This window comes from Hordeum vulgare, chromosome 2H, assembly GCF_904849725.1.
Source record: "Hordeum vulgare subsp. vulgare chromosome 2H, MorexV3_pseudomolecules_assembly, whole genome shotgun sequence".
NCBI classification, from domain to species: Eukaryota; Viridiplantae; Streptophyta; class Magnoliopsida; order Poales; family Poaceae; genus Hordeum; species Hordeum vulgare.
The window spans coordinates 588,305,581-588,377,669 of NC_058519.1; the positions used below are offsets into that span (position 1 = coordinate 588,305,581).

At 47.1% G+C, this 72,089-nt stretch overlaps 1 protein-coding gene across 3 annotated transcripts; it reads right to left on the bottom strand.

The window, feature by feature from the left end:
* Positions 1–27,696: 27,696 nt before the first annotated feature.
* Positions 27,697–34,575, bottom strand: LOC123427488 (protein indeterminate-domain 4, chloroplastic-like). 3 transcript variants are annotated; one of them, XM_045111548.1, is made up of 4 exons: positions 34,273–34,575; positions 33,413–33,717; positions 31,608–32,007; positions 27,697–29,355 (listed from the first exon to the last, which is right to left on the bottom strand). In XM_045111548.1, the coding sequence occupies exons 2-4, from the start codon at positions 33,639–33,641 to the stop codon at positions 28,140–28,142; spliced, it is 1,845 nt and encodes a 614-aa protein (XP_044967483.1). In that variant the 5' UTR covers positions 33,642–33,717; positions 34,273–34,575; the 3' UTR covers positions 27,697–28,139. The 3 variants fall into 3 exon arrangements, with proteins under 3 accessions (XP_044967483.1, XP_044967485.1, XP_044967484.1); XM_045111550.1 differs by lacking the exon at positions 34,273–34,575 and adding an exon at positions 33,963–34,182; XM_045111549.1 differs by lacking the exon at positions 34,273–34,575 and adding an exon at positions 33,803–33,952.
* Between the last annotated feature and the right edge of the window lie 37,514 nt (positions 34,576–72,089).

Sequence of the window (72,089 nt, forward strand, 5' to 3'; positions counted from 1 at the left end):
TTTGTTAGAAATGGTGCGATCTATGATGTCTCTTACCAATTTGCCATTATCATTTTGGGGTTATGCATTAGAGATAGCTGCATTCACTTTAGGGCACCATCAAAATCCGTTGAGACGACACCATACAAACTGTGGTATGGCAAAAGACCGAAATTGTCGTTTCTTAAAGTTTGGGGATGTGATGCTTATGTCAAAAAGCTTCAGCTTGAAAAGCTGGAACCCAAAGCGCAAAAGTGCGTCTTCATAGGTTACCCAAAGGAGACAGCTGGGTACACCTTCTATCTCAAATCCGAGGGCAAAGTGTTTGTTGCTAAAAATGGAGCTTTTCTTGAGAAGGAGTTTCTGTCGAAAGAATTGAGTGGGAGGAAGATAGAACTTGATGAGGTTGTCGAACCTCTAGTCCCTCTAGATGGTCGCGCGGGGCAAGGGGAAACCCCTGTCGTTGTGGCGCCGGTTGAGGAGCAAGTTGATGATGACGATCATGAAACTTCGGATCAAGTTCCTATCGGACCTCGCAGGTCGACAAGATCATGTACTGCTCGTGGGTGGTACGGTAATCCTGTCTTATGAATTATGTTGTTAGACAACAATGAACCCGCGAATTATGAAGAAGCAATGGTGGGCCCAAATTCCAACAAATGGCTGGCGGCCATGAAGTCCGAGATAGGATCCATGTACGAGAACAAAGTGTGGACTTTGGAAGTACTATCTAAAGGCCGCAAGGCTATTCAGAACAAATGGATCTTTAAGAAGAAGACGAACACAGACGGTAATGTGACCGTTTATAAAGCTCGACTTGTGGCAAAGCATTTTTCACAAGTTCAAGGAGTTGACTACGATGAGACGTTCTCACCGGCAGCGATGCTTAAATCCGTCCGAATCATGTTAGCAATAGCTGCATTTTTCGATTATGAAATCCGCAGATGCATGTCAAAACGGCGTTCCTCAACGGTTTTCTTAAGGGAGAGTTGTATATGATGCAACCCGAAGGTTTTGTCGATCCAAAGAATGCTAACAAAGTGTGCAAGCTCCAGCGATCCATTTATGGATTGGTGCAAGCATCTCGGAGTTGGAATAAGCGCTTTGATGAGGTGATCAAAGCATTTGGGTTTATACAAGTGGTTGGAGAATCTTGTATTTACAAGAAAGTGAGTGGGAGCTCTGTGGCGTTTCTAGTATTATATGTGGATGACATATTGCTGATTGGAAACAACGTGGAGTTTTGGAGAGCATAAAGGATTACTTGAATAAAAGTTTCTCTATGAAGGACCTAGGAGAAGCTGCTTACATTCTAGGCATTAAGATCTATAGGGATAGATCGAGACGCGTGATAGGAATTTCACAAAGCACATACCTTGATAAAGTTTTGAAGAAGTTCAAAATGGATCAGTCCAAGAAAGGGTTCTTGCTAGTGTTACAAGGTATAAAATTGAGTAAGACTAAGTGCCCAGAAATTGCGGAAGATAGAGAACAAATGAGTTCCGTCCCCTATGCTTCAGCCATAGGTTCTATCATGTATGCAATGTTGTGCACTAGACGAGATGTGAGATTGGCCATAAGTATAGTAGGCAGGTTTCAGAGTAATCTAGGAGTGGATCACCGGACGATGGTCAAGAATATTCTGAAGTACCTGAAAAAGACTAAGGAAATGTTTCTCGTTTATGGAGGTGACGAAGAGCTAGTCGTAAAGGGTGACGTCGATGCAAGCTTCGACACCGATCTAGATTACTCTAGGTCGCAAACCGGATATGTATTTATTCTTAATGGGGGTGCGGTAAGCTGGTGAAGTTCCAAGCAAAGTGTCGTAGCAAATTCTACATGTGAAGCGGAGTACATGACTGCCTCGGAGGCAGCGAAGGAGAGTGTCTGGATGAAGCAGTTCATGACGGATCTTGGAGTTGTGTCCAGTGCACTAAATACAATAACTCTGTTCTGTGATAACACTGGTGCCATTGCTCTAGCAAAGGAACCGAGGTTTCACAAGAAGACCAGACACATCAAACGACGCTTCAACCTCATCCGCGACTACGTCGAAGGAGAGGACGTGAATATTTGCAAAGTGCACACGGATCTGAATGTAGCAGACCCGCTAACTAAACCACTTCCACGGGCAAAACATGATCAACACCAGAACTGTATGGGTGTTAGATGTATTACAATGTAAATCGCATGGCGATGTGAGGACTGGATTATTGACTCTAGTGCAAGTGGGAGACTGTTGGAAATATGCCCTACAGGCAATGATAAATAGTTATTATTATATTTCCTATTTAAAGATAATCCTTTATTATCCATGCTATAATTGTATTGAATTAAAACATTGATACATGTGTGGACACATAGACAAAACAATGTCCGTAGCAAGCCTCTAGTTGGCTAGCCAGTTGATCAATGATAGTCAAGGTTTTCTGACTATGTGCAAGTGTTGTCACTTTATAACTGGATCACATCATTGGGAGAGCCATGTGATGGACTAGACCCAAACTATGAACGTAGCATATTGATCGTGTTGTTTTATTGCTATTGTTTTCTGCGTGTCAAGTATTTATTCCTATGACCATGAGATCATATAACTCACTGGCATCGGAGGAATACCTTGTGTGCATCAAACATCGCAATGTAACTGGGTGACTATAAAGGTGCTCTACAGGTATCTCCGAAGGTGTCCGTTGAGTTAGTATGGATCAAGACTGGGATTTGTCACTCCGTGTGACGGAGAGGTAACTCGGGGCCCATTCGGTAATAGAACATCGCACACAAGCCTTGCAAGCAATGTGGCTAAGTGTAAGTCACGGGATCTTGTATTACGGAATGAGTAAAGAGACTTGTCGGTAACGAGATTGAAATAGGTATGCGTATACTGACGATCGAATCTCGGGCAAGTAACATACCGAAGGACAAAGGGAATGACATACAGGATTATATGAATCCTTGACACTTACTTTCAATCGATAAGATCTTCAGAGAATATGTAGGATCCAATATGGGCATCCAAGTCCCGCTATTGGATATTGACCGAGGAGTGCCTCGGGTCATGTCTACATAGTTCTCTAACCCGTAGGGTTTGCACACTTAAAGTTCGGCGATGTTTTAGTATAGATGAGTTATATGTGTGGTTACCGAATGTTGTTTGGAGTCCTGGATGAGATCACGGACATCACGAGGGTTTCCGGAATGGTCCGGAAACAAAGATTGATATATAGGATGGTTTCATTTGGTCACCGGAAAGTTTCGGGAATTCCGACACTATACCGGGAGTGACAAATGGGTTCCGGGTATTCACCAGGAGGGGCCCACCCACCCGGGAGTGAGCCCAAGGCTCTAGGGTGGCGCCACAAGTCCTTAGTGGGCTGGTGGAGTCAGCCCAAGAGGGCGATGGCGCCTCCTAAGAAAATACCAAAAGAAAAGAAAAAGGAAAAGGAAAGAGGGAGGTGGGAAGGAAGAGGAGGACTCCTCCTTCCCAAACCGAATTGGAGGAGGAGTCCTCCTCCTCGTGGAGGCTGGCGCACCTTGAGGGACTTGTCCCTCAAGGCTAGCCCCTCCCCCTCCCTCCTATATATAGTGGTGGTTTAGGGCTTTTTGAGACACAACTTTGCCACGTGCAACTCTAGCCTATACCACACAGTTTTACCTCTAGATCGGATTCTGCGGAGCTCGGGCGGAGCCCTGCAGGAGTAGATCATCACCACCACCTGAGGGCCGTCACGCTGCCGGAGAACTCATCTACTTCTCCGTCTTGCTTGCTGGATCAACAAGGCCGAGATCATCGTCGAGCTATACGTGTGCTGAACGCGGAGGTGGCGTATGTTCGGCGCGAGATCGGAACGGATCGTGGGACGATTCAAGGGACGTGAAGACGTTCCACTACATCAACGACGTTTCTTAACTCTTCCCGATGTGCGATCTACAAGGGTATGTAGATCTAATCTCCACTCGTAGATGGACATCACCATGATAGGTCTTCGTGTGCGTAGGAATTTTTTTGTTTCCCATGCAACATTGCCCAACAACGTCTGCCCCTCCGGCGCCCACCTCACCGACCTTGTCATCGGCAGTAGGCTCCTCCGAGATGGATCCAACCTCCTCATCGCTGCCGGTGATCGGGATGCCGAACTCGTCCTCCGAGATGGTGCACCGTCCTCCCCCACCTCGGGGTACTACATGTCTAGCGAGGCATAGATGGCGAGCTCGTTGGCCCAAAAGCCAATGGACTCAGCACACCGTATCAAGTCCACCTACGCCTCCACCCGCATGGTGGTGAGCTGGTCCAGGTTAATACCCGAGTACCAAGAGAGGGTGAAAGTCAGTGCCATCCGGGTGCCACCCATTGCCGCCAATGCCCTCCATGCGTCGAATCGATCCACGACGTGCTCGAGCCACCCTTCGACCCGACCGACGGGAATCCCCGTCGCCTGGTCGGGCAATGGGCGTGGACGAGGTTCCCGCCAGCCGTCTGAAGCCGGTCATAGAGAACCCGCAAGAAGGCCAACCAGGTATCACACGCATGGACCACCACCTCCTTACCCTAGCAGGCATCAGCATCCGGCTCGCACCCCTCCAGGCGCAGCTCCTCCCGGCGGGTCTCCACGACCCGCTCCGCCCGTGCCTGGGTCTCTGTAAAGCGAGCTGGCCCAAATAAAAATAAAAATGATAAGAGAAAGCACGAGCGAAACACAACGAAAAAGGACAAGCACTCACCTTCGAAGATCTCATCTTCTTCCCGCTCCGCCCTCGTCTTGGCTGGTGTCACCTGGCGGACTTCCTCCCTGAGCCAAGCAACCTCGACATGGAGAGTCGCCGCCTCCTCCCCGCTGGTGACCGACGCCTACAACACTGCGTCCTTGGTCGTCGTGTGCTGCTGAAGCGCCTCGGTGAGCCGCTCCACCTGCGCCTTCAACTGCCCCGCAACCGCTCCCTCGGCCTCCAGATCCCTCCCTAGCCGGTCGTGGTCTTCGGTAACCTCGTCGCCCTTGACGCGGACGTCAGCAAGGGAGCGACACAGCTCTACCACCTCGGCCTTAGAAACGACCCCTTTACAAAAAAGCTCGTCCATAGTAGTCGGATCCACGAGTAACACCAACGGCAAAAAGAGTTGGCCCGGCTGCCATGCAGCCGTGCAACACGCCTGAATCTCAGGGACTACACCCAATCGGTGCACTCGCGCGCACTTACCAATCCAATGGCTTACCTTGGGCTTTCTGCACCTCGGCCGCCTGCAGCTCAAGCTCCTCCTGGGCCTTCAGGTACGAGCTCTTGGTGCAGCGGTACAGTGTAGTCACCTCCTTGAAGAGTGTGTCGCGCTTCATCGCTTCAGTCGGAGAAGAGATCACAAGAAAAGGATCAGAAGACAAAGATTTGGCCCGGCTGTCGTGTAGCCGCGCAGCCAGACCGAATCTCGGGGACTACATCTAGTGGGTGAGCTAGCACGCCCCCACTAGAACCGCCTTCTATACGAGCATGAAGTTGTGCAACGTCGATTGGGCGAAAGACGTAATGCCCACGTGGTACCGCGCCATCACGTGCGCGCACCGACCGACACAAGAGCTTACCCGCCGGTAGAAGAACTCACCTCGGTCGACCCCAGGGCGTGGCCCAGCTTGGCCCACTCCACTGTGTTAGCGGACATCGACCGGCCCGTCCGGCCGGCCCTACCAGTAGCAGTCGCCCAGTGCGCTGTCGGGTTCGGCCGCCTTGATGAAATGACCAGGGCCCTGTCATCACTGCTCGTGGCCTAGGACCCGGCCCTGCGCCTGCTACCTCTTTAGCTTGCGTTGGTTTTTCCCTTGAAGAGGAAAGGGTGATGCAGCACAGTAGCAGTAAGTATTTCCGTCAGTTTGAGAACCAATGTATCAATCCAGTAGGAGTATCAAGGCAAGTCTCCAAAGTACCTGCGCAAAAACAAACAAACTTGCACCCAACGGTATAAAGGGGTTGTCAATCCCTTCACGATTGATTGCAAGGTGAGATCTGAAGGCGGAAAGTGCAGCAAAGTGAAAGTGTAGAGCTGAAAATATGAAGTGAAGTAGACCCGGGGGCCATAGTGTTCACTAGAGGCTTCTCTCATGATAGCAAATATTACGGTGGGTGAACAAATTACTGTCGAGCAATTGATAGAATCGCGCAAAGTCATGATGATATCTAAGGCAATGATCATACATATAGGCATCACGTCCGAGACTAGTAGACCAATACTGTCTGCATCTACCACTATTACTCCACACATCGACCGCTATCCAGCATGCATCTAGTGTATTGAGTTCATAACAAACAGATTAACGCCTTAAGAAAGATGACATGATGTAGAGGGATAAATTCATGCAATAGATATAAACCCCATCTTTTTACCCTTGATGGCAACAACACGATGCGTGCCTTGCTACCCCTTCTGTCACTGGGTGAGGACATCGCACGATATGAACCCAAAACCAAGCACTTCTCCCATTGCAAGAATTATAGATCAAGTTGGCCAAACAAAACCCACAACTTGAAGAGAATTACAAGGATACGAAATCATGTATATAAGAGATCAGAGGAAACTCAAATAATAATCATAGATAATCTGATCATAAATCCACAATTCATTGGATCTCGACAAACACATCGCAAAAGAAGATTACATCGGATAGATCTCCATGAAGATCATGGAGAACTTTGTATTGAAGATCCAAGAGAGAGAAGAAGCCATCTAGCTACTAGCTATGGACCCGAAGGTCTGTGGTGAACTACTCACGCATTATCGGAGAGGCAATGGTGTTGATGAAGAAGCCCTCCGTGTTCGAATCCCCCCTCCGGCAGGTCACCAGAACGTGCCCTAGATGGGATCTTGCGGAGACAAAAGCTTGCGGCGGTGGGAAAGTATTTTCGTGGCTCTCTCCCGTGGTTTCAGATTTTTAGGGAATTTATAGATGGAAGAGGTAGAGCAAAGGAGCCTCGGGGGGCCCACAAGCCTGCTAGGCGTGCCCCCCATGCCGCGCCTAGGGGGCTTGTGGCCTCCCCCAGAGTCCTTTGCCTTGGTTCCCAAGTTCCCCGCGTATCTTCTGTTACGGAAAAAATCATTTCAAAGATTTTATTCCATTTGGACTCAGGTTAATATTCTCCTCTGAAAAGGGTCAAAAACACGGAAAAAACAGGAACTGCCACTTGGCACTGAGTTAATAGGTTAGTCCCAAAAAAGATATAAAATGCGTACAAAACATCCAAAGTTGACAAGATAATAGCATGGAACCATCAAAAATTATAGATACGTTGGAGACGTATCAAGCATCCCCAAGCTTAACTCCTACTCGTCCTCGAGTAGGGAAGTGATAAAGACTGAATTTTTGATGTGGAATGATATCTAACATATTTGTCCTTTGCAACTTCTTTCATGTGACATGAAAACAATAATACTTCAAGCAAACTAGTAAGGTAATCATGAACTTTCGAAATAACAAGGCCAAAGAAAGTTGTCCCTACAAAATCATATAGTTTGGCTATGCTCCATCATCCCGAGACAACGAATTTAAATCATGCAGAACCCCGGTATTGGCCAAGTAATTGTTTTCACACTCTTACTTTCTCAAACCTTTTTCAACTCTCACGCAATATATGAGTGTGAGCCATGGATATATCACTATAGGTGGAATAGAGTGTGGTGGAGGTTGTGAGGCAAAAAGGAGGAGATGGTCACATCGACTCAGCGTATCAAAGGGCTATGGAGATGCCCATCAATAGATATAAATGTGAATGAGTAGGGATTTCCATGCAACGGATGCACTTAGAGCTATAAGTGTGTGAAAGCTCAAAAGGAAAACTAGTGGGTGTGCACCCAACTTGCTTGCTCACGAAGACCTAGGGCAATTTTGAGGAAGCCCATCATTGGAATATATAATCCAAGTTATATAATGAAGATTCCCACTAGTATATGGAGTGTCAAAACGAGAGACTCTCTATCATGAAGATCATGGTGCTATTGTGAGGCACAAGTGTGGAAAAAGATAGTAGCATTGTCCCTTCTCTCTTTTCTCTCTCTTTTTTTGTATGGGCTCTTTGGCCTCTTTTCATTTTTTTGGCGGGCATCTTTGGCCTCTTTTTTATTTATTTCTTCACATGGGACAATGCTCTAATAATGATGATAATCACACTTTTATTTACTCATAGCTCAATGCTTAGAGCAATGATGACTCTATAGGAGATGCCTCCGGCAGTGTACCCGGATGTGCAACTATCTAGCTTAGCGTATGCCATTGAAACATCTTGCTAGCTATCTTACGATCATGCAATGGCAATATGAAAGTGACGACACATGTTGTGAGACAGAACGGTGGGAGTTGCATGGCAATATATCTCGGAATGGCTATGAAAATGCCATTATAGGTAGGTATGGTGGCTGTTTTGAGGAAGGTATATGGTGGGTTTGTGCACCGGCGAAAGTTGCACGGCACTAGAGAGGCTAGCAATGGTGGAAGGTGAAAGTGCATCTATACCATGGACTCACATTAGTCATGAACTCATATACTTATTGCAAAAGTTTTATTAGTAATCGAAACAAAGTGCTAAACGCATACTCCTAGGGGAAGGGTTGGTAGGTGTAAACCATCGCGTGATCCCGACCTCAACACAAAGGATGACAATCAATAAATCAATTATGCTCCGAATTTCTTCTTGCTACCTCTTGAGCTTGCGTTGGTTTTTCCCTTGAAGATGAAAGGGTGATGCAGCACAGTAGCAGTAAGTATTTCCCTCAGTTTGAGAACCAAGGTATCAATCCAGTAGGAGTATCAAGGCAAGCCTCCAAAGTACCTGCGCAAAAACAAACAAACTTGCACCCAACGCTATAAAGGGGTTGTCAATCCCTCCACGATTGATTGCAAGGTGAGATCTGAAGGCGGAAAGTGCAACAAAGTGAAAGTGTAGAGCTGAAAATATGAAGTGAAGTAGACCCGGGGGCCATAGTGTTCACTAGAGGCTTCTCTCATGATAGCAAATATTACGGTGGGTGGACAAATTACTGTCGAGCAATTGATAGAATTGCGCAAAGTCATGATGATATATAAGGCAATGATCATACATATAGGCATCACGTCTGAGACATGTAGACTGATACTATCTGCATCTACTACTATTACTCCACACATCGACCGCTATCCAGCATGCATCTAGTGTATTGAGTTCATAACAAACAGAGTGTCGTGGGTATAAGTCTGACAGTAGAAGTGTAGGGTACGAAAGGATGGGCAGAGCCTTAGCTACGGCGAGGATGTATGAGTTCAGGCCCCTCTACGGTGGAGGTAAAAGCCCTACCAGTGCTCTTGGGAGCTTAGTGTCGTGTGGAATATAAGATTACAGTAATTGCCAACCCCCGCACCAGTGGGGAAGGGCGGCTTATATGGAGTGCGCTGCCCTTCATAATGGCCCGGTGGACAGGGGTGGAATAGTGGCGAATAAATGCTTACGTTACAGGTAACGTAAGCCTTAAGTGTTAATAATGGTGTATGAAAACGTATGACCGTTGCCCTCTTGGGAGGTTACGATGTACAGAGTGGAATCCAGCCGGTGCGTTAAATATGCTCCGAGTGCTCGTCACCGACTGGATGATGGGGGAGTCCTTAGTTCAGTCAGAACTGTCCAAGGGCCTCGTCCTCTATGAAGGGTAGTCCTTGGGTAGGACCTATAGGGCAGGCCTATGACCCTATCCTGGGACTATAACCCCATCATTAGTCCCCGAATGGATCGGGGTTGGAACGATGAAGTGATGTCTGGAGTATGGATCCGACTGGTATGGAGGTGACTTTGGCGTTGTTTGCCTCGACCCATTTTGTCCTTTCAACCAGTGATCCGAGTGAAGGTATCGGTGAAACAAACCGTCAGAGACCGAGTGCTTCCGCGAAATCTTTTGACGTGACTGGTCAAACTGACAGCGCCGGAATTTCCGGGATCCTCAAATCTCGGTTGCCGCGCGCTCAGCAGGGATGACGACATTGCCATCGAGTAGGTTTCGCCGCCTCGATTACCGTGCCTTTATCTTCTCCACTAACATCGCAGCAGCCGGTTGGGGAGATAAGATTTCGGGTCCACCTGTTAGTGACCCAGTCGGAAGCTTATTTAAGCCTCTCCGGCGGGATTCTCTGTTGCGCTGCTCATCTTCCTCGCATTAATACCGCTCCTCCCGCAGCTCTCTGCACGCCCCAAGGTTCCTCCTTCCACTCCTCCTCCGCGGATCCGTCGCCTTCGCCATGATGAAGGGGCAAACCAGCAAACTTGAGTCGCAGAAGAAGAAGAAGAAGGGGGCGGCTCCTACCCAGCAGCGGCAGCGGGCGCTGCCGGCGGGTTGGATCTAGGGGGATTTCCTCCCCTCCTCGGTGACGGAGGACGACTTGCTGGAGTTGGTGGAGCATGGCATGATCGTCAACAAGTCCTGGCGGCTGCCGGAAGGCGAGACGGAGCCGACGCCGGAGGAGGGGGAGCGCGTTCTGCTGCTCAGCCATGTGTTCAGGGGCTTCTCCTTGCCTCCCCACCCCTTCTTCCGAGGTATCATGACTTACTTCGGGGCGCAGCTCCATCATTTTCCTCCAAACGCAATAGCCCACCTTGCTGCATTCGTCACCCTTTGCGAGTGCTTTATTGGATGTCCCCCTCACTGGGGGCTCTTAAAGTACGTCTTCTCCGCTAGATCCCAAACCGTCAAAAAGCTTAGCCAGTCGGACGATAAGACCCATCTCATCCAGCTTTGCGGGGGTTTAGGCTTCCAGAAGAAAACAAAGAGTAGATACCCTCCCTCCAGCTGTTCAAGTCAGTTAGGAACTGGCAGTCGACCTGGTTCTATTGCCAGGACATTGCTTGTCCGAAGGCCTCGAGTGGGTTGCCACCTTTTAGCCAAGACCGTCCAGGCCCTCCCAGGAAGCTTGCGCTCTCTAAGAGGGAAAAGATCTAGATCCAACCTTTGGTCGACGCGCTGATAGCTATCGTCCGCAAGGGAGTCACCGGCACGGACCTGCTGGAGACTTTTCTGGGTTGGCCCATCCAGCCGCTGCAGGCCCGACACCACGCCATGTGGCACTACACGGGGCCTTCGGATTCCACTCGGTCTCATCCAGAGTGCGTGACCGGGGAGACTATGAGAGCGTGGGTCCGCGGCATCACATGCGCATGTGACAACCCCGAAGGAGCCCGGCAGGTGAAGCCCTTCCGCGCTGACAATCCTCCTCTGAATGAGGTGAGTGCATCTTGTCGAGTGATTTTAATTTTCTTAGATTTATTACTTTTCTTGTCCTGCTGACTGACGTTGCCGACTGTGTTTTGTGCAGGAGTGGACTAACCGGTATTCTGCTGTCTCGAACGGGAATCCAGCCGAGGAAGAGGAGGGCAGCCAGGAGGGCAGCGCGGATAGCGCCGAGTACGTCTCCGACAGTGGGGAGACGGAGGAGGAGTCGGAAGAGGAGGAGGAGGAGGATGGGGAGCAGAGCTCGCCACCTCCACCACCAGAGCACCGAACTAAGCGCTGTCACGATCCCGCTGCTCCGTCGGCTCCTCCAGCGGCCCCGAGTGCTCCGCCAGCCCCTCCCGTGGCTCCGAGTGCTCGGAGTGTGAAGAGGACCAGGGACGCGGCTGCCGAGCCCACGCACCAGCTGTCCAAGGTGGCCAAACCCAGTGGGCCTAAGCCTCGGAAAGCTTTGCCTCGGATGAGGATCGCTGTTCCAGTCGCCTCAGCGTAAGTGTCTTGTTCTTCTATCTTCCTTCAGTATCTGATTGAACTCATGCTTACCCGTCGAGTGGATTTCACTCAACAGAGCTGCTACCTCCGCCACCTCTCTGCCGTGCCAGGACGATGACCCCATGGACACGGATAACGCCGCCACGCCCCAGCAAGGTACGTTGTCACGACTCCGAAAGTTTGTATTATTGATTCGCGAGTGTTGTCTTTGATCTTGACCTTTTTCTGTAATTTCATTTTGTTCAGTCGAGCTTCCTTCGGAGGTGATCCATCTGGAGGACGACGACCAAAGGGGGTCGGAGCCAGCTTTGGCGCCTGTCCTTGAGGTTGTCCCATCTACTGCTGCTCCCACCATGAACGTGCCGCCGACCGAGACGGTGCCGCCGACTGAGACGGTGCCCCTCACGGCGGGACCGACTGGAGCTGAGCTCGGGATGCCCAGGGAGTCTTCTATCGTGCCGGGTCCGTCAACACGTTCAATATGACGCCCGCATCTCCCGGAAGACCAGGTGGGGGCCGCCAAGGAGGCCATGGTGCAGGTGGAGATGATGGTGGGTGATGCCAAGGGAGCGTCTGACTCCATCGCGTCTTTGTACAAGAAAAGTTTGGAGCTCCGGGACGATATCCGAGTAAGTGCGCTAGTAAGTGTTTACTTTCCTCTTGTCACCCACTGGGGGTTTTAGTGATATACTCGGATACAGTAGGATGACTTTGCAGTGGGTTCACTCTGAGTGAACCTAGTGGGTGTAGTCCCCGAGACTTCTGTCGAGTGCTTGCATCGGCAGTTGTCTTTATATGTATTTTCCGTGACCTGAACAGATCAGGGCTGATCTGCCCGAATGGTACCAGTGGGGGCACTCCGAGTGCACCCACTGGGTGTAGTCCCCGAGAGTAGTGTTACTCAGGTCGGGTAATAGTAGTCTCATAGATTTGTCTGTTTGTCATGTAGCTCAATAGGGCCGACCTGTTCGAGCTTCATGCCAGTGGGGTCACTCTTAGTGAACCCACTGGGTGTACTCCCCGAGACCGCTGTCGACTGCTTGCATCGGCAGGGGTTTGAAGAACTTTGAGCTTTGATTGTTTTCCTTGTTGAATGTGTCTGATCTTCCCTTTGTGCTTATTTGGCAGAAGACTTGCGAAATGGGATGTGCGTACAATGCTCTGAAGGCTGAGAAGATTCAACTTGCTGCGGACTTGGAGGCGGCTGTGAATGACCTGGCTGGTGTGAAGGGGGCTCTTGCTAACCGAGAGAAGTATTTGGTGGAGTCTCGGGAGACCAACAAGGCATTGCTAGCCGAAGTTGAAAAATTGAAGAGTCAGAGATCCGAATGGATGAGCCAGCTGAAGGTGATGAATACTCGGTGCATGGCGCAGGAGAAGTACGTCAGCGACTGGGCAAGGAAGATGGTTGCACTGCTTGGTGGTAAGTTGTTGCCGAGTGCTTCTTGACTTTGGAGTACACTCTGCGCTTACTTTCTGCTTGTCTTTTCTTTGCAGACTTCTGTCGGGACGTTGAGGCTGAAGCAGCCAACATTGAACGGTCGGTTGTTCTGAATGTTCCACTCGGTGACGAAGCCAACCGGGACTTGCTCCGAGCGCATATTCGCCTTAGCAGGGTGGGACCTTTCATTGGCCGCCTGAGAGAAGTCATCGGCCGGATCGACAAGGAGCTGTGGCGTGAAGAGATTCCCGGCAAGAAATAGATGGGTTGATGACTCGGCTGGAGGACGTCCCGAGCAGAGTGCAGGCATGGAAGAAGTCTGCCGCTCGTTGTGGTGCGGACGTGGCGCTATCTCTGGTCCGATTTCACTGCAAGGAAGCTCGCGAAGAAAAACTGAAGACGTTGCAGGTCGCCAACACCAAGAAGCTTCGATTCGAAGATTTTATGGAGACCTTCCTCGACACAGCCACTCGCATTGCAGACAGAATTGACCTTGACACCTTTGTGGAGCCTGCCAGTCCCGGTGACGCTTGAAAAACTTTATGGTGAACGCACATTTACCTCGGTATGCTGAGTGGTATCAGTATTAAACTTTGGACACTGTTGTTGGCCGTCACATTCGTGGTTCGGTGTGGATAAGCTTGATTCACACCGAGTCGACTGATCGTAGATCCAACTTTGAATTTGAATCGAATATTTTGCTCTTCTTTCGCCAAGTTTTTTTTGACACGATTTTGGCTCGTGGTTTTTGTTTGGCGTTTCTTGGTGAAGCCAATGGCAAACATGAGGAAGCTTTTTTACTTAGGCGACTCTGAGTCGCAGCTAAGTCCCCGAGTGTGACTTTTCGTGCACACTCGAAGTGAGTTGTTACTCATGTAGTTGTCAGTTGTCTTCAAATCCACATGAGCCTCAATGAGGGTCTGCTAAGCCTTCGAGTGTATCTCGAGTACACACTCGGAGGAAGCTTTTTACTTAGGCGACTCTGAGTCGCAGCTAAGTCCCCGAGTGTGACTTTTCGTGCGCACTCGGAGTGAGTTGTTACTCATGTAGTTGTCAGTTGTCTTCACATCCACATGAGCCTCAACGAGGGTCTGCTAAGCCTTCGAGTGTATCTCGAGTACACACTCGGAGGAAGCTTTTTTACTTAGGCGACTCTGAGTTGCAGCTAAGTCCCCGAGTGTGACTTTTCGTGCGCACTCGGAGTGAGTTGTTACTCATGTAGTTGTCAGTTGTCTTCACATCCACATGAGTCTCAATGAGGGTCTGCTAAGCCTCCAAGTGGATCTCGAGTATACACTTGGAGGAAGCTTTTTTACTTAGGCGACTCTGGATCGCAGCTAAGTCTCCGAGCATGTCTTTTAGCACGCACTCGGAGTGAGTTTGTACTTAGGCGACTCTGGGTTGCAGCTAAGTCCCCGAGTGCGACATTTAGTGCACACTCGGAGTGAGTTTGTATTTAGGCGATTCTGGGTCGCAGCTAAGTCCCCGAGTGCGACTTTTAGTGCACACTCGGAGCGAGTTTGTACTTAGGCAATTCTGGGTCGCAGCTAAGTCCCCGAGTGCGACTTTTAGTGCGCACTTTGGAGCGAGTTTGTACTTAGGCGACTCTGGGTCGCAGCTAAGTCACCGAGTGCGACTTTTAGTGCGCACTCGGAGCGAGTTTTTTACTTAGGCGATTCTGGGTCGCAGCTAAGTCCCCGAGTGCGACTTTTAGTGCGCACTCGGAGCAAGTTTGTACTTAGGCGATTCTGGTAGCAACTAAGTCCCCGAGTGCGACTTTTAGTGCGCACTCGGAGCGAGTTTTTTACTTAGGCGATTCTGGATCGCAGCTAAATCCCCGAGCGCGACTTTTAGTGCGCACTCGGAGCGAATTTTTTAGACCGGAGTCTGCAAACGCGGAAGAATTTTGAATCGGCAAGAAATCAATCTACTTTGTATTACTTCAATGATACTTTCTCTTTACATTGCCCCCGTCGGCGGTTATGTGTAGAAGCGCTTCAGGAGATCTCCATTCCATGCTCGCGGCTCATCCGTTTCCCTGTCGAGGTTGTAGAGTCGATATGCTCCGTTGTTCAGCACCTTAGAGACAATGAAGGATCCTTCCCAGGCGGGAGCCAACTTGTGTGGTCTCTGCTGATCCACTCGGAGCACCAGGTCGCCTGCTCGGAATGTGCGACTCCTGACGTGCCGCGCGTGAAATCGCCGCAGATCTTGTTCATAAATTGTTGAGCGAGTCAGTGCCATCTCGCGCTCTTCTTCTCGAAGATCCACTCCGTCTTGCCTGGCTTGTTGTGCTTAGGCTTCGGAGAAGAGTTCGACTCGTGGAGAGTTGTGAAGCAAATCACTCGGAAGGACTGCCTCTGCTCCATAAACGAGGAAGAACGGGGATCGCCCTGTAGATCTATTCGGAGTTGTGCGGAGGCCCCACAGCACCGAAGGCAGCTCGGTGACCCATGCGTCGGCGGCCTGTCCAACTTCTCGCAGGAGTCGAGGCTTCAACCCTTGAAGAATAAGTCCATTCGCCCGCTCTGCTTGCCCGTTTGTTTGGGGGTGCGCCACGGATGCAAAATCCACTCGGATACCTTGGCCTTTGCAAAAACCTTTGAATTTGTCCGAGTCAAAGTTCGTGCCATTGTCGGTGATTATGCTGTGCGGAACCCCAAATCTGGCGATGATGTCTCTGATAAACTTAGTGGCCGTAAGGGCGTCGAGCTTCTTGATGGGCTTGGCTTCGATCCACTTGGTAAACTTGTCGACTGCTACCAGCAGATGAGTGAATCCTCCTTGGCCTGTTCTGAATGGTCCGACTGTGTCTAATCCCCACACAGCGAATGGCCAAACAAGAGGAATTGTTTTCAGCGCAGACGTTGGCTTGTGGGACTTGTTCGAATAGAACTGACAGCCTTCACATCGGTCGACCATATCTTTTGCCATTTCATTCGCTTGTAACCAGAAGAAACCAGCTCTGAATGCTTTGGCGACGATTGCTCTTGAGGAGGCATGATGACCGCAGGTTCCCGAGTGAATTTCTTCCAAGATTAACTGTCCCTCCTCAGGGGAGATACACCGCTGAAGGACGCCCGAAACACTTTCCCTGTACAACTGGCCATCAATGACGGTGAAGGACTTCGACCTGCGGACGATCTTCCTAGCTTGGACTTCGTCTTGTGGTAACTCTTGCCTCATGATGTACGCAATGAACGGCACAGTCCACTCGGGGATGACAGCAAGAATCTCCATGATCAAATCAACCACAACGGGGACCTCAACTTCAGTCGAATCTGTTGGGCTCTTTGGTTGTACTGGCTCCTGTGTAAAGGGATCTTCCTTCACCGAGGGGAGGTGTAGGTGCTCGAGGCAGACATCACTCGGGACTGGTCTCCGAGTGGATCCAAGTTTTGCCAATTCATCTGCTGCTTGGTTTTTCAGTCGGGGAACATGGTGAAGTTCCAGACCTTCAAACTTCTTCTCGAGCTTCCTTACTGCGTTGCAGTATGCATTCATGGTGGGGTTCCTTACATCCCACTCCTTCATTACTTGATTAACCACCAGATCTGAGTCGCCATAGATCATCAGGCGACGGACGCCGAGTGTGATGGCCATGCGCAACCCGTAAAGGAGAGCTTCGTACTCTGCTTCGTTGTTGGAGGAATCGAAATGTATCTGCAACACATACTTGAGTTTATAGCCCTTTGGGGATATGATCACTATGCCAGCGCCGGAGCCATTCAACATCTTGGACCCATCGAAGAACATAGTCCAATGAGCCGAGTAGATGTGAGTCGGTTGCTGTTGTTCTACCCATTCTGCTATGAAGTCAGCCAGATCTTGAGACTTTATAGCTTTCTTGGCTTCGAACTTGATGTCGCAGTATAGCATATCCATTGCCCACTTTGCCACTCGGCCCGATGCATCCCGATTGTGGAGAATTTCCGACAACGGAGCATCAGATATAACAGACACCGAGTGGTCTTGGAAGTAATGAGCCACCTTCTTTGCAGTCATGTAGATCCCATAAATAAGCTTCTGATAATGGGGATACCTCTACTTGGAAGGAGTCAGGACTTCGGAGACATAATATACTGGCCGCTGAACCTTGTACGCTTTGCCTTCTTCTTCGCGTTCGACTGTCAGAACGGTGCTGACGACTTGATTTGTAGCCGCGATGTACAGAAGAAGGGGTTCATTACTGAGCGGGGCAGTAAGAACCGGCTGGGTGGAAAGCAGGGCTTTGAGGTTGTCGAATGCAATTTGGGCTTCGTCTGTCCACTCGAAGGTATCTGACTTCTTCATGAGTCGGTACAGAGGTAACGCCTTCTTGCCGAGTCGAGCGATAAACCTGCCCAAAGCCGCAAGGCAACCTGTGAGCCTTTGAACATCATGTATTCTTACCAGCCGTTCCATTCGGACGATGGTCCCGATCTTTTCGGGGTTGACATCGATCCCTCATTCGAAAACGAAGAAACCGAGTAACTTCCCGTTGGGAACACCGAATGAACACTTGGCTGGGTTGAGCTTGATATCGTACCTACGTAGGTTGGCGAATGTTTCTGCCAAGTTAGTCAGCAGGTCGGAACCTTTGCGTGACTTGACTACATATCGTCCATATATGCCTCCACATTTCGACCGATCTGGTCAAGGAGGCATTTTTGGATCATGCGCATAAAAGTTGCTCCTGCATTCTTCAAACCGAAAGGCATAGTGATGTAGCAGAAACACCCGAATGGGGTGATGAAGGCTGTTTTTAATTCATATGGACCATACAGACGGATCTGATGATAGCCCGAATAGGCATCAAGGAAGGATAAACGCTCGCAACCTGCAGTCGAATCGACAATTTGATCGATAAGGGGGAGCGGGAAGTGATCTTTCGGACAGACCTTATTGAGATGGTTGAAATCGATGCACATACAGAGAGACTTGTCCTTCTTGGGCATCATGACCACATTAGCGAGCCACTCGGAGTGGTGCACCTCGCGAATGAAGTTGGCTATCAAAAGTTTAGCCACCTCCTCTCCGATTGCCTTCCTCTTGTGCGTGGCGGACCGACGCAGGCGTTCTCGGACGGGCCGAGCAGCAGGATCCACAACAGTTTTGTAACAGCAGACGGTGCTCAGCCAACTCCCTGGGTACACCTGTCATGTGAGCGGGCTTCCATGCGAAAATGTCCCAGTTCTCACGGAGGAATTGGATGAGCTCGACTTCCTATTTTGGATCAAGGGTGGTGGAGATGTCCGTCGGGGCGGCGGTGTCGTTTGTCGGGTGGATGCTGACTTTCTTCGTGTCGCCCGCCGACTGGAACGCGGACTCGGAAGCTGGCTTCTTTGAACGCATCAGGTCAGCGGGGTCGGCGGTCTTCTTGTACTCATCCAGCTCGAGAATAGCCATCTGCTGATCGGCAATCCTCGCCCCGTGCTGCAAACACTCCTCGGCTCGCTGCCGATTGCCTGTAACCGTGATCACACCTTTGGGACCTGGCATCTTCAGCTTCAAATACACATAACATGGACGGGCCATGAAACGCGCATACGCCGGACGGCCCAGAATCGCGTGGTATGCACTCTAGAAGTCCACCACCTCGAATGTCAGCTTCTCCTTGCGGAAGTTCTTGTCAGAGCCGAAGACGACATCCAACGTGATCTGGCCGAGTGACTTGGCCTTTCGTCCTGGGACGACTCCGTGGAACTACATAGTGCTCTCCCTAAGTTTGGACATCGGAATGCCCATTTCCTTGAGAGTGTCGGCGTACATGATGTTCAAACCGCTGCCGCCGTCCATGAGGACTTTGTGCAGTCAGACTCCTTCCACCACCGGGTCGACGACCAGAGCTTGCCTCCCTGGGGTGGGTACGTGTGCTGGATGGTCCGACTGATCAAAGGTGATCGTAGTCTGTGACCACTTGAGGAACGTGGGGGTGGTTGGGGTTGCCATGTTCACCTCCCTGTTCACCAGCTTTAGTCGACTTTTGCTTTCCATATCAGCAAAAATCATCAGTGTTGCATGGACTTGGGGGAACGGATCCCCCTTGTCCTCATCATCCTGCTCGGTGTCCTTTTCACTCGGCTGACCTTCACCAAGTCCTTGGATCAGGAGGCGACACTGCCGAGTGGTATGCTTCGGGAATATGGCATTGCCTTCTTCGTCCATCTTCGTGTGGATTGGACATGGCTGATCCAGGATGGAATTCCCCAACTGTTTCTTCTTGGGGGTGTACTGAGCTTTCCCTTGCCTTTGAACTTGGCGTTTGTAACAGCAGCTGCCTCTACTTGCGGAGTGGATTGAGCCTTCTCCTTCTGCTTCCGACTGCAGTTTCCATCTCCATCGGTGACTGTCTTATGCTTGCCGCTACGTATGCGGTCCTCCTCTTCGCCATTTGCATAGCATGCGGCTATCTCCATCATCTTGCTCATGGAGATGTCGCATGTCCGGCCGAACTTCAGGTACAGATCTCTGTACCGCACGCCTGCCTTGAAGGCGTAGACTGCTTGATGCTCTGTGACGTTCTCTACCGTGTGGTAGAGGGTCATCCAGCGCTGGATGAAATCGCGCAAGGGCTCGTTCTGCTTCTGGACGAGTGCTGGAGCTCCACGAGACCAGCAGGGCGTTTGCACGTGCCTTCGAAGGTCCTGATGAAGACTCGGGACAGATCTGCCCAGCTGTAGATGCTTGACGGAGCCAACTGGTTCAGCCAAGCTCGCGCCGAGCCGTCGAGCATCATGGGGAGATGTTTCATGGCGACCTGGTCATCTCCGCCACCGATATGGACCGCCACTCTATAGTCGTCCAACCACGTTTCTGGCTTGGACTCTCTTGTGAACTTGCTGATTCCCGTCGCCAATTGGAAGTTGGGAGGGATGTCAGCTGAACGGATGGCCCGACTGAAGCACTCGGGGCCCGAGACGATGGTCTTGCTTCCACTCGGGCGGTCTCTATCGTGACCATTACGGTGGGCTCGACTCCTGTCGACCTTCTTCTGGGCGATGTACCCTCTTGTGTCGGGCCTTGGATCATGCGCGTCATCGACTGAACGACGATCATCGTGATGCCGAGGTCCGTAAGGCCCACCCTGCGGAGGGGTGCGTGAATGGCGACGATCTTCGGGATTCCTGGAACGGCTGCCCCCTCTGCATCGCTGATGAGAGTCGGGGCTGAAAACTGACCGATGCGTGTTCGCGTGAACAGAACTGTTGTGGATCCTGTTCTGCGACTGGGAGACCGCCGAGTTTTGCTGCTGCGCCGTATGCAACAGGGCATGGATCTGCTCGATCCCTCTGCCAGCCTCCGAATCAGTCGGCTGGAGAGAATCGGCTATCCTGGCAGCCGCAGCCAGGTTGAGGATGGGTGTGCGGAACACCTCGACGTCGCTCTGGCGAGTGCTTCGACTGACAGAACGACAGTGTTGACGACGAGCGCCGGATGATTCTCGGACCTCATGCTCATTCCGACCAGTCCGGAGGGGACTTTCATGGGAATCGGCCATGAGAACTTCGGCTGCAGGCCCGCGACCCAGGTACTCGGAAGGTAGCTCAGTCGGAACTGAGTCCAAGCACTGGGATGGTGGCGCGACCACAACTGATTCGAGCACCACCACTTCAGAGGACGCGCTCTGTCGCGCCTGGGCGTGTCGCACACAACGCTGGAGCCGGGGGCGACGGGATCGCTTGTTGCGACGCGTGAAAGGGGCGAGGATCGGCACCGGGGCCGATGGCTGGAGAAGAAGGATGCCGCGGGAACCGGCACGGAAGTGCGTAGCCCCGCGACTGGGGAGCGCCTCAACGTCGAGGGGCGCATCCCGAAGCCATGCCGAATCGTCGACGATGAAGGAGAGTGCGCCAAAGAGGATCTCGTGACCCATGCACAGATCTTCGCCGGACGACATGATGAAAATATGAAATCGCAAACTCGCTGGAAGTCGCTTAGACGCCTGCCCCATGGTGGGCGCCAACTGTCGTGGGTATAAGTCTGACAGTAGAATTGTAGGGTACGAAAGGATGGGCAGAGCCTTAGCTACGGCGAGGATGTATGAGTTCAGGCCCCTCTACGGTGGAGGTAAAAGCCCTACGTCTCAGTGCTCTTGGGAGCTTAGTGTCGAGTGGAATATAAGATTACAGTAATTGCCAACCCCCGCACCAGTGGGGAAGGGCGACTTATATAGAGTGCGCTGCCCTTCATAATGGCCCGATGGACAGGGGTGGAATAGTGGCGAATAAATGCCTACGTTACAGGTAACGTAAGCCTTAAATGTTAATAATGGTGTATGAAAATGTATGACCGTTGCCCTCCTGGGAGGTTACGATGTACAGAGTGGAATCCAGTCGGTACGTTAAATATGCCCCGAGTGCTCGTCACCGACTGAATGATGGGGGAGTCCTTAGTTCAGTTGGAACTATCCAAGGGCCTCGTCCTCTATGAAGGGTAGTCCTTGGGTAGGACCTATAGGGCAGGCCTATGACCCTATCCTGGGACTATAACCTCATCACAGAGTAGCGCCTTAAGCAAGATGACATGATGTAGTGGGATAAATTCATGCAATAGATATAAACCCCATCTTTTTACCCTTGATGGTAGCAACATGATGCGTGCCTTGCTACCCCTTCTGTCACTGGGTGAGGACACCGCATGGTATGAACCCAAAATCAAGCACTTCTCCCATTGCAAGAATTATAGATCAAGTTGGCCAAATGAAACCCACAACTCGAAGAGAAATACAAGGACATGAAATCATGCATATAAGAGATCATAGGAAACTCAAATAATAATCATAGATAATCTGATCATAAATCCATAATTCATTAGATCTCGACAAACACACCACAAAAGAAGATTACATCGGATAGATCTCCATGAAGATCATGGAGAACTTTATATTGAAGATCCAAGAGAGAGAAGAAGCCATCTAGCTACTAGCTATAGACCCGAAGGTCTATGGTGAATTACTCACGCATCATCGGAGAGGCCGTGGTGTTGATGAAGAAGCCCTCCGTGTCCGAATCCCCCCCTCCGATAAGGGACCAGAACGTGCCCTAGATGGGATCTTGCGGAGATAGAAGCTTGCGGCGGCGGAAAAGTATTTTCGTGGCTCTCTCCTGTGGTTTCAGATTTTTAGGGAATTTATAGGTGGAAGAGGTACGACAAAGGAGCCTTGGGGGTCCCACAAGCCTGCTAGGTACGGCCCCCCAGGCCGCGCCTAGGGGGCTTGTGGCCTCCCCCGGAGTCCTTTGCCTTGGTTCTCAAGTTCCCCGCGTATCTTATGTTACAGAAAAAATCATTCCGAAGATTTTATTCCGTTTGGACTCCGTTTAATATTCTCCTCCGAAAAGGGTCAAAAACACGGAAAAAATAGGAACTCGCACTTGGCACTGAGTTAATAGGTTAGTCCCAAAAAAGATATAAAATGCATACAAAACATCCAAAGTTGACAATATAATAGCATGGAACCATAAAAAATTATAGATACGTTGGAGACGTATCAGCGCCCCTGGTCAGACTCGGGACTCAACACCTCCTCACCCGCCGGCTCCACAGCCGGCAGCGCCTCCACCTCCAAGGCCGGCTCCTACTGCGTCCCAGAGCGCGTCGGGGAGGCCTCCGGGGAAAGAGCCTTGGTGGTCAACGGTGTCGTCGTGCCGTTCGTTGCCCTGGCCGAAGGGCCGCCTGAGCCGATCGCCACAGCCGCCATCGCCTTTGCCTTCGGCACACGCGGCTGGAGGACGCACTGCCGCTCGAGACCACCACTGCGTGCTCCTTAGCGAGCTGTACGACACCGTCGTCCCAAGGGCTGACGAGGCTGGCGGCGGACGTTCAATGGCCTCTTTACCGAAAATAAAGGACACGAGTTGAGTGCCACATGGCAAAAACGAAAGGAACAAATGGACATGAGCTCCAAAGAAAACTTACCCCAAAGCAAGGGGAATCTAGTGACCACCCCGCCTCAAAGCCCTCCACGCCGGCTGAATGGCGTTGGTGGTAGCACAGCCGACCGAGCTTTCTTGGCGGTCGGGGTAATTACCGATCCCTCGGCCGACCACTTCTCTTTGTGCTATTCCTCCGCCGTCCAGCGATAGGCTTGCTGCCCCATGGCCGACTGGCTCGCAGTCGGCTGACTCCCAGCCGGGAGCTCTGCGCTCCCACCTCACCGGCGGTGCCGGGGCGACCCCATGGCCGCAGGCGGCACCTCCACTACGCACACGTCGTCAGTCTAGTCCCGCACAGTCGCCTCGGGGCGAGGGTTGTTCGATGTCCCAACCCCACTGGCAGCGGCGCCAGTCGATGCCTCCTCCTCGTCATCAAGTTCCTCCTACACCTCCGGCGTGTCCGGGTGCTCGGGGACGGCGGAGTCGCCCCCGTACAACTCGTAGTCCTTGGTGTCGGAATCTGCGCGGTTCGGCACGAAGGTTTGCGGGTTGGATCGTCCAATGTCATGTGCGGGGCAAAAAGCTGAAGAGATAGCGAGACCATGCGTCAGTCGTCAGAAGAAAAAAAATGGGAACAACTCCAATCGAACGAAGCTTACCCGCGGCGCGTGGTTCTCGCAATAGAACTGCTCCATGCCGAACCATCACGCCTCCTCGTCCAGCCTAAAGCGGTTGATGGCATTCACATTGGCGGCGACCTTGTTCGGCAGCAGCTCCATGGTGGACAGCCGGCCGGGATCCTTGCGCATGCCCATGTCGCACATCCGGTGCAGCCGCTCCTGAAGTAGCAACACCCGACAGGAGATGAAGGGTGCCACGAGGTCCGAGGGAAGCAACCCCCGGGAGGACTTGAGCCGAATCATCCGGCCCGCGATCGCCATCATCTTGTCGTTGCGCACCTCGAGGTTCCAGTTCGCGCGACTCCGCGACGTGTCGGAGAACGGCGGGTGGTTCACACAGTCCCGCCCCTCCTCGATGCTGCCAAGTAGAAGAAGGAGGCCTGCCACTTTTTGAAGGAGTCGATCTACCTCATCTTCAGGAAGAGCCAATTGCGATGTATGTATACCACCGTGCCGCCGCAGGAGTACGACACGTTGTCGTTCTTCTGGGCGCGGAAGTGGAAGAAGAGATGGAACAATGCGGGAAAGGGCCACAAGCCCATGTACCCTCACATATGGTGGCGAGGCAGGCGAGGTACATCACCGAGTTCGGCCCCACATGGTACATCTGGAGCCCGAAGAAGTCCAAGAATTTCTGAAGGAAGCGGTTCGCCGGCAGCCATAAGCCGACGATGAAATGAGTACTGAAGACGACGCGCTCGCCGATGCGAGGCTTCGACACGCGCTTGCCTCCACGCGTGCGCGCCTCGACTTGCTCCGCGGACGGGATCTTCCGCGTCTGCTGATGATATTCAATGTGCACGTAGGTCACGACGGATCCCTCCCACGAGCCGGCGGGTGGCGCCTCCATCTCGGTGTTTGCCGACGGCGGAGCGAGTGAGAAGAGACGTGAGACACGGATCCCCAGCGGATCGACCGCGGGAAGGCATTGTGGGCGCGAGGAGGGAGGAGCGGCGGCGGCGAGCGCGAGGAGGGAGATACGGCGGCGATGGGCGCTACGGCAACGAGGAGGAAGGGTGACGACGGCGAGCTCCGAAGCATGGGCGGAATGAGAAATGGGGAGTGGGAAGGCAACAGCAGCCTCTGCCTCCCCCTCCCCCTTCTAAAGCTCGGGGAGACGTGGGGGGCGTGGAATCAGTCCGAGATCCCCTTGATCTTTGGGTCGGCAGATGATATCCCACCTTGCCAATCTGTATTTGTTCTTATACTCGTCACTTTGCAAGAAGAAACGAGATCGGTAGAAGTCCAACTGATTAAGGTGAATTTAAAAATTGATGGTCACAAAATGTTAGATATGTGTTCCACTCGAAGATATGAAACCACAACAAAATACATAAATGAATAAGGACAATTAAATTAGATCCATTCTCATTTCGAGGTGAGACTAGTTGATGCAGGGACACCAGTTGATCGAGCACTGCCGAAGACTAGTTGCAAAGTTGATATATAACCGTAGATATTGCGTGTGCTCTGAGTGTAGTTAATTAGGCCATACTAGCAAATATGCTCGTGCGTTGCAACGGAGACAAAACATATTATGTGCTATAGATATATAAGCTTTTTTAGGATTGATTCAATGCCCTCACATATGAACACCCTCTCTTTTAACATGGTGGCTCATCATGTTGCCACTTAACTTTCTCTCCCACCCTCATTGATGATGGTCACGATGTTCACGTCAGCACAATACATTCAATATGCTAAATTCTAAGGTAATGAGCTTGCCACTCCATGCCACACTTGTCATTATGTTGCGTAAGCAAATATTTAAAAGTTTAAAAACAAATCTCGTCGACCATAAAGTACTCCCACGTCTATACATATAAAGACTTTCAAAAATCTAATCAAATCCTAGACATAAAAGACTTTGAATTGGCTAATAGCTTTTAAATCGTCATTTTTTGAAATTTTTGGATTTTCACAAAAGAATCACGAACATTAGTTTTGTTTATGAAGATTTTCTGAAATGCACAAAAAGTTTTCAAGTTCATGAACATTTTTTGACTCAACAAACATTTTTTAGATCACTCAACATTTTGAAAAGCAGGGAACACATTTTTAAAATTTTCTTTTTTTTTCTTTTTGTGTACATTTTCTAAATTTGATGGACACTCATTTCAGATCCCGAATAATTTTTGAACACACGATAATTTCCCCCCCCTATTTTTTCAAATCGTGATTTTTTTACAAATACACCAATATTGTTTGAATCCACAAAACTTTTATGCTTTCCTAAAAAAATTGAATTCACATACAATTTATAATTTTGCGAACATTTTCATAATTCACCACTTTTGAAATTACTAAAAGATCTTATATTTAAAAACGAAGGAAGTAGAAAGATGAGAACAAAATGAGAAAAAGAAGAAAGAAAAAACGAAATGAAAAAAAAAATCCAGCCCCGCACACGGCCGTCCGGCTCATGAAGGGAGGACACTCGATGAGAAAATGAAGAGGAAAAACTGCAAAAGGTGGGGATTGAACCATAATAACACTGGGTCAGGTGCGTACAACTGACATGAGTTGGCCACTACGGCGAATGAGTGTCTGTGGTCTTTGTTCATATCAGCCCTTTGTAATAACACAATGCACGACGACTTGGAAAAAATCTGAAACGTTTTCTTTACTTATGAGTGGCATACTGGGTAATTTATATCAACTTTGGGGTAATATTAATGACGGACGAGAGAAGCATTAATTGCTTTATTAGTAGGTAAAGATATGTTTGACCCAAAGTCAGCAGATATGAAAGTTGTAAATAGGATCCTACGGTGCCGAGGAAGAGGCCTCTTATAAACGAGACAAGGGGACTTGACAAGGGGACTTGCAAGTTGGATTCCATACTGATGTCGATCATGCGGGTTCTCTAGAAGAGTGCCGCTCACCTGGTTACTGCAAATTTGTTGGAAGGAACCTAGTTTCATGGCGAAGCAAAAAAACTAAGTATAGTCGCTCGAGCCACTACAAAGGTTGGGTTTGGATCCATGGCTCATGCCATATGTGAGTTATTATGGTTGCTGATTCTCCTAATAGAGTAGTGGTTGTACATGTACAAGCCTCTAGTCTATAAAGTGTCAAGAAAGCTACGATTGAAATTGCTAATAACCCTTCTAAGCACAACGGAACCAAGCACATACAGATTGATCGTCACTTCATCAAGGACAAGTTTGATAGAGGAGTAGTTTAGCTTTCATGTGTAACTTCATCAAGTGAAGTAGTATATTTCGTAACAAAATGACTCCTACAAAAAATATTTTCCATGCTTTGTAGCAAGATGTGTTATGTATGATATATTCGCCCCATCTTGGGGGCGAGTGTTGGTGTATGATTACCATAATTGGATGATTCCTTAGAGTCTAAAATTGAATTGTAAATGAGTACCAAGAGAAAGGATAGGCGAGGAACGATCCAAAACTTCCCGAAATCCTCTTCATGCTCTCTCCATGCACTAACTCAAATCTCCCAAATCTAAGATCATTTTTAACAAGGTGTCCCTTCTCTCCCTTCCTCCTTCTCATGGAAACTACCTAGTAACACACGGGAAAGCATATTCGGAAACAAGCCATAAGAATATCTCCCGAATTTGCAATACCACACCCATAAATATAGTAACTGAGAAACTTGATTGTACTACTAAATTGTAAAACATAGTCTTTATGCTGGAGCGAAACCACCTTTGGACCGGACGACGGGTTGACGTTTTTCTAATATTTTTTACGCAAATTCTGTTAGAAGAAAATTAGAACTTTTTCAATGATCAAATTAGTAATTCAGCCTTCTTTGTGAATTCGGGATATATTGCTCCTTTATAGGAAAATGAACACATAAAATCCCCATATTCTAAAATGGCACAATTTCTATCAAAATAAGGCATTATTATTAACTGTACATAGACTCCACAAAGAATATCAGCAAATACACTCTTTTTTTGAAAAGAAAATCACCAATTCACCTTCTGAATATGAGCCTGCATGATTAATTGTATTGCAAAAGAAAGGGAACTATAAGTGGAGGGGAATATGAATGTGATAACAAAGGGAAGTATTTTTTTTGTTTGAAAGATCAAAATAGTCTTATTGGTTCTTCTATCTCGGGAACTATATTTAACCCAACAAACATCCAATTACAGGGAAGGAAAACAGACGACAAGCACAAGAACACTGAGTCCAACTCCTCGGCGACCAAGCTAGGGTCGTCATCACATGCAAGCGTTCACTCGCACTAGCTAATTACTTAATTAGTCTCAGAAGACGCCTCTCTTTCACGGTACTCCAAGTCTTCAGGCCATAGGAGAGCTTAGCTAGGTAGCCTTATCCCATGCATGTAACCTTACTCATGCGATCAACTTAGTTGCTAACTCGCTAACCTTACTCTTCTCATGCATGCATGCGCTAATTCCAGGTTGCCTCAAGTCCCAGACTCACTCGACAGATCGGAGCTTACGGCTTGTGTAAGCTCGATCGATCCGTCGATCATGGCATCCGGCCTCCGTTAAAGGACGAAGCCGACTTCATCTCGGCCTCCAAGGAGCTCATGTCGCTGCTGCTCTGGTGGTGGTCTCCTCTCGGCGTCGATATCCCGCGCACGATGCCGCCTCCGCCCACGCCAAGAAAGTCCCGCGTCATGTCGCCGCCGCCGCCGCCGCCAGCACCACCGCCGTTGCCACCAACACCACCTCCTCCCTGGCTGAATTTCACCTCGTGCTGATCCATGTCGCACATCCTCGGATCAAACATCCCGGCGGGGCCGGCGTTAGCGCCGCCAAACATCGCAGCGGCATTGACGCCGCCGCCAGCAGCCAGAGAGTTCATCAGCTCGTTCAGGTTCGCGTCGTTCTGGTCCATCTGCTGCTGCGGCGTCCCCTGTCGCGCGTGCGGCGAAGAGCCCACGAAGCCCCGGAACATGGACGCTGCGCCGTTGGGGCTGGAGGTCGCGCCCATCTGCGCCGCCTTCTGGAGCAGTGCGGTCGCCGACATCTGAGGCAGCATGGGCGCCTGGTCGTTGTACATCCCAGCCTGCGAAATGTGATCACCACCAACAAAGTTCCCGCCGAAAATCCCCGCCGCCGATACCTCAGACCCACCACCGCCGCCGCCTCCTCCAGCTCCGCCGCTGAACTGGTCGTTGCTCATCATCCCCTGGCTTGCATGCTCATGACTAGACCCCGAGCTATTGCCATTGTTGGAGAAGAAGCCCAGGTTGAAGAGTCCATGGCCCGATGAGGCGGGCCCTCCCGCACCATTGCCCTGGAGGTCTGGGAGCTGCATGAGGCCGTGGAACGGCTTGGACTGCAGGTAGGAGTGTTGCCCGTTGCCCGCGTCGTCGCCAAAATCCTGCCCCGGCGCAGCGTTGAGGAAGAAGGCTGACTGGGGCTGCTGCTGAGGCGGACGGAACGCGGACGCGCCAGACGGCGACAGGAGGTGGTCGAGGCGCGCGGCGATGCTGCTGCTGCCTCCACCGGCCGCTCCACCGAGGCGCAGGAGCTCCGGGGACGGGTGGTGGTGGTGGCCGTCGTGCTGCAGGGTGTTGAGGTGGGATCCCACCTGGGACAGGCTCAGCGCCATGTTGCCAGCGTTAGTAGCCCCGTAGAGGTGGCTGGTGAGGCTACTCAGGCTCGTCGGCGGCAGCCTGGCGCTCTCCTGAGCCAGGGCGTCGCAGAAGGCCCTGTGGGTGATGAAGCTGTCCCTCCTGCATACAATCACACAAGAAAAAAAACAATCAGAAACACGGTAAACATCAGCAACACCACACCACACCACCAATCACATGTCGTCATGTGCTCTCACACCACACCACACCGCACTGCTCTGGTCTCTGCTCGATCTGCAAGACTGCAACTTAGGTCAGAGCGCGGCGCCGTCGCATGCCAATGCATGCATGGGCCGTGCAGTAAAAGTGAACAGTAAAGTTGATGTGAGGAGAGCTTGAGAAGCCTGAAAAGCGAACAGCGCCCTGCACCGGGCTGCATGGCGACGACGCATGCATGACACGCTGGCCCGAGTGGCGCACGCCCCGAGGAGGGCTGGCGGCATCTCGGGCTAAGATATTGTTTTCTGATCGACATGTGAGCGCTGCGCAACTGGCCGCGGGACGGGACGACGGACGGACTGTGCCACTGAATGTTATGTTTGTAGCTGGTATCCCATGCATCTGAACAGTGCCATCCCCAGTCTCCACATCCACTACAGCGACAGGGTGCGCATCTCCCCCTTGTGCACCAGCCAGGTCACAGTAAAAGAAAAAAGAGCTTGCAAATGCAGTGGCTGTGTTTAAAAAAAAAAAATCTCTCTTCAAGTTCAAGGAGGAATAGGGTTTGACTATTATCGCTTGTGTAGCACCACACCTTGCTGTCTAAAGACTGCTGCTAAAATTATGAAACTAGTATGGGTCAAAGGTGTTGCGCATAGTATGGATCCATATCCATGCATGCATGCATGCATCACAAAGCTAGCCCAAGATCCCAGAAATCGATGTCAATCAAGGGAGAGGCCGCAGCGGGGGAAAGGAGAAATCTCATCATAGCTTGCCATGCTACGCCTTTCATAGGTTCCCACTAGTAGGAAGCTTCAAAGGAGAAAGGCTTCCAGACAAAGACATCAGACATTGTCATGCACACGAACACACACACCAAGGAGCTGCGTAGGGCAGAAAACTTTGTGGAGGGAGCTGGTAAGCTCGTGCCCCAAGGCACCATGACACAGGAAAAAGCAAAAGCCTGCACCAGTGAAGCTTAAAAAAGCCTACGCGGCAAGAACGCCCCCCAAATCAAGGAACTCAAAACAAAGAATGCCAATTATTCGTACTTAGTGTACTCCGCCTCTACAGTTGAATGTGTAAAAACGATCATATGGATGCATATGGAACATACCATAAATTTCTGAACCTGAAAAAAGGCATGCACTATAGATTTACGAAACGCTGAATGTGTTTTTGATATGATCAGGTCTCTTCTCTTGCAGGAACAGTGAAAAGAACACAACTCCATCGCTCATGAATGCCACTCCTGTTGATGTTTCCCTAAGTGCTAACTCCCCATTGGAGAATTTTAGGGCGAAACCATGAAAGAGAGGAGTGACCACTTGAATGGATGAATGAATGAATGAATGCAGTTTAACTCCATCAATGAATGAACAGTTCCTCAAAGTTACACTTGCTACTAGGCTGGCGATGGGCGACGAGACATGGGATGGGCATTGCGACGTATCCGTGAGAAGGCGTGGGCCTGCCTCGCTGCTGCGGCCAACGAACGGCTCTGCCACATCTTAGCCGGCTAGCCAACTCACATGAGAAGTTTAGCTGCCTACTCCTACATCTACATGGCAGCCAAGCGATGCAGTAGAGAGAGAAACTATGAGAGAGAGAGAGAGATGGTAAAAGAGAAAGCCTGCATTCCGCTGACGGGTTGGACCAGGAGGAATGCGGGTCTACAGGACAGTGTGACAGCATACACACACAGATGTCTTAGTCTGTAGCGTGTGTCTGGCTAGAGAGAGGAGAGAGGGTTTGTTTCTGGTTCCATCTTCCCAAGGTAGCTAGCTAGGAAAGGGAAAGGATGGCTTCTGGGCAGTGCCAAAGGACTCAAAATATTCCAGGCCGTTTCACGTGCGAGCAGTTTCACTGTGCGCCCCTCTATGCTCCATCTCACTCCGGCCCCTTCGTCGCCCGCGGCCGTCTCTCTTGCGTTCCTTCTCAGCAGGCTAGCCAGCCGAGCCAAGGAAGGAAGTAGGAGCTCGAACAAGAACAATGTCGATCGACCTACACAAGCCCGATCAAAACCCTAACCCTAAACCAAAGCAATGCCCATTATGGTATACACGCCGTGCCATGCATGCAGCGAGGCCTCGTCGATTCCACGTACGTTCTATCTAGGCATCGTAGCAGTAGAAATGCTGAAGAACACAGAAGCTGCTGGGTAGTGAGAGAAGTGGGTGGTTAATTACCGGGAGAAGAGGGTGCCGCAGTCGCAGCGGTACTCGCGGGTGCCGCAGATCTTGGAGTGCGCCTTCCAGTCGGACTGCACGGCGTAGCGCTTGGAGCACTTGTCGCACTTCCACTTCTTCTCGCCGTGCTTGCGGCAGAAGTGCTTCTTGATGCCGGTGAGGTCGCCCAGGGCGCGGGACGGGTCGTGGTGGACGCACGTCGGCTCCGGGCACAGGTACACGCGCCGGCGCTGCACCTGGTTCGGGTTCTTCTGCTTCAGCTTCCACGGCAGGTTGTGGCCGCGGCGGTGCAGCTGCAGGTTCTGCTCGCGCTGGAACCCCTTGTTGCACACCTCGCACACGAACCGGTTTGTCGCCATCAGCGTCTTAGGCGACAGCGCGATCACCTCCGCGTCTGGATCTGCAACCAATCAATTCATCATCAAACACAATGCATATATATATATATATATATACACAAATATGACAATTTGCTTTGCACACAAAAAAGGTATCCCAATTAATGAATCGATGCGTCATGCATAAGAGAATCAATAAAATGCCTGGAAATTAAGAATGGGTGGCTATATATTTAGGGCGTTCCATGCTTGGACAGGTAGGAGAAGATATATATGCTTCTACAAGAGCGGATATTTGAGCAAGGGTCTTATTAATTATATTATGTGCGAAATTTCTTTATTGTTGGAGTGTATTAATTTTCTTATCTGTTAGGCGCTCGTGCATCATCAAATTAAGAGCGCATAATGCTATTGGAGCTAGTAGAAATCATGGATTAATTGGAGAAGATATGGTTGCTTACTTCCCTGGGTGGGGGCCGGTGAGCTAGAGAGTAGAGACAAACTAGGCCATGGAGAAGAGAATATTTGCATGAGATTTTGGGGAAGAAAGAAGTTTGCAGGAAGTGATATAGAGAACAAAGGAATTGTCATGGATTGTGCCTTCGCTCCTGCTTGCACCTCATAATTGGGGAAAAGAATTGAATGAGCTCCAGTGGAGAGGATGACAGCTCATGTAACATGGAATCTTGGAACGAGAAAAGTAAATAAAAACTTGATATTTTTCCTCCAAAATATATCCAACTAGAATAAATAAAAACTACTAGAAACAAATCGTGTTAGGAATTCTGGAACCGACTGATCTGATGAGAACATGAGACTTTGGAAGAAGAAGAAACGGCCTGAGACAAGGAGAAGTCTACTCTAGAGCCACGAGTAAAGTACCCTAGTTCCTGTTCGTCACCTGAATTAATTGTCCTCCTTTCAGGTGATATAGTACAGAGCTTTAAATGAAGTCGTATTGATTAGCATGGAGCGAATTGAAGGTCAAATTCTTCTTGGAGGCTACAGCTAACTTCGAATTGAAGTAGACCCAGAGTATAGGGGAACGGATCCAGTGAACCAGGGATCCATGAGAAATTGAGGAGCTGATAGTAGTAAAAGAGTACAAGCTGGGAAATTAGGGAGTGAAATTAAGGCGCGTGTAGTAGCAAGAACAGACTGTCGCTCAATTACACACACGTCAGTTACTTACCAAAAAAAAACGTGCAATTCTCTCCGGCGTGAGGACCGGCAGTATACCAAGTATTTATTTACTCCGAAGCAAGAACCCAAAGAAAGAAGTAACTGAGTAAAAGGAGTAGAAGATACTAAAAACTGGAGAGAGAGAGAGAAAACCCAGTGTGCGCATGTGAGAGAAGATGCTTGCACTGTCAGGAACCAAACGATAAGACTCCAATCAGTCCAGACAAGACCTTGCAGTTAGCATGCATGACTGAAAATATTAACCAGGGTCCACGATTGGATTACCAGGTAGAGTCCTCTTCTTCTTGGCCGGTGGCGCCGCCGCCGGAGCGCCTTGGCTTGACGCCGCAGGCGCCGCGTTACCCGCGCCGGACAGTGCCACCGCTGCCAGCTGGTGCTGCTGGTGCTGCTGGTGCTGCTGCTGTGATATCAGCGGCTTCATCTGGTCTTGCTGGTCCCCATCCCTCATCCCGAAGAACGCCGCCGCAGCCGCTGCCGATGAATTCGATGCCATCGCCTCCCAACCTAGGTCCTCGCACCAACTCCGGATTGTTCAGGGATTGGCAGTGCTCCTTCTTCTTCCCCCTTCGCTGAAACAAGCAAAGATTTTCCATGTGAGACGTCGCAATTAAGAGAGTAAAAACTGACACTGCACAGCAAATACAAGCAAGCGACCATGGGAGGGAGAGAGAAAGAGATCTGGAAGACTCTTGTTCCCCGACGCCCGAGCTAGGTACAAATTAAGGAGGAGAACGACGACGAAAGAAGAGAACTGGGACTGGGAAGGAGCAGATGGAAAGGCCCCAAAATTCCCTGAGCGCGTGATGGCTAATACCTATCTCATATGTATGCGCTGCGTCCCCTTGGAACCGATCTGAAACAACAAACAAATCGACAAGGAGCCGAGAAAAACTCCAAGGCCTCGGCCGCTTAGGACCCTTCCGAGATTAACAAAAGAACAAAGTGGACAGGGAAATCCAAACAAACAAACAGTTGCACTCAAAACAAAGTAAAAAAAAAGAGAAGGCATACGAACAAAAGCTCGCAAACACCCACACCCACAGAACTCACATACATACAGATATTTAAAAATTCTGAAAGGAACACAACAAGGAGCTAGAGAGGAGGAAAAAAACATGGGATACCTCACTCCCTCCCTGCTAGCTTCTTCTTCTCCTGCCTTGCTGCTCCTTGTTGGCACTGAGGGGATAGAAGTGGAGGAGAGGGGACGGAGGAGAGGGCCGGGGAGGAGGCTAAGAGGGTTGTTGTCTCATTTCTTTCATCTCCCTGTCATACCTTTCTTTCTCTATATCTATCTATCTCTTCCCTTCCACGCTCTTATATGCCCCCCTCTTGCTCTCTATAAATTAATTGCTGAATTTTTGCCTCTGCTCTTTCCCAGGCGGATGCACACCATGGAAATATATAAAAGATGGGGATTATATATACAGGCCGGAGCAGGAGAAAGGGGGAGAGGAAAGGGAGAGGGGATGGGGGGAGCGGGCGGGCGGGGGCAAGCTCACGCAGCCCACCGGTGTCGTGGGGCGTCCGAGGGTTGGGCCCACCGACTGCTGCGTGGGGCTTGCCTCTCGCCATCTCACACGCGCGCGCAAGCCTTTTCTTTTCCCCTTGGGTTAAGTTTTGGTATTTTTAGGGGTTTATTATTATTTTTATTATTATTATGCGATTGCAGCCGTGCGCTTGTGTTTCGTGCCTTGCTAGCACGTTACAGATTAAAAGCATGGCTTTGGATCCCCCTGTTCACCTAACTTCTGTTAGACTGTTTTAACCTTTTTTTTTGTGCTAGTTTGCACGCATGTATTTGGCCAGGTTGTGCAACAAACATCACCCTGTTAATTTGTCATCATTTGTGCGTATCACATTCTCCATCTGAACGTTTATGAGTAATCCACAAACATATAAACGAGGAAGCCACAAACATATAAATGTGCACAGTTCAATCGTTAGATATTGAATGTAGGGGCAAGAGGAAACCTGGTATAAAAATGGTGTACCAACCATCCCGTATTTCCGATGAATTACAGCAAACCGGCATTTGAACTTTTTGTTGCGCTATCTGTGATACAAAAATCGAAGTACCGACCATCCCGTATTTCTGACGAATTACCTGTAAACTAAAAAAACTAATTCACTAAGAGCAAATAGTGGGTTTGAATAACTCTTACCTTTTTTATCCTCATATTCCACATATGAACGTTTATGATAAGGTAAGAGGCGACATGTTAAAAGGGTTCATTAATGTTACATTGGTATATAAAAAATGAAGACTGTTTCCCCACACACCAAAAAACCGTTGTGGCGACCATTATTGTAAACAAGAACACTATATTCTAGGAGCGAACACATCAACTCACCATCGATTGAGGAATGACCTTATGGAGAGCAACCGAGAAGGTAATTTTTGTGCCACACATCACCATGGAGGATCTCGAGGTTCATGTCCCACATGTGCCCCCCTCGCATCCTTTCGTATGCCTCTCCCCATGACGCCACCCCCGCCCATTCTTCTCAAACATATCGATATCGTTCCGTTGTTTCAATTCCGTTGATCGAGTGTGTCTCTCAGTGCTTCTCGGGGCTGAAGATGAGGTGGAAGCAACTTGGGAGGACCACCCAAGGGCGGTGGCGGGAAGGGATGTGGAGAAGCTAGACCAACTCTTCGAGTTCTACAATAGGTTCACCAACGTAAGCGAAATTCATCGGAGATCGATGAAGGTGGTGCTCAGAATAACGAAATAAAAGAGATATCCGATGGCGGGAGACGGTGCCTACACCATCAAGATCTTGTATCGGGCCATGAGGGAAGGAACCTCTACAAATACGAGACAGGGCAGCCCTGGCGCAAATTCTGGTTACAGGAGTTGGCGCCGCCCGACCCACAGAAGGTGGCGGATGGAGTGGTGATGGTGATGCTGGTTCCAGGTACGCACGAGATCTCAGTTGTGTTGTAGGGGGTCAGAGGAATGGTGCGGGAACCTTGGAGGCCAGAGGGCGGATCCCAGCTTCCACCGCTTCCCCACGTTCCAGCGTTGTTCGGACAGGTTCCACGCAATGGCGAGATCTACTCAATACATTTAGTCCACACCCCGGATGGTAGCCCATTTTGGTTCCTCGCTGGGGAGGAGTCTGACAAAGGGCAGATCGGCGGGAACACATCTTCATCAGGTTCTTGTAATTCTCTACCCCGGCCAAGTATCTTCTATTTGTGGAAAGATCATAGGCATGGTAGGAGGATTTTCACTTCTTGCTCCATTTCTCATGTGAGTACCATTACATGATAATGGTAGGATTGATAATGCAAGTTCTTCGAATTGGGGAGCAATTAGAAACTATTGACTGATCCCTGAACAACATGGGGTTGCGAGTAGTAAAATATTTATTTGCAAGATGCAATTAGACCCATGTCGTAGGATTTCGCCCATTGAATTTGAATTAGTTGATATGGTTCAAATCATGATTTCTCACCTGATTTTGCCGATAAGGGAATTGGCAGAGGATGAATTTTTGAGCGTTAGTTGTGAAAACTTTCTCGTCCCAATATTGAATGATAAATGGATCTGGGTTGTGTTGGTATGGTGGAAAATCCCACTCTGTTGGTGGTGGATAGAAGTAATATTCTTCCATCCAACTTTATATACCTTGATATAGACGAAGAAGGAGAGGTTTTCTTACTTTATTCAATTTAGGGTTCCTTTCCCCCAAAGAGGCAGCGGCGCCTATGGCTAGAAACGAAGGGAAAGAGATGGCAAGAGAGGAACAATGAGAATTACATCTTACATCATCAACGCAAAGGAGGAGGAAACAGGAGTGGTAGGTATGTTTTCCATGGAGGAGGATTTAGAGATTCATGCAACAACAATTTGAGAGAAAAAGAAGCGTGGTTCATAGAGCTGTTGTAGATGGGGGCTGTTGGGTGAGAATTATAAACAGAATGCACTGATCCAATTGGTTATTATGTTGAAAGATCAGAGAAGAGTCTCGTGGTACTATGCTTTCGAATCAATTGGGTTTTTGGGTGAACGTCTCACAACACGGGAGGGCTGACGCAAAATACATACCTTCCCCCAACAAGTTAATTTGGACGTGTAGCAACAATGGGCTGATCAACTCATTCATGCTTGTAAAGTTGGATGGACGGGTACTAGTGGGATGTCTCGGCACTTGTAACCCCCAACAACAATAGCTTGTCTCGGGTTGTATTCCCAATTTAATTTCATACTTCAATCTAGATCGTGGTATGATGCCTACTCAGGGTGGGGGTAATACAATATGACAAGCGCCTAGTAACTTGATGAAGAACAATGATGGTAATTCTCATTTTTTTTATGATAAGTGGAATTAAATTCAACAACCTGATGAAGAGAAGTAGTAAGAAAGGATTTAAGGGGAGTACTGATGGTGGTGTTGGTCTATAGAAGCTCAGATGTTCTAAGTCTAATTAAGTTGCGCATAAAAACAAAGAATGTGTGAATAAAGTGTACTATGTGGTGTGTGGGAAAGACTATCATTTAATTGAAGGTTGAACTTGGTTGTAGTAAATTAAATCAGTAGATGAATATATTGGATATGTTGTTAGAGTCTTCAGATGTCTACTGGTGCAAAATACTAAGGAGGTATTTTCTATAGAGCACACCAACCTTGGCAATTATTGAGGTTTCTTCGGATACTTGAATTGGATCCTTCTCATGGAGGTCTTCAGTAACATGTTCCAACTATACTTTGCACTTGAGAGCAAAATAAAAAGCTAGAAGAATTTCACTATGTGACTCCCAACAAAAGAAAAGTTGGTGGAGCTTACAAAATTGAACAAATCTGACCTTTTGGGTTCTCGAGTTGTGGTTCAAGTCTCGAATGGAACTTATGAGAGTCAAGCTATTAGAAGGTTACACAATATTTGCATTAAATGTGGAAACGTGTTGGATTACTTAAGGCATTTCTTTTGAATGTTTGAATTGGTGACATCACTTGGTCCGGTGCTTGAAAATTTACATGGAATCCGTAGGCAGTGAATTTAGAGTTAAGTTGGGTGCGGAGATCTAAAAACTATTTATGCCTATACTAAGATAACCATCAAGGGTCTATGTATTTTTCGTATTACTTTTGACATAGAAATGGCGGTGAAACAAGGTTGGTTTTCTTGAAATGGTAAAATAAGTCGAGAGAATAACATAGTGAGCATGAATAGAGATGGTGACAGTGATGAGTTTAGATAAAATAAGAAAAATAAAGGGGTAGAGACACAAAGAATTATTTTGGGGATCATATCTTTAATACAATATGAGAACTTGCAAAAAGGTGATGCTGATATGGAGGTGGATGTTTTTGATGGGGATAAGAGAGATGATTTGCAAAAGGAATGCTAATGTTGTAGTAGATCATTACCCTACAAATGCCCCATGCAAGACTGATATTTTTGTGAAGATTTAGTAAAAAGAGTTGGGATAAAATAATTCTAGACAAGCAACAAGAATTTCTTTCGACGAAAAAGGTTATCACGGAATCAATTTGTAAGGAAAAGCCTTCAAGTTGAATTGAAGAAACAAGGTAGGATGTTGCAGACCTTCAACATGTGATGGCCTAAAGTAATTCTGACACCAAAATGATGGAGACCCACTTGTGAGAGAAGAGTAGGATTATTTGGAAAATTGTAAGATGATAATAAATATTGCTTGTTGGGACTAGTTTATTATGAGCCTAGTCATCATGAGATTAAGTTTCCAGCTTCTCATAATTCCTTTGAGAATAAAATCAAAAGAATTACTTGCATTACTGATTATATTGGTAATGAGATTGACGAAGTGTTGGAATTCGAAACGGGTCCTAGAAGATGCTACACATTCAATGAGAGAGAAGATTTTATAGTGAAAGATATGTCTAAGGAGAGTGCTGCTCAAAAAGATAAGTTTGGTAACTTGCATCTCTTACTTGTTGGGTTATAATCATCCCTCTCTTTTGGTCATGTCTTCTTGTATTGGAATTCATAGGGGATGCACTATGGATATGTGTGGTACCAAAATTAGCATTACGAGTTTTCTTTTAGAAAATGCTAGGATAGACAAGTTGTCCAGTAAAGACAGTGTGTTTGAAACCGAGCAACTCGATAACACATGAGGTCCTATTGACACTGAGATGCAGACTTAAATGAGTTGTGCTCTAATCGCGGTAATTCATACATTTAAGTACAAGATAAATACTTGGCTTAATTTAAACAGTTTTTTCCTCCAAATGAAAAAATAGGGATCTCTCGTCACCAATAGTTGCTAGGTTGAGAAAGGTATTATAGTCAATAGAATTGCTTGTAATAGCAAAAAGTCATGCTTTTAAAATGGCAGGCCTCTTCTGGAATGCGAGGGGGGCGTGAGGATTTTAAAAAGAGGTTCATTAGAGAAAGTATTTTAGATCATTCATTTGATTTCGTAGGCATTCAGGAAGTACACTTTACTATTAATGAATTGGATGACTTGTGGAATGGTAAGAATATCAAATGGCACTAGTCCCCTCCTACTGGTTAATATGTGGGCATTTTAGTAGGGGTTAATGGGATTCCCTAGATATTTTATATTTTGGTCATGGATATTACCACGTGAGGATACTAGTGCAGGATAACAAGTTATATATAACATGTAATTTGATTACATTCTATGGATATGACCAACAAAGGAGGAAAGTAGAATTCTTATTTGAACTCTCAAGAGTTTATAAGATAAAGCCCTACCTTGCATAGTGGGGGTGATGATTCCAACTTTTGTGACAATTTTATTGAGTATTTTATGCCTACTTAGTAGGCTTTGTGGAATTTTACCGCGCTCACGCACTTCTTTTTGTTGATAATCCCTGGGGTGATGTTTTTCTGATCAATTGTCACTTAATGGAGAAAATCCTGAGAAATGGTAGTGGAATAACATATTTAAAATGATAATCACCTTCCATAAAAAAATCAAGAAAGAAGGCCAAAGAAACAAGCATCATCGCGCTTCGAGAACGAATGATGGTGTTCCATGCGAGTGGGAGCTCCTACATGAGTTGTTGTATGCCATGGTCCCGGCATTGCGAGATCAACTCTTTCCACCCCACCAAATCATATCATGGATCATACGCATAGAGACACCATAAACTCATCCGGAAGGCAGAACTCTAGCCTCCGGAGGGGGGATCAACAAGGAGATGGCGAGTGTTTCCTCTCACCGTGAAGAGGGGGACAACATCAATAGCAATGTCGCCATCATCATCCACTCCATAACCATGATTATCATCATCCCCATCCTTATCATCTACAACATCAAGAACCCTAGCGTATCTTTTGGTATATCATTTGAATCATTCATTCATGTATGCCATTACCATTTCTATGATGTTTTTGTTCCCATGTGTGAGTAGACTCCTAGTTCTCGGGGATATGGATGAACCTTGGCAAAATGTTATTGTGGATATGAGAGGAGATTTTGAATTGTTTGTTTAATAACTTCATGAATCTTGTGAAGGTCCCCCACTTAGCATTTGTGCCTTTTGTCCATAAAGTATATCACTATCGTTGTGCATGCCTATGTTGTGGAGGTAATTCGAGGTGATAGTAAAAGCATGCTGCCCCTAGCCTCTACAATTGACCGAGAAATTAAGGAGAACCCTTAGAGAGGCTGCGTCGATGGGGTGACCCTTAATTATCAGGACTTGTAACCCAAAGTGGGAGACTATGATGGTGGCGTGCATGGCAGAAAGTCTACTACGAGTAGGAGGTGTACCTTACCCGGCTCCGTTGAGCAGAGAGGTCAAGTACCCACCCCATACTATGTTTATGCACGGGTGCACTAGAAACATACCATTGCGGATTCAAGACTCCCTTAAAATGCCTTTTGTTTTGTTGGTTCACATGTCACTACAATCCTTGTTCCTTATTTACTTTCATGTTATTCGGTTATAAGTCTTTAAAAAACTCAATTATCATTTATATCTACCCTCACTCTTCTTTAAGTATACAATTATCTACACGCACAAAAGTGCATAATTGTCTACAAGAGGCAAAAGTCTGATTCATGTGCTCCATGTGGGATCGACACTCTTACTTTGAAAAGGCTACAACTAAACCATGTGCATCAGGCTGTCAAGCTTTTTCTCGCGTTGTTGCCGGGGAGCCGAGCGCTTTTTGGACTTGGCTTATGTTTTGGATTATTTTTTACCTAACTATTTTGCAGATAAAGAGATCTCATGAGCTTTCAAGAGAAACTTTATTAGGTAGGAGTGGAATTGGTGGCAGGACCATCTTGAGGAGAGAATGTTATATCTGTTGGTCCTAACATACCGGGCAAATCATAAGAGATAAACCATGATTCATTACTATGGTGAAAGAAAATATATTCCAAGGTTATGCAACAGAATGCCCATATAAACATATTAAAAAAATTGATTTTGCATGTGGAACTTTTGAGTAGCACACTTGACTAATGAAGAAATAAAGGCAAAAATATTACCTTATTCATTAGATGGAGGGGCTGCCAAATGGCTAGAACGCCAATCCTTGAACATATTTGTCACAACCCTGGTTTTAGACTTGTTTGTCATTGCATTTCATGCATGCATTTTTAAATTCAAATGAATTTGAAATGAGGAATGATTAATCCTCAGAGAGATTTTTTTTGGCAAAAGAGCAATATAAAAATTGCCTCAAAGAAGTCCAAGAAAATGTCCCTCGTATTCTCAGAAAATATTTCATTAACATAAAGTGCAAACCAATATTTTTAGAGTCACATAAACATTTTACTTTGGGCATTTGAGTTAATTCTATAAATAGTTGCATTGGATTTATAATTGTTTTATATCAACTATAAGTCCAATAAATCTGAAACTTTTTACGTGGCACTAGTAAAGTCCACTAAGCTCACATGATAACTTTCAGGTTTTGAAAACATTGGTTTGAATTTTATCTGAGCCAAAATAAATTGCAGAAATATAAAAGAGAAACAAATAAAAGAAAATGCAAAAGAGAGAACCTTACCTGGCCGGCCCACTAGTGCAGCCCAGCCAACCACACGCGAAGAGGTCTTCTTCCACCTCTCGCGAGTAGGATGAGAGGTGTGTGGCTTGCGCACGTGCACGACGTCACCTCATGCTTGCCACGGAGAAGGTTGCCCGAGCATATCTCCTTCGCCACGAGAAGTGCACGAGATCCCTCTCGCTTCCCCTCCTCTCTTTGCTGTCCCCCTCGCATCTCTCTTCTTCACCCCGCCATGATCGAGCGCTGCCGTCGCTGTCGCCGTGGCCCAAGCCCCTCCCTTGCGTGAACTCCATGTTAAGAAGCTCCGCCACATCGCGTGCTTCATCTCCATGGAGTTACGAAAGCCCCGACACCCTGCAACCCCGCCATGGCCGATGTCTTCATTGTTAACGGCCGCTGAATGCCGTCAGCGATTCACCGCCATAGAGCCTTCCCTAAGACTGTTGAGACTGCCTTCGACCCCGATCTGATCCCTCGACCCATTTCCCCCTCTTCCCCGTGTCGTTTGCTAGCTGCAGCGCCACGCCGTGTAAGCCCGACCTTCGACAACTGCTCATCTTTCACTCATTGCCGCTCCGGCCACTTCTCAACCTCCCTCGTGCCTCTCCTCGATGTGCACGAGCGCCAGCTACCCATAGGACCAAGCCGCAAGCTGAGCCGACCCCTCTAGCGCCGTTCCGAGCAACTCCGGCGCGCCTGTGCCATGAAATATGGTCGCCGTCGGCGATGCTGACGTGGCGCTGTAATTAGAGCTTAATCCTCACGCTAACCACCCCCACAACCAATGACCGATGGCCCCCACTTCTAATTAGTTTTAATTAATGAGTTAATAAAACCTTGTTATTTAACTATGACACTAACGTGTCGACCCCACACGATAGGTTTGGCCTAGACCGGTCTGTTCACCTACTAACGCCATGCTGATGCAGTACTAACGAAGTAAATGGCTTTCTGGATTTTGAAATATTCAGGAAATTCAAGAAATTGATTAAAACTTCTGAAAATCATAGAAAATAATCTATAACTCGGATCAAAGTAAATTATATATGAAAAATCATCAGAAGAATCCAATGAATTTTTTTATTGCATTTCCATGCATGTTGGAACTATCTATGTCCTCTGTTTAGGACAATTGATTTAAACGACATTTGAAAAATCATATATGGAGTTTGAATTTGAACCTTTTGTGAAGTAAATGATCATGATCATGCATCATAGTGTTGCATTTCCGTGAAGTAAATGTTGTTACTTTTCTGTTTGCCGGTGTTGTTCCCTCTCGGTAGACGATAGTTCTGACGTTGTGATTGTTGACACCAATGGAGACTCATTGCTATCTTCAGAACCGTCACACAAGAAAACCCCCTTTGAGCTTTCCGATGCAATCCCACTCTCTCGATCGTGCTCTCTTTTACTGCATCAGGACAACAACAATTCAACCGTTACATGTTTTGGCAGTTGAACCTATTCCTGTGCAAGACTTATTTTTGGCACAATAAGTAGTTGAAAGTGTCGCCCCCCTAGGACCTGGGGTTCCAACGCACGTCGGCCCGCGGCCCCGGGCATGATGCGCTCTGTTGGGCCAATTCGGCCTGATGGCAGGCTCAGCAAGCAAGACCCTCGTGAGGGCCCTCGCCTCATGAGGCGGGCGCTGATACGCCTCCGTCGTATCTACTTTTCCGAACACTTTTGCCCTTGTTTTGGACTCTAATTTGCATGATTTGAATGGAACTAACCCGGACTAACGCTGTTTTCAGCAGAATTGCCATGGTGTTGTTTTTGTGGACAAATAAAAGTTCTCGGAATGACCTGAAAACTCCATATATTCCGTCTCTCTCGGACTAACGCCTCCAAACTCAGCTCTATTTATTCCGTCTCTCCCGGAAAAAAAATCTAAGAGAAGGATTCATCGCGTTTTACGATACGGAGGCGCCACCACCTCCTGTTCTTCATCTGGAAGGTAGATCTGGAGTCCGTTCTGGGCTCCGGAGAGGGGAAATCGTCGCCATCGTCATCATCAACCTTCCTCCATCGCCAATTCCATGATGCTCTTCACCGTTCGTGAGTAATCTCATCGTAGGCTTGCTGGACGGTGATGAGTTGGATGAGATCTATCATGTAATCGAGTTAGTTTTGACGGGGATTGATCCCTAGTATCCACTATGTTCTGAGATTCATGTTGCTACTACTTTGCCATGCTTAATGCTTGTCACTAGGGCCCGAATGCCATGATTTCAGATCTGAACCTATTATGTCGTCGCCATTCTATGTGTGTTTTAGATCCTATCTTGCAAGTTGTAGTCACCTACTATGTGTTATGACCCGGCAACCCCGGAGTGACAATAGCCGGAACCACTCCCGGAGATGACCATAGTATGAGGAGTTCATGTATTCACCAAGTGTTAATGCGTTGGTCCGGTTCTTTATTAGAAGGAGAACCTTAATATCCCGTAGTTTCCATTTGGACCCCGCTGCCACGGGAGGGATGGACAATAGATGTCATGCAAGTTCTTTCCCTAAGCACGTATGCCTACATACGGAATACATGCCTACATTAGATTGACGAACGGGAGCTAGTTACATATCTCTCCGTGTTATAGTTGTTACATGATGAATCACATCCGACATAATCATCCATCACCGATCCAATGCCTACGAGTCTTTTACTACTGGTCCTTGCTACGTTACTTTGATGCTACTGCTGTCGCTACTGCTGTTACTTGCTGCTGCTATCACTACTTTTGTTACTTGTTACTTTGCTGTTACCTGTTGCAAGACTATTTTCTGGCGCCACTGATACAACAAGTCAGGAATAGCCTGCCGTCAACAGACCTTTTTCTGGCACCGTTGCTATCATACCACTTTGCTACTGATACTTTGCTTGCAGATACTAATCTTTCAGGTGTAGTTGAATTGACAACTCAGCTGCTAATACTTGAGAATATCCTTTCGCTTCTCCTTGAGTCGAATCAATAAATTTGGGTTGAATACTCTACCCTCGAAAACTGTTGCGATCCCCTACACTTGTGGGTTATCAAGACTATTTTCTGGCGCCGTTGCCGGGGAAGCACAACTATATTCTCTGAGTCACTTGGGATTTACGTTTGCTGATCACTGTGAGGAATCCGATAGCTCCAAGAAGTAAAGTCTTGCCCTCAACTACGAGGACAGGTAAGGAACTGCCATCTAGCTCTGCACTTGATTCACCTTCAGTTATGAGTAAGTTACGAGGACAGGTAAGGAACTGCTAGAAATCTTGATATGTCGCCTGTGTTTGATGATGCTACTTCTGCTGCCCATGATGCTATGCTTGATACTATGCCTGATAATGTTATGCTTGATACTATGCTTGATGATGCTATGCTTGATACTATGCCTGATGATGCTATGCTTGATACTTCTTTGCCACTAGGTACATTCCTTGATGCACAAATTGCTAGAGTTGCTGCTAGATGAGATGATACTTCTGAAACTGCTGATACTATTGAAGTAGAACCTGCTATTTTGCCTGCTAGAACTAGCTCTCCTAGACCTGATATGCCTGTTATGCCTGAACATTATGTTATGGAGGGAGAGATAGCTGAGGATTTTCTTGCGTGTAAGGATAGCTATGATGTTGAGAAATTACTACGCAAGTGGAAAGAAAAATCTCTGAATGCTAGGATGAAGTACGACCCGAAGTTTGCTACTTCGCCTATCTTTGTGACCGATAAGGATTATGAATTCTCTGTCGACCCTCAGTTAATCACTCTAGTCGAATCTTATCCTTTTCACGATTATGAATCTGAAACGGTTGTAGCCCATCTTACCAAACTGCACGATATAGCCACCCTATTCACTAGTGAGGAAAAGATCCGCCACTACTATATCCTCAAGCTGTTTCCTTTCTCACTAAAGGATGATGCTAAGACCTGGTTCACTTCTCTTGCTCCTGGTTGTGTGCATAGCCCCCAGGATATGGTCTACTACTTCTCTGAAAAATATTTCCCTGCCCATAAGAAGCAAGCTGGCTTGCAAGAAATATACAACTTTGCTCAAGCTGAAGAAGAGAGTCTCCCACAAGCTTGGGGGAGGCTCATCCAGCTACTGAATGCTTTGCCTGATCACCCTCTTGAGAAGAATGAAATACTTGATATCTTCTATAATGGACTTACCGATGCTTCCAAAGACCACCTAGATAGTTGTGCCGGTTGTGTTTTTAGGGAACGAACCGTAGAACAAGCTGAGATTCTACTGAATAACATCTTGTGCAATGAGAATGCTTGGACTATTCCTGAACCACATCCTAAGCCAACTCCAAGGAAAAGAGGTATTATATTCCTCAGTCCCGAAGATATGCAAGAATCTAAGAAATCTATGAGAGAGAAAGGCATTAAATGTGAAGATGTCAAAAATCTACCACCTATCGAAGAGATCCATGGTCTTGATAACCCGATACAGGTAGTAGAAGTAAATTCTCTGCATAGGTTTGATGAGAGTGATATTCCTTTTGATAAACCTGCTAGCTTATGCCTGGACGAATTTGATAACTTTGTTGCCAAACAACAGAGTTTCAATGATTATGTTAGCAGACAATTGGAACAGAATGCTCGTATGCTTAGTCATTTAAGTGCTTGTGTGGATAGAAACGTCAACGATCTTAAGCTTCTGAGTAAACATGCCTCTATGGTTACTACTCAGGTACAACAAGTACTTAAAGCTCAGAATGACTTGCTCAATGAGTTGAATGACAACTCTGTCAGAGTCGTCACTAGAGGCGGTAGAATGACCCAGGAACCTTTGTATCCTGAGGGTCATCCAAAGAGAATTGAACAAGATTCTCAAAGAGTTAGCACTGATGCACCTAGTCATTCTAGAAAGAAGAAGAAAGATGATAGGAACCTGCACGCTAGCAACCTTGTTGCTGCTACACCTGAGAGTCCAAACGATGTCTCTGTCTCTGATGCTGAAACACAATCTCGTTATGAACAAGAGCCTAATGATAATATCAATAGTGATGTTCATGATGATGCTCAACCTAGCAATGATAAGGATGTGGAGATTGAACCTGATCTTGATAACCCACATCCTAAGAATAGAAGATACGATAAGAATGACTTTGCTGCTAGGAAGCACGGTAAAGAAAGGGAACCATGGGTTCAGAAACCTATGCCCTTTCCTCCCAAACCATCCAAGAAAAAGGATGATGAGGATTTTGAGCGTTTCGTTGAAATGATCAGACCTGTCTTTCCGCAAATGCGTTTGACGGATATGCTCAAGATGTCTCCGTATGCTAAGTACATGAAGGATATTGTGACTAACAAGAGGAGGATACCTAAGGTTGATATTTCCACCATGCTCGCTAATTATACCTTCAAGGGTGGAACTCCCAAGAAACTAGGTGATCCCGGTGTGCCCACTATACCTTGCTCCATTAAAGGCAACTACGTTAGAACTGTGTTATGCGACCTTGGAGCCGGTGTTAGTGTTATGCCTCTCTCTCTTTATCATAGAGTTGAACTGGATAAGTTGACACCCACTGAAATCTCTCTACAAATGGCCGACAAATCAACTGCTTTCCCTATCGGCATTTGCGAGGCTGTGCCTGTTGTGGTTGCTAACGTCACTATCTTAACAGACTTTATTATTCTGGATATTCCCGAGGGCGATGCCATGGCTGTCATCCTTGGAAGACCCTTTTTAAACACTGCAGGGGCTGTTATAGATTGCAACAAACGCAATGTCACTTTCCATGTCAACGGTAATGAGCATACAGTGCACTTTCCGGAGAAACAATATCGAGTACATTGCATCAATGCTATCAAAAAAAATTAATCGATTCTTATTGGGAGCTTTGAATGCCCTATTCCTCGTGTCAAGATGAAGTATGATTTGCTAGTTCGGGAAATTCACATCCCCATTGAGGTGACCTAGTGACTATTAGAAAATTCTCCATTCTCTTTTGCGATTCGAAAAGTTTTGTCGAGGGGATTTGTCAACCCCATTGACGGATTTATTTCGATGACCATGAGATGGATGAATCAAGGAGTCACAAACCTTTGTTTCAAGCTTTCACCTTCGGTTGCTTAGAACAAAGATGATAGACTTAGTATTAGTTTTCCCTGTTTTCTGTTTTAGCGTCCGGTAGAAAAGTACCCCGAAAATAAAAGTTCTTCGAACGTCCTGAAAATCAAGTATGATTTTTTCTGGATTTTTTGAAAAATACTATGACGAAGAGCCTGTCTGGGGGCTGCACCAGTGGGCCACAAGTCCAGGGGGCGCGGGCACCCCCCTGGCCGCGCCACCCAGGCTTGTGGGGGCCCACAGGTACCCCCTCCACTCATTCTTGCTCTCATCTGGTTCTCCTACCTCCAGAAAAAATCATTTCGCAGCTCAAACCCGTGTTCTTGCTCCTCTTGCTGGGATTTTCGATCTCTTTGCTCAAAGCACCATTCTCCGAACTGTTTTGGGGAAATTACTCCTTGGTAAGTGAATCCTCCATTGGTCCAATTAGTTTTTGCTCTAGTGCCTTATACTTCGCGTATTTTTGCTGCCTTAGTGACCATGTTCTTGAGCTTTGCATGCTAATTTTAGCTGGTCCCAAGTAGTTTTTATGCATAATATGGCCTCTAGGCACTTGTGGGAGTAGTTGCTATGAGTTTTGTTGAGCCTTATTCACTTTTCCTTAGAATCACTAAAAATTTCAGAAAATTTTAGAGATAGAAAAGGGAAAAGATGAGGAGGTTCTTAAGAGGCTCATCAAGCCGTGACCCCAAGGATGATGGGAGTGAGAAGAAGCCCAAGTATCTGGTCCCTCGAGTCACAGAAGTTCGAGCGTGCGAGTGGCCAAGCGACGTGTTCTTACGCGCCGCTGGAATTTATGAGGACTTTTATCACTTGGTGGAGAACGCAGGACTTACCGCCTTCATTGAAGATAAGTATCCGCAATACCTCCTCCTCACTAATATCTTTGTACAAATCTTTAACTTCTATCCGAGGAAGAATCCTCCTATGGTTGATTTCAAATTATATGATATCCCCCAGCGCATGTCACTCCAGGATTTTTGCAATGTTTGCAAATTACCTTACGTTGGGGATATTCATGAACCTTGTCCATGTAACTTGGAAGCTTTCATCGATACAATTGTTGTAGGAGAGGAGATAGGAGTGTCTTGCGCTAGAGCTGCTAGCATACATTTTCCCGTGCTTCGGTACTTCTCATTATTTGTGGGAAAATGTTTGATTGGCCGTGGGAAAGCTGGGTCACTTAGTTCCCCAGATCTTGCGGTCTTGCGCGAAGCACTTTATAACGATAAAACTTATAGCTTGGGCGCTATAGTAGCTCAACGGTTGAACCTAAACTGTTCTAAAGGTGTTGTCTATGGAGGTATCTATGCTACCCGTCTTGCTAGACATTTTGAGATACCTATTAGACTGGACGAGGAAGAAGAGATTCTTCTTCCCGAGAGATATCTAGATTATGATAGCATGGTTCGCCATGACTTTCTTGATAGAGATATAAATAGTAGGATGATTTATAACCTGGTATTTAGTCAGGGTACTCATGAGACTATTACTTTGGCTGCTCCTTCTTTGTTCAATCTTCATGCAGGCAAGTACATTATTATGCCCTCGGACATCTAGGCATATTGGGGCTTGGCCCAACCACAGGTGCCCGTGCCCAAGCCACCAGTCGAGTACCAGACGCCAGTTTATCAGTGGGAGCCAGAGGAGCTCACACAGCAGTGGCATCCCCAGTCCACTCTGGAGTACCCCGGAGCTAGTTATTTCCCTCCTTGGGAGTAGACCAACTTAGGCCAAAAGTCTAAGCTTGGGGGAGTACGTGTTTTTCACCGACTTTACATTCTTGCTTATGCTTTCACTTTGTTCGTCGGTGTTCACACTTTGCCACTGCATCATCCATGCTAGTTTATTTTCTTTTTCTCGTTTTCTTTTCGTGTGTATGTCTAGTTTGAGAAAAACCAAAAAGATTTTCTTTTCTTCTTTTGCTTGTTGGGAGCTTTCCCGTGTAAATATTTTTATTTTTCTTTGGGTCAAGGTAGAAGATAATGGTTACAATGTTTAGTGGCTCTTGCATGCATACCTGTTTAGCTTTCAAAGAGCCATATTACTTTGTCTTCTCCTTTGTGTTTGCCTACAGATTCCAGCGTAGTCCAATGCACGAGCACGCTTATTATTCTTCACATCATTCGATCGTGCAAGTGAAAGGAAATAATGACGATATATGATGAAGTGACTGAGCCTGGAAAAGCTGGTATGAACTCGATCTATTTTGTTCTTGTAAATATGACTAGCTCAGCGTTCCTAGTTCAGCTTTGTTGTGAGAGAAACATGTTTGCAATGACAACTTAGAGATCATAGTTGCTTATGCCATGCTTACTTAGCTAGGAGCTTATAATGGTTTGTCTTGGTTGCCCACGTGAATGTTGAGATGACTATGATGTAGTATGATAGGATGGTATCCTCCTTTGAATGTTTCAAGTGGCTTGACTTGGCGCATGTTCACGCATGTAGTTGAAACAAAATCAACATAGCTTCTATGATATTCATGTTCATGGTGATTTATGTCCTACTCATACTTGCACTCAATGTTAGTTAATCTCAATACATTTTGATGACTGTTGTCGCTCTCTAGTTGGTTGCTTCCCAGTCTTTTCCTAGACTTCACTTGTACTAACTGGGAATACTGCTTGTGCATCCACTTCCATAAACCCAAAGCTGTTCCATATGAGTCCACCATACCTACCTATGTGCGGTATCTATCTGTCGTTCCAAGTAAATTTGCATGTGCCACTCTCTAAACCTTCAAGAAATAATCTGTTTTGCATGCCCGAACCGCTCATGTGGTGACACGGGGCTATTAGTATCTTCCATGCTAGGCGTGTTATCCTCGATATGTGTTTATTCACTATCATTCACGAGAAAGGGGCCGGTATTTGGAATTCTCAGTTCCATGCTCAAATCGAAAAGATAATTGGAAACAAAACTCCCCCAGGATTGATGTTGGTATGGATGGTACCCGAGGATTCGGCTAGCCGTGGAGTGTGATTGATTGGTGGTTGGGGGAGCCAAAACTTTACTTTTCTGTTTGGGAACCGCCTATAGCATGTGTAGCGAGGAACATGTTGAGAACTCTTAGTCATTGCGTTGACAATGAAAGCATGCCACCCAAAATTATTATCTATGTTTTCAAAGCTTGAGCTCTGGAACCTCTGCAAATCAATGCTTCCCTCTGCGAAGGGCATGTCTATTTATGTTCTTGTTGAGTCATCCTCCTCTTATAAAAGAACCAATTAGAGAGCACCTCTGTCATTTTTATGCTTTTCTTTTAACAGTGTTGAGTATGACTGTGACTGGATCTTCTTTGCCATGAATTACAATGTTTAGTCAGCCCTTGGTCTTTGAAGGTGCTTTGCATTTATGTTTTGCGGTCTCAGAAAGAGCTAGCGAGATACCATCTGTTCGTACTGCTTCATGTTGTTTTGATTGAAGTGTTGACATTTGAGGCTTATTATTATTTGCTCGCTAGTTGATTATGCCATTGATATGAGTTTACCGTGAGACCTAGATGCCATTTGCTTATGTGGTTTGCTTGTGATCTTGCTGAAACTCTGGATATGAGTTAGACATAGTTGCGACAACAAGATCAAATAGAGTTCGTCAACGTTTTTCTTTTGTCTCTTTCAGTTTGTCAACTGAATTGCTTGAGGACAAGCAAGGCTTTAAGCTTGGGGGAGTTGATACGCCTTCGTCGTATGTACTTTTCCAAACTCTTTTGCCCTTGTTTTGGACTCTAATTTGCACGATTTGAATGGAACTAACCCGGACTAACGATGTTTTCAGCAGAATTGCCATGGTGTTGTTTTTGTGCAGAAATAAAAGTTCTCGGAATAACCTGAAAATTTACGGAGAATTTTTCTGGAATTAATGAAAAATACCTGCGCAAAGATCTACCGGTGGGGGTGAACAAGTGGGCCACAAGCCTAGGCGGCGCGGCCACCCCCCAGGCCACACCAACGAGGCTTGTGCGGCCCACGTGGGGCCACCGCGTCCAAACTCAGCTCTATTTAGTCCGTCTCGCCCGGAAACAAAATCAGAGAGAAGGATTCATCGCGTTTTACGATACGGAGGCGCTGCCACCTCCTGTTCTTCATCTGGAGGGCAGATCTGGAGTCCGTTCTGGGCTCCGGAGAGGGGAAATCGTCGCCATCGTCATCATCAACCTTCCTCCATCGCCAATTCCATGATGCTCTTCACCGTTCGTGAGTAATCTCATCATAGGCTTGCCGGACGGTGATGAGTTGGATGAGATCTATCATGTAATCGAGTTAGTTTTGACGGGGATTGATCCCTAGTATCCACTATGTTCTGAGATTGATGTTGCTACTACTTTGCCATGCTTAATGCTTGTCACTAGGGCCCGAGTGCCATGATTTCAGATCTGAACCTATTATGTTGTCGCCAATATATGTGTGTTTTAGATCCTATCTTGCACGTTGTAGTCACCTACTATGTGTTATAACCCGGCAACCCCGAGTGACAATAGCCGGAACCACTCCCGGAGATGACCATAGTATGAGGAGTTCATGTATTCACCAAGTGTTAATGCGTTGGTCCGGTTCTTTATTAAAAGAAGAACCGTAATATCCCGTAGTTTCCACTAGGACCCCGCTGCCACGGGAGGCATGGACAATAGATGTCATGCAACTTCTTTTCCCTAAGCACGTATGACTACATACGGAATACATGCCTACATTAGATGTTGTGGAACGTCGTATGGGAAACAAAAATTTTCCTATGCGCACGAAGACCTATCATGGTGATGGCCATCTACGAGAGGGGATGAGTGATCTACGTACCCTTGTAGATCGTACAACAGAAGTGTTTAGAGAACGCGGTTGATGTAGTGGAACGTCCTCACGTCCCTCGATCCGCCCCGCGAACAATCCCGCGATCAGTCCCACGATCTAGTACCGAACAGACGGCACCTCCGCGTTCAGCACACGTACAGCTCGACGATGATCTCGGCCTTCTTGATCCAGCAAGAGAGACGGAGAGGTAGAAGAGTTCTCCGGTAGCGTGATGGCGCTCCGGAGGTTGGTGATGATCTTGTCTCAGCAGGGCTCCGCCCGAGCTCCGCAGAAACGCGATCTAGAGGAAAAACTATGGAGGTATGTGGTCGGGCAGCCGTGAGAAAGTCGTCTCAAATCAGCCCTAATTGCTCCATATATATAGGAGGAGGGAGGGGGACCTTGCCTTGGGGTCCAAGGGACCCTCAAGGGGTCGGCCGAGCCAAGGGGGGGAGGACTCCCCCCCCCAAACCGAGTTGGACTTGGTTTGGTGTGAGGAGTCCCCCTCCCTTCCCACTTCCCCCCTCTTTTTTTTTCCTTTTCCTTTGATTTCTTATTCTTGGCGCATAGGCCCCCTTGGGGCTGTCCCACCAGCCCACTAAGGTCTGGTGTGTCTCCCCAAAGCCTATGGGCTTCCCCGGGGTGGGTTGCCCCCCCGGTGAACTCCCGGAACCCATTCGTCATTCCCGGTACATTCCCGGTAACTCCGAAAACCTTCCGGTAATCAAATGAGGTCATCATATATATCAATCTTTGTTTCCGGACCATTCCGGAAACCCTCGTGACGTCTGTGATCTCATCCGGGACTCCGAACAACATTCGGTAACCAACCATATAACTCAAATACGCATAAAACAATTTCGAACCTTAAGTGTGCAGACCCTGCGGGTTCGAGAACTATGTAGACATGACCCGAGAGACTCCTCGGTCAATATCCAATAGCGGGACCTGGATGCCCATATTGTATCCTACATATTCTACGAAGATCTTATCGTTTGAACCTCAGTGCCAAGGATTCGTATAATCCCGTATGTCATTCCCTTTGTCCTTCGGTATGTTACTTGCCCGAGATTCGATCGTCAGTATCCGCATACCTATTTCAATCTCGTTTACCGACAAGTCTCTTTACTCGTTCCGTAATACAAGATCCCGCAACTTACACTAAGTTACATTGCTTGCAAGGCTGATGTGTGATGTTGTATTACCGAGTGGGCCCCGAGATACCTCTCCGTCATACGAAGTGACAAATCCCAGTCTTGATCCATACTAACTCAACTAACACCTTCGGAGAAACCTGTAGAGCATCTTTATAGTCACCCAGTTACGTTGCGACGTTTGATACACACAAAGCATTCCTCCGGTGCCAGTGAGTTATATGATCTCATGGTCATAGGAATAAATACTTGACACGCAGAAAACAGTAGCAACAAAATGACACGATCAACATGCTACGTCTATTAGTTTGGGTCTAGTCCATCACATGATTCTCCTAATGATGTGATCTCGTTATCAAGTGACAACACTTGCCTATGGCCAGGAAACCTTGACCATCTTTGATCAACGAGCCAGTCAACTAGAGGCTTACTAGGGACAGTGTTTTGTCTATGTATCCACACAAGTATTGTGTTTCCAATCAATACAATTATAGCATGGATAATAAACGATTATCATGAACAAAGAAATATAATAATAAATAATTTATTATTGCCTCTAGGGCATATTTCCAACAGTCTCCCACTTGCACTAGAGTCAATAATCTAGTTCACATCACCATGTGATTCCAACGAATCCAACACCCATATAGTTATGGGGTCTGATCATGTCTTGCTCGTGAGAGAGGTTTTAGTCAACGGTTTTGAAACTTTCAGACCCGTGTGTTCTTTACAAATCTTTATGTCATCTTATAGTTGCTGCTACTATGTGCTATTCGGAAATGCTCCAAATATCTACTCTAATATACGAATCCGTTTCACTACTCATAGTTATTCGGATTAGTGTCAAAGCTTGCATCGACGTAACCCTTTACGACGAACTCTTTAACCACCTCCATAATCGAGAAAAACTCCTTAGTCCATTAGTTACCAAGGATAAATTTTGACCGCTGCTAGTGATTCAATCATGGATCACTCTCTGTACCTCTCAACAGACTTTGAGTCAAGGCACACATCAGGTGCGGTACACAGCATGGCATACTTCAGATTCTATGGCTAAGGCATAGAAGACGACCTTCGTCTATTCTCTTTATTCTGCCGGGGTCGGGTTTTGAGTCTTACTCAAATTCACACCTCACAACGCAACCAAGAACTCCTTCTTTGCTGATCTTATTTTGAACTCTTTCAAAACTTGTCAAGGCATGCATCTTATTGAAACTTTCATTAAGCGCTTTTGATCTATCTCCATAGATCTTTGATGCTCAACGTTCAAGTAGCGCAATCCAGGTATTCCTTTGAAAACTCCTTTCAAACAACCTTGTATGCTTTACAGAAATTCTACATTACTTCTGATCCAAAATATGTCAACCACATATACTTATCAGAAATTCTATAGTGCTCCCACTCACTTCTTTGGAAATACAAGTTTCTCATAAACCTTGTACACACCCAAAATCTTTGATCATCTCATCAAAGTGCTTATTCCAACTCCGAGATGCTTGCACCAGTCCATTGAAGGATCGCTGGAGTTTGCATACTTGTTAGTATCCTTAGGATCGACAAAACCTCATGGTTGTATCTCATACAATGTTTGCTCAAGGAAACCGTCGAGGAAACAATGTTTTGACATCCTACGTGCAATATTTCATAAATAATACAGCAACTACTAACATAATTCCAACAGACCTTCAGCATCGCTACGAGTGAGAAAGTCTCATCATAGTCAACTGTTTGATCTTGTCGAAAACATCTTTGCGACAAGTCGAGCTTTTCTTAATAGTGACTTATCACCATCATCGTCTCTCTTCCTTTTAAAGATCCATTTTACTCAATAATCCTATGACCATCAAGTAATTCTTCCAAAGTCTACACTTTGTTTTCATACATGGATCCTCTCTCGGATTTCATGGCTTCCAGCCATTTGTCGGAATCTGGGCCCACCATCGCTTTCTCCATAACTCGTAGGTTCACTGTTGCTCAACAACATGACCTCCAAGACAGGGTTACCATACCACTCTGTAGTAGTATGCGACCTTGTCAACCTACGAGGCTTGTAGTAACTTGATCAGATGCTTGATGATCACCATCATCAGCTTCCACTTCAATTGGTGTAGGCGCCACAGGAACAACTTTCTGCGCCCTGCTACACACTGGTTGAAGTGATGGTTCAATAACCTCATCAAGTTCTACTACCCTCCCACTCAATTCTTTCGAGAGAAACCTTTCCTCGAGAAAGGATCCGTTTCTAGAAACAAACACTTTGCTATCGGATCTGAGATAGGAGATGTACCCAACTGTTTTGGATATCCTATGAAGATGCATTTATCCGCTTTGGGTTCGAGCTTATCAGACTAAAACTTTTTCACATAAGTGTCGAAGCCCCAAACATTCAAGAAACGACAGTTTAGATTTCTCTAAACCTCAATCTATACTGTGTCATCTCAACGGAAATACGCGGTGCCCTATTTAAAGTGAATGCGGTTGTCTCTAATGCATAACCCATAAACGATAGTGGTAATTCGAAAAGAGACATCACATCATGCACCATACTAAATAGTGCGTGGCTATGACGTTCAGACACATCATCACACTATGATGTTCCAGGTGGCATGAACTGTGAAACAATTTCCACATTGTCTTCACGGTGTACCAAAAACTCGTAACTCAGATATTCATTTCTATGATCATATCGTAGACACTTCATCCTCTTGTTACGACGAACTTCACTCTGAAACGGAATTGAACTTTTCAATATTTCAGACTTGTGATTCATTAAGTAAATACTCATGTATCTACTCAAGTCGTCAGTGAAGTAAGAACATAATGATATCCACTGCCTGCTTCAGCACTCATTGGACTGCATACATCAAAATGTATCACTTCCAACAAGTTACTATCTTCTTTCATCTTAATGAAAACAAGGCCTTGCTCATGTGGTATGATTTGCATGTGACTAGTGATTCGAAATCAGGTGAGGACAAAGATCCATCAGCATGGAGCCTCTTCATGCAATTTATACTAACATGACTCAAGCGGCAGTGCCACAAGTAAGTGGTACTATCATCATTAAATCGTATCTTTTGGCACCAATATTATGAACATGTGTAACACTACAATCGAGATTCAATAAACCATTGAAGGTGATTATTCAAGCAAATAGAGTAACCATTATTCTCTTTGAACGAATAATCGTATTGCAATAAACACGATCCAATCATGTTCATGCTTAACGCAAGCACCAAATAACAATTATTTAGGTTTAACACCAATCCCGATGGTAGAGGGAGCGTGCGACGTTTGATCATATCAACCTTGGAAACACTTCCAACACGTATCGTCACCTCGCCTTTAGCTAGTCTCCGTTTATGCCGTAGCTTTCATTTCGCGTTACTAATCACTTAGCAACCGAACTGGTATCCAATACCCTCGTGCTACTAGGAGTACTAGTAAACTACACATCAACATTATGTATATCAAATATACTTCTCACGACTTTTGCCAGCCTTCTTATCTACCAAGTATCTAGAGTTGCTCCGCCTCAGTGACTGTTCCCCTCATTACAGAAGCACTTAGTCTCGGGTTTGGGTTTAGTCTTGGGTCTCTTCATTAGCGCAGCAACTGTTTTGCCGTTTCACGAAGTATCCCTTCTAGCCCTCGCCTTTCTTGAAACTTAGTGGTTTTACTAACCATCAACTATTGATGCTCCTTTTGATTTCTACTTTCGCAGTGTCAAAACATCACGAATCGCTCAAGGATCATTGTATCTTTCCTTGATATGTTATAGTTCATCACGAAGCTCTCACAGCTTGGTGGCAGTGACTTTGGAGAACCATCACTATCTCATCTGGAAGATTAACTCCCACTTGATTCAAGTGATTGTCGTACTCAGACAATCTAAGCACACACTCAACGATTGAGCTTTTCTCCTTTACTTTGTGGACAAAGAATCTTGTTTGGAGGTCTCGTACCTCTTAACAAGGGCACAAGCATGAAATCACAATTTCATCTCTTTGGTACATCACTTATGTTCCGTGACGTTTTACAATGTTTTCGGCGCCTTGCTTCTAAGCCATTAAGTATCTTGCACTGAACTATCGTGTAGTCATCAGAAACGTGTATGTCGGATGTTCATAGCATCCACAGACGACGCTCGAGGTGCAACACACCGAGTGGTGCATTAAGGACATAAGCCTTCTGCGTAGCAACGAGGACAATCCTCGGTTTTACAGACTCAGTCTGCAAAGTTTGCTACTATCAATTTGTTGGAATTATGCCCTAGAGGCAATAATAAATGTATAGTTATTATTATAATTCCTGTATCAAGATAATAGTTTATTATCCATGCTATAATTGTATTGAATAAAGACTCATTTAAATGTGTGGATACATAGACAAAACACCGTCCCTAGCATGCCTCTAGTTGGCTAGCCAGTTGATCGATGATAGTCAGTGTCTTCTGATTATGAACAAGGTGTTGTTGCTTGATAACTGGATCACGTCATTGGGAGAATCACGTGATGGACTAGAGCCAAACTAATAGACGTAGCATGTTGATCGTGTCATTTTGTTGCTACTGTTTTCTGCGTGTCAAGTATTTATTCCTATGACCATGAGATCATATAACTCACTGACACCGGAGGAATGCTTTGTGTGTATCAAACGTCGCAACGTAACTGGGTGACTATAAAGATGCTCTATAGGTATCTCCGAAGGTGTTAGTTGAGTTAGTATGGATCAAGACTGGGATTTGTCACTCCGTGTGACGGAGAGGTATCTCGGGGCCCACTCGGTAATACAACATCACACACAAGCCTTGCAAGCAATGTAACTTAGTGTAAGTTGCGGGATCTTGTATTACGGAACGAGTAAAGAGACTTGCCGGTAAATGAGATTGAAATAGGTATGCGGATACTAACGATCGAATCTCGGGCAAGTAACAACCGAAGGACAAAGGTAATGACATACGGGATTATACGAATCCTTGGCACTGAGGTTCAAACGATAAGATCTTCGTAGAATATGTAGGATCCAATATGGGCATCCAGGTCCCGCTATTGGATATTGACCAAGGAGTCTCTCGGGTCATGTCTACATAGTTCTCGAACCCGCAGGGTCTGCACACTTAAGGTTCGACGTTGTTTTATGCGTATTTGAGTTATATGGTTGGTTACCGAATGTTGTTCGGAGTCCCGGATGAGATCACGGACGTCACGAGGGTTTCCGGAATGGTCCGGAAACGAAGATTGATATATAGGATGACCTCATTTGATTACCGGAAGGTTTTCGGAGTTACCGGGAATGTACCGGAAATGACGAATGGGTTCCGGGAGTTCACCGGGGGGGGGGGGGGAACCCACCCCGGGGAAGCCCATAGGCTTTGGGGAGACACACCAGCCCTTAGTGGGCTGGTGGGACATCCCCAAGGAGGCCTATGCGCCAAGAAAAGAAATCAAAGGAAAAGAAAAAAAAAGAGGGAAGAAGTGGGAAGGGAGGGGGACTCCTCCCACCAAACCAAGTCCAACTCGGTTTGGGGGGGAGTCCTCCCCCCCTTGGCTCGGCCGACCCCTTGGGAGTCCCTTGGACCCCAAGGCAAGGTCCCCCTCCCTCCTCCTATATATATGGGGCTTTTAGGGCAGATTTGAGACGACTTTCTCACGGCTGCCCGACCACATACCTCCATAGTTTTTCCTCTAGATCGTGTTTCTGCGGAGCTCGGGCGGAGCCCTGCTGAGACAAGATCATCACCAACCTCCGGAGCGCCGTCATGCTGCCGGAGAACTCTTCTACCTCTCCGTATCTCTTGCTGGATCAAGAAGGCCGAGATCATCGTCGAGCTGTACGTGTGCTGAACGCGGAGGTGCCGTCCGTTCGGTACTAGATCGTGGGACTGATCGCGGGATTGTTCGCGGGGCGGATCGAGGGACGTGAGGACGTTCCACTACATCAACCGCGTTCTCTAACGCTTCTGCTGTACGATCTACAAGGGTACGTAGATCACTCATCCCCTCTCGTAGATGGACATCACCATGATAGGTCTTCGTGCGCGTAGGAAAATTTTTGTTTCCCATGCGACGTTCCCCAATAGTGGCATCATGAGCTAGGTTCATGCGTAGATGTCTTCTCGAGTATAACACAAAAGGTTTTGTGGGCGGTGATGTGCGTTTTGCTGCCCTCCTTAGTCTTTTCTTGATTCCGCGGTATTGTTGGATTGAAGCGGCTTGGACCGACATTACTCGTACGCTTACGAGAGACTGGTTTCATCGTTACGAGTAACCCCCTTTGCTCAAAGATGACTGGCAAGTGACGGTTTCTCCAACTTTAGTTGAATCGGATTTGACCGAGGAGGTCCTTGGATGAGGTTAAATAGCAACTCATATATCTCCGTTGTGGTGTTTGCGTAAGTAAGATGCGATCCTACTAGATACCCTTGGTCACCACGTAAAACATGCAACAACAAAATTAGAGGACGTCTAACTTGTTTTTGCAGGGTATGATTGTGATGTGATATGGCCAATGATGTGATGTGATATATTGGATGTATGAGATGATCATGTTGTAATAGAAATATCGACTTGCACGTCGATGGTACGGCAACCGGCAGGAGCCATAGGGTTGTCTTTATACTAACATATGTGCTTGCAGATGCGTTTACTATTTTGCTAGGATGTAGCTTTAGTAGTAATAGCATAAGTAGCACGACAACCCCGATGGCAACACGTTGATGGATGATCATGGTGTGGCGCCGGTGACAAGAAGATCGTGCCGGTGCTTTGGAGATGGAGATCAAGAAGCACGTGATGATGGCCATATCATGTCACTTATGAATTGCATGTGATGTTAATCCTTTTATGCACCTTATTTTGCTAAGAACGACGGTAGCATTATGAGGTGATCTCTCACTAAAATTTCAAGACGAAATTGTGTTCTCCCCGACTGTGCACTGTTGCTACAGTTCGTCGTTTCGAGACACCACGTGATGATCGGGTGTGATAGACTCAACGTTCACATACAACGGGTGCAAAACAGTTGCGCACGCAGAACACTCGGGTTAAGCTTGACGAGCCTAGCATGTGCAGACATGGCCTCGGAACACATGAGACCGAAAGGTCGATCATGAATCATATAGATGATATGATTAGCACAGGGATGCTTACCACTGAAACTACTCCCGACTCACGTGATGATCGGACTTGGGATAGTGTAAGTGGATCATGAACCACTCAAATGACTAGAGAGATGTACCTTTTGAGTGGGACTTTAGCATATAATTTGATTAAGTTGAACTCTAATTATCTTGAACATAGTCTAAGTCCACTTTGAATATATTTGTGTTGTAGATCATGGCTCACGCAAGTGTCATCCTGAATTTTAATACGTTCCTAGAGAAAGCTAAGTTGAAAGATGATGGAAGCAACTTTGTAGACTGGGCTCGTAATCTTAAGCTAATCTTACAAGCTGGAAAGAAGGATTATGTCCTTAATGCTACGCTAGGAGATGAACCACCCGCTACGGCTGATCAGGATGTTAAGAACGCTTGCTTAGCGCGTAAGGAGGACTACTCAATAGTTCAATGTGCAGTCTTGTATGGCTTAGAACCGGGACTTCAACGTCGCTTTGAGCGTCATGGAGCATTTGAGATGTTCCAGGAGTTGAAGTTTATCTTTCAGAAGAACGCCCGGATCGAGAGGTATGAGACCTCCGATAAATTCTATGCTTGCAAGATGGAGGAAAACTCGTTTGTCAGTGAACATGTGCTCAAAATGTCTGGGTACTCAAACCGTCTAGCTGAACTGGGGATTGAACTCCCGCAAGAAGCTATCACTGACAGAATCCTTCAATCACTGCCGCCAAGCTATAAAGGCTTTGTGTTGAACTACAACATGCAAGGGATGAACAAGTCTCCCGGCGAGTTGTTTGCAATGCTGAAAGTCGCAGAGTCTGAACTCCGTAAAGAGCATCAAGTGTTGATGGTGAGCAAGACCACTAGTTTCAAGAGAAACGGCAAAGGCAAGAAGGGCAATTCAAAGAAGAGCGGCAAGCCTGTTGCCAATCCGCCGAAGAAACCCAAGGCTGGACCTAAGCCTGAAACAGAGTGCTTCTATTGCAAGGGTATGGGTCACTGGAAGCGCAATTGCCCCAAGTATCTGGCAGATAAGAAGGCGGGCAAAGAAAAATCAGGTATATTTGATATACATGTTATTGATGTGTACTTAACCGGCTCTCGTAGTAGTGCCTGGGTATTCGATACCGGTTCTGTTGCTCACATTTGCAACTCGAAGCAGGAACTGCGGAATAGACGAAGGCTGGCGAAAGACGAAGTGACGATGCGCATAGGAAACGGTTCCAAGGTTGATGCAATCGCCGTCGGCACAGTGTCACTTCAACTACCATCGGGATTAGTGATGAACTTGAATCATTGTTATTTAGTGCCTGCGTTGAGCATGAACATTATATCTGGATCTTGTTTATTGCGAGACGGTTACTCTTTTAAGTCTGAGAATAATGGTTGTTCTATTTCTATGAGTAACATCTTTTATGGTCATGCACCGAATGTGAGAGGATTGTTCATATTGAATCTCGATAGCAATACGCATATACATAACATTGAGACCAAAAGAGTTAGAGTAAACAATGATAGCGCCATATTTTTGTGGCACTGCCGCTTGGGTCATATTGGTGTAAAGCGCATGAAGAAACTCCATGCTGATGGACTTTTGGAGTTACTTGACTTTGATTCACTTGACACGTGCGAACCATGCCTCATGGGCAAGATGACTAAGACTCCGTTCTCCGGAACAATGGAGCGTGCAAGTGACTTGTTGGAAATCATACATACCGATGTGTGTGGTCCAATGAGCGTGGAGGCACGCGGCGGATATCGTTATTTCCTCACCTTCACTGACGATTTAAGTAGATATGGTTATGTCTACTTGATGAAGCACAAGTCTAAAACATTTGAAAAGTTCAAGTAATTTCAGAGTGAAGTGGAAAATCATCGTAACAAGAAGATCAAGTTCCTACGGTCTGATCGTGGGGGTGAATATCTGAGTTTCGAGTTTGGTACTCACTTAAGACAATGTGGAATTGTTTCGCAATTAACACCGCCTGGGACACCACAGCGTAATGGTGTGTCCGAACGTCGTAATCGTACTTTGTTAGAGATGGTGCGATCTATGATGTCTCTTACTGATTTGCCGTTATCATTTTGGGGTTATGCATTAGAAACAGCTGCATTCACTTTAAATAGGGCACCATCAAAACACGTTGAGACGACACCATACGAACTGTGGTATGGCAAAAGACCAAAGTTGTCGTTTCTTAAAGTTTGGGGATGTGATGCTTATGTCAAAAAGTTTCAGCCTGAAAAGCTGGAACCCAAAGCGGAAAAGTGTGTCTTCATAGGTTACCCAAAAGAGACAGTTGGGTACACCTTCTATCTCAAATCCGAGGGCAAAGTGTTTGTTGCTAAGAACGGAACTTTTCTCGAGAAGGAGTTTCTCTCGAGAGAATTGAGTGGGAGGAAGATAGAACTTGACGAGGTTGTCGAACCTCTCATCCCTCTGGATGGTGGCGCAGGGCAAGGGGAAAGCTCTGTCGTTGCGACACCGGTTGAGGAGGAAGTTAATGATGATGATCATGAAACTCCAGTTCAAGTTTCTGTTGAACCACGCAGGTCGACGAGATCACGCGCTGCTCCAGAGTGGTATGGTAATCCCGTCTTATCAATCATGTTGTTAGACAACAATGAACCTGCGAATTATGAAGAAGCAATGGTGGGCCCAGATTCCAACAAATGGCTAGAAGCCATGAAATCCGAGATAGGATCCATGTATGAGAACAAAGTGTGGACTTTGGAGATACTACCTGAAGGCCGCAAGGCTATTCAAAACAAATGGATCTTTAAGAAGAAGACGGACGCTGACGGTAATGTGACCGTTTATAAAGCTCGACTTGTGGCAAAGGGTTTTTCACAAGTTCCAGGAGTTGACTACGATGAGACCTTCTCACCCGTAGCGATGCTTAAGTCCGTCAGAATCATGTTAGCAATAGCTGCATTTTTCGATTATGAAATCTGGCAGATGGATGTCAAAACGGCGTTCCTTAACGGTTTCCTTAAGGAAGAGTTGTATATGATGCAACCCGAAGGTTTTGTCGATCCTAAAAATGCTGACAAGGTGTGCAAGCTCCAGCGATCCATTTATGGACTGGTGCAAGCATCTCGGAGTTGGAACAAACGCTTTGATGAGGTGATCAAAGCATTTGGGTTTATACAAGTGGTTGGAGAATCTTGTATTTACAAGAAAGTGAGTGGGAGCTCTGTGGCGTTTCTAATATTATATGTGGATGACATATTACTGATTGGAAACAACGTAGAGCTTTTGGAGAGCATAAAAGGTTACTTGAATAAAAGTTTCTCTATGAAGGACCTAGGAGAAGCTGCTTACATTCTAGGCATTAAGATCTATAGGGATAGATCAAAACGCCTGATAGGACTTTCACAAAGCACTTACTTGATAAAGTTTTGAAGAGGTTCAAAATGGAACAGTCCAAGAAAGGGTTCTTGCTAGTTTTACAAGGTACGAGATTGAGTAAGACTCAGTGCGCAGCAACTGATGAAGATAGAGAGCATATGCGCTCCGTCCCCTATGCTTCAGCCATAGGCTCTATCATGTATGCAATGCTGTGCACTAGACCGGATGTTAGCCTGGCCATAAGTATGGCAGGCAGGTTCCAGAGTAATCCAGGAGTGGATCATTGGACAGCGGTCAAGAATATCCTGAAGTACCTGAAAAGGACTAAGGAGATGTTTCTCGTGTATGGAGGTGATGAAGAGCTCGCCGTAAAGGGTTACATTGATGCAAGCTTTGACACAGATCCGGACGACTCTAAGTCGCAAACCGGATACGTATTTATTCTTAATGGGGGTGCAGTAAGCTGGTGCAGTTCCAAGCAAAGCGTCGTAGCAGATTCTACATGTGAAGCAGAGTACATGGCTGCCTCGGAGGCGGCTAAGGAGGGTGTCTGGATGAAGTAGTTCATGACGGATCTTGGAGTGGTGCCAAGTGCACTGGATCCAATAACCTTGTTCTGTGACAACACTGGTGCCATTGCCTTAGCAAAGGAACCAAGGTTTCACAAGAAGACCAGACACATCAAACGACGCTTCAACCTCATCCGCGACTACGTCGAGGAGGAGGACGTAAATATATGCAAAGTGCACACGGATCTGAATGTAGCAGACCCGCTGACTAAACCTCTTCCACGGCCAAAACATGATCGACACCAGAACTGTATGGGTGTTAGATTTATTACAATGTAATTCACATGGTGATGTGAGGGCTAGATTATTGACTCTAATGCAAGTGGGAGACTGTTGGAATTATGCCCTAGAGGCAATAATAAATGTATAGTTATTATTATAATTCCTGTATCAAGATAATAGTTTATTATCCATGATATAATTGTATTGAATAAAGACTCATTTACATGTGTGGATACATAGACAAAATACCGTCCCTAGCATGCCTCTAGTTGGCTAGCCAGTTGATCGATGATAGTCAGTGTCTTCTGATTATGAACAAGGTGTTGTTGCTTGATAACTGGATCACGTCATTGGGAGAATCACGTGATGGACTAGACCCAAACTAATAGACGTAGCATGTTGATCGTGTCATTTTGTTGCTACTGTTTTCTGCGTGTCAAGTATTTATTCCTATGACCATGAGATCATATAACTCACTGACACCGGAGGAATGCTTTGTGTGTATCAAACGTCGCAACGTAACTGGGTGACTATAAAGATGCTCTACAGGTATCTCCGAAGGTGTTAGTTGAGTTAGTATGGATCAAGACTGGGATTAGTCACTCCGTGTGACGGAGAGGTATCTGGGGGCCCACTCGGTAATAAAACATCACACACAAGCCTTGCAAGCAATGTAACTTAGTGTAAGTTGCGGGATCTTGTATTACGGAACGAGTAAAGAGACTTGCCGGTAAACGAGATTGAAATAGGTATGCGGATACTGACGATCGAATCTCGGGCAAGTAACATACCGAAGGACAAAGGGAATGACATACGGGATTATACGAATCCTTGGCACTGAGGTTCAAACGATAATATCATCGTAGAATATGTAGGATCCAATATGGGCATCCAGGTCCCGCTATTGGATATTGACCAAGGAGTCTCTCGGGTCATGTCTACATAGTTCTCGAACCCGCAGGGTCTGCACACTTAAGGTTCGACGTTGTTTTATGCGTATTTGAGTTATATGGTTGGTTACCGAATGTTGTTCGGAGTCCCGGATGAGATCACGGACGTCACGAGGGTTTCCGGAATGGTCCGGAAACGAAGATTGATATATAGGATGACCTCATTTGATTACCGGAAGGTTTTCGAAGTTACCGGGAATGTACCGGGAATGACGAATGGGTTCCGGGAGTTCACCGGGGGGGGGGGCAACCCACCCCGGGGAAGCCCATAGGCTTTGGGGAGACACACCAGCCCTTAGTGGGCTGGTGGGACAGCCCCATGGAGGCCTATGCGCCAAGAAAAGAAAATCAAAGGAAAAGAAAAAAAAAGAGGGAAGAAGTGGGAAGGGAGGGGGACTCCTCCCACCAAACCAAGTCCAACTCGGTTTGGGGGGGAGTCCTCCCCCCTTGGCTCGGCCGACCCCTTGGGAGTCCCTTGGACCCCAAGGCAATATCCCCCTCCCTCCTCCTATGTATATGGGGCTTTTAGGGCAGATTTGAGACGACTTTCTCAAGGCTGGCCGACCACATACCTCCATAGTTTTTCCTCTAGATCGTGTTTCTGCGGAGCTCGGGCGGAGCCCTGCTGAGACAAGATCATCACCAACGTCCGGAGCGCCGTCACGCTGCCGGAGAACTCTTCTACCTCTCCGTCTCTCTTGCTGGATCAAGAAGGCCGAGATCATCGTCGAGCTGTACGTGTGCTGAACGCGGAGGCGCCGTCCGTTCGGTACTAGATCGTGGGACTGATCGCGGGATTGTTCGCGGGGCGGATCGAGGGACGTGAGGACGTTCCACTACATCAACCGCGTTCTCTAACACTTCTGCTGTACGATCTACAAGGGTACGTAGATCACTCATCCCCTCTCGTAGATGGACATCACCATGATAGGTCTTCGTGCGCGTAGGAAATTTTTTGTTTCCCATGCGACGTTCCCCAACACAATTTTCAACTAAATTTTCTCTAGGAACATATAAAAAACAGTAGAGCTATAGCGCAAGCTACATCGTAATTCGCAAAGACTATTATACTATGTTCATGACAATTAGTTCAATTAATCATATTACTTAAGAACTCCCACTCAAAAAGTACATCTCTCTAGTCATTTGAGTGGTTCATGATCCACTTACACTAGCTCAAGTCCGATCATCACGTGAGTTGAGTATAGTTTCAGTGGTAAGCATCCCTATGCTAATCATATCAACTATATGATTCATGATCGACCTTTCGGTCTCATGTGTTCCGAGGCCATGTCTGCACATGCTAGGCTCGTCAAGCTTAACCCGAGTGTTCCGCGTGCGCAACTGTTTTGCACCCGTTGTATGTGAACGTTGAGTCTATCACACCCGATCATCACGTGGTGTCTCAAAACGACGAACTGTAGCAACGGTGCACAGTCGGGGAGAACACAATTTCGTCTTGAAATTTTAGTGAGAGATCACCTCATAATGCTACCGTCGTTCTAAGCAAAATAAGGTGCATAAAAGGATTAACATCACATGCAATTCATAAGTGACATGATATGGCCATCATCACGTGCTTCTTGATCTCCATCACCAAAGCACCGGCACGATCTTCTTGCCACCGGCTCCACACCATGATCATCCATCAACGTGTTTCCATCGGGGTTGTCGTGCTACTTATGCTATTACTACTAAAGCTACATCCTAGCAAAATAGTAAACGCATCTGCAAGCACATATGTTAGTATAAAGACAACCCTATGGCTCCTGTTGGTTGCCGTACCATCGACGTGCAAGTCGATATTTCTATTACAACATGATCATCTCTTACATCCAATATATCACATCACATCGTTGGCCATATCACATCACAATCATACCCTGCAAAAACAAGTTAGACGTCCTCTAATTTTGTTGTTGCATGTTTTACGTGGTGACCAAGGGTATCTAGTAGGATCGCATCTTACTTACGCAAACACCACAACGGAGATATATGAGTTGCTATTTAACCTCATCCAAGGACCTCCTCGGTCAAATCCGATTCAACTAAAGTTGGAGAAACCGTCACTTGCCAGTCATCTTTGAGCAAAGGGGGTTACTCGTAACGATGAAGCCAGTCTCTCGTAAGCGTACGAGTAATGTCGGTCCAAGCCGCTTCAATCCAACAATACCGCGGAATCAAGAAAAGACTAAGGAGGGCAGCAAAACGCACATCACCGCCCACAAAACCTTTTGTGTTCTACTCGAGAAGACATCTACGCATGAACCTAGCTCATGATGCCACTGTTGGGGAACATCGTATGGGAAACAAAAAATTTCCTACGCGCACGAAGACCTATCATGGTGATGTCCATCTATGAGAGGGGATGAGTGATCTACGTACCCTTGTAGATCGTACAGCAGAAGCGTTTAGAGAACGCGGTTGATGTAGTGGAACGTCCTCACGTCCCTCGATCCGCCCCGCGAACAATCCCACGATCTAGTACCGAACAGACGGCACCTCCGCGTTCAGCACACGTACAACTCGACGATGATCTCGGCCTTCTTGATCCAGCAAGAGAGACGGAGAGGTAGAAGAGTTCTCCGGCAGCGTGACGGTGCTCCGGAGGTTGGTGATGATCTTGTCTCAGCAGGGCTCCGCCCGAGCTCCGCAGAAACGCGATCTAGAGGAAAAACTATGGAGGTATGTGGTCGGACAGCCGTGAGAAAGTCGTCTCAAATCAGCCCTAATTGCTCCATATATATAGGAGGAGGGAGGGGGACCTTGCCTTGGGGTCCAAGGGACCCTCAAGGGGTCGGCCGAGCCAAGGGGGGGAGGACTCCCCCCCCCCCAAACCGAGTTGGACTTGGTTTGGTGGGAGGAGTCCCCCTCCCTTCCCACTTCCTCCCTCTTTTTTTTTCCTTTTCCTTTGATTTATTATTCTTGGCGCATAGGCCCCCTTGGGGCTGTCCCACCAGCCCACTAAGGGCTGGCGTGTCTCCCCAAAGCCTATGGGCTTCCCCGGGGTGGGTTGCCCCCCCGGTGAACTCCCGGAACCCATTCGTCATTCCCGGTACATTCCCGGTAACTCTGAAAACCTTCCGGTAATCAAATGAGGTCATCCTATATATCAATCTTTGTTTCCGGACCATTCCGGAAACCCTCGTGACGTCCGTGATCTCATCCGGGACTCTGAACAACATTCGGTAACCAACCATATAACTCAAAGACGCATAAAACAACGTCGAACCTTAAGTGTGCAGACCCTGCGGGTTCGAGAACTATGTAGACATGACCCGAGAGACTCCTCGGTCAATATCCAATAGCGGGACCTGGATGCCCATATTGGATCCTACATATTCTACGAAGATCTTATCGTTTGAACCTCAGTGCCAAGGATTCGTATAATCCCGTATGTCATTCCCTTTGTCCTTCGGTATGTTACTTGCCCGAGATTCGATCGTCAGTATCCGCATACCTATTTCAATCTCGTTTACCGACAAGTCTCTTTACTCGTTCCGTAATACAAGATCCCGCAACTTACACTAAGTTACATTGCTTGCAAGGCTTATGTGTGATGTTGTATTACCGAGTGGGCCCCGAGATACCTCTCCGTCATACGAAGTGACAAATCCCAGTCTTGATCCATACTAACTCAACTAACACCTTCGGAGAAACCTGTAGAGCATCTTTATAGTCACCCAGTTACGTTGCGACGTTTGATACACACAAAGCATTCCTCCGGTGCCAGTGAGTTATATGATCTCATGGTCATAGGAATAAATACTTGACACGCAGAAAACAGTAGCAACAAAATGACACGATCAACATGCTACGTCTATTAGTTTGGGTCTAGTCCATCACATGATTCTCCTAATGATGTGATCCCGTTATCAAGTGACAACACTTGCCTATGGCCAGGAAACCTTGACCATCTTTGATCAACGAGCCAGTCAACTAGAGGCTTACTAGGGACAGTGTTTTGTCTATGTATCCACACAAGTATTGTGTTTCCAATCAATACAATTATAGCATGGATAATAAACGATTATCATGAACAAAGAAATATAATAATAAATAATTTATTATTGCCTTTAGGGCATATTTCCAAGATTAGATTGACGAACGGGAGCTAGTTACATATCTCTCCGTGTTATAGCTATTACATGATGAATCACATCCGGCATAATCATCCATCACCGATCCAATGCCTACGAGTCTTTTACTACTGGTCCTTGCAATGTTACTTTGCTGCTACTGCTGTCGCTACTATTGTTACTTGCTGATGCTGTCACTACTGCTGTTACTTGTTACTTTTTTGTTACCTGTTGCAAGACTATTTTCTGGCGCCATTGATACAACAAGTCAGGAATAGCCTGCCGTCAACAGACCTTTTTCTCGCACCGTTGCTATCATACCACTTTGCTACTGATACTTTGCTTGGAGATACTAATCTTTCAGGTGTGGTTGAATTGACAACTCAGCTGCTAATACTTGAGAATATTCTATCTCTTCCCCTTGAGACGAATCAATAAATTTGGGTTGAATACTCTACCCTCCAAAACTGTTGCGATCTCCTACACTTGTGGGTTATCAGGCGCTAGGAAGGCACCGTCAAGGGCCTCAAGGAGCAACTCCCTGCTGAGATGCATCTCGATGCCACCCGAGGACCTCGCGGGGCACACAAGTCAAGGGCAACCAGGTGTGGCTGTACGACCCCGCCCCCTCACGTGGGTGACGTGAGCCACGCTGTGTGGCACCAGGGTCGGTGCCAACAGGCACGGACGAACAAGCATCCCGCTTTGGTGTTAAGGGTGCCAAGCCAGCCGTGGGTTGCCCAAGTCACCCCCAAAGGTTTCCTGATCGGTGCAAGAGGACTAAGGTCGTGGTCTTTCCCAAATGGAGGTCACCCCGAGCCCACCAGCACGTTATGGAGAAGGTCTTTTTGCACGCAAAGACCACCTTGTTGAGTGCAAGCCGCAGTCCTGACCCCTTTCAAATTGGCCACTATGACAACCCTTCCCGCCAATGTTTTTCGATAGGAAGAGGACCATTGCCGGTATAAAAGAGAGGCCCGACCTCTATAGTAGTGGAGAATCATTGAACCCCCCTCGTCTTCGTTAGGGAAAGAACCCACCTTTGTACTCGTCTTCCACCTCAAGCAATCCCAAAACAAGCAAGAGTAGGGTTTTACACCATAAGGTGGCCCGAACCTGGGTAAACTGTCGTAAGTTCTAGTTCGCCTCCCTTATCTCGTGCCGCGTGAGAGTCGCCATGAAGTTGATAGGTAGAACAGGGTAGGAGAGCGAGCGCACCCCGGCGTTCGAACCGTCTCTTGGGTGTGCGGAGCCCCGATTCCGACATTTGGCGCGCCAGGTAAGGGTGCGCAGCAGCTCTTCCACTCTAGTTTCAACTCCAGCTTCACCGAGCCCGTGGCCGACACTCGCCGCACGCGCCCTGAGTTCTCGGGGTTAGGCGGCCTTTACCGCCCCACCAGCATCGTGGCCACCACCGTCGTCGCCCGTGCCACCCATGAGCTGCAGGGCTTCCCGCAACCTTGTGTGCTGCAAGGCGTCTGCTTTGACGCGCCCCCCGTGACATCTTCCCCAGCTTGTGTCCATGTGGGAGATCTTAACGGGCAAGATGTGCTGCTCATGGCGGGCGAACTGCTTCGCCACCGCCCTACGAACGGAGGGTGCGACGCTTGGGTGGACCACATTATTGAGCTCGTCACTGTTTCCAGGAGGGCTTTGGCACCC

Bases quoted from the DNA above. Each gene is read 5' to 3' on its own strand.
- LOC123427488 (XM_045111548.1), bottom strand. From the start codon at position 33,641: ATGGCATCGAATTCATCGGCAGCGGCTGCGGCGGCGTTCTTCGGGATG. The intron at 32,008-33,412 runs GTAATCCAATCG...GATTGGTTGCAG, and splicing joins GAAGAAGAGGACTCTACCTG to ATCCAGACGCGGAGGTGATC. The intron at 29,356-31,607 runs GTAATTAACCAC...GATTGTATGCAG, and splicing joins TGCGGCACCCTCTTCTCCCG to GAGGGACAGCTTCATCACCC.